Source organism: Diospyros lotus, chromosome 9 (genome assembly GCF_014633365.1).
Source record: "Diospyros lotus cultivar Yz01 chromosome 9, ASM1463336v1, whole genome shotgun sequence".
Taxonomy (NCBI): Eukaryota; Viridiplantae; Streptophyta; class Magnoliopsida; order Ericales; family Ebenaceae; genus Diospyros; species Diospyros lotus.
This window is the reverse complement of record NC_068346.1, coordinates 8,083,895-8,155,983: the sequence shown is the minus strand read 5'-3', so window position 1 is coordinate 8,155,983 and position 72,089 is coordinate 8,083,895. Positions and strand designations below refer to the sequence as shown.

Genomic DNA, 72,089 nt, shown 5'->3' with positions numbered 1-72,089 from the left:
CCCGACCGGACCTATTTGCTACAGTAACAGGCTGACCCATGGGCCGCCCAGCCCATTTCTCATCTCTAACCAGAACGGTACTATTTGGCATATTAGGTGTGGACCGACTAGGTCCAACACATCTTAAGGTGGACTCTGTCTCAATACAAAAACCGATTTTATATTTCATCCCTTCATTGGATAATATTTATGAATTTATTTATATTTAATTGATGAATATGTGTGTTGTTTAAATATCCAAACTAGTGTATGACATATATATTATATTTTGTTATGTGTATCTCTGATAGATAGTAAAATTTTTATGTTTTGTTCATACCATTGTGCACATGATTCCTTTCAGAAACCAATTAAACTGGTAAAACGTAGGCAACACATCCTTTGCTAACATGCCAAAGAAATGCCAACGTTAAACCTTTCATCTTGACCATTAATATTTGTTGTAAACTAAGTGATATTTTAAATGATTTTTCAATACTTTCAATCTCACATTATTATATTACAAATCTTTCCGCTTACTTTTATATTCATTATGTCTTTATGAGATTAGGAAAACTATGAACAGATTTAAGCTCGTGCGCATAAGATTGGATCAACTCAACTCAAAATTAGTCCTTTCACGTAAGACAAGGATAAGATAAATTTGTAAGAAAAATGCAAAAGGTTCTAGTATGTGTAATAGTTTTCGCGTTGGGAAGGGAAAATATTCTCGATTTTATCTTAGGTTGGTCCAATCTCATGCGCGCGAGCCCAAATCCATTCACAGCTTTCATAAGCTTGTAAAGACATAATAAATATATAAACAAGTGAAAAAGTTCATAACTTAGTAACTTAAGATTGAAAATATTGAAGAACTATTTGAAATATCACTTAATGTACAACAATATTTACATCGAATAAAACCAACACCTACAAGGTAGCATACACATTGGACCTGTCAATGATGGATTGCAAAACAGGGTCTTCCAAAATCCCAGTGTTGATTGGATTATTTGGCTATGAGCACATATATCTTCTTCTCTTATCTTATTTTAATTTCTTTGTATAAATTGTTTCAGGCTTTCATAGTTTCCAAATTCATCCCTGGAAACTCCATTATTATATATATCATCATCACGATACAATACTCCTCAGACCCAAAAACTTATGTTTGCGTCTCAAGTTATAGAGGACCAGAAGAGCTTCCTGTTACAGTAGTATTGATCAACCCGTTATCTCAACACGTGCTCTTTTGTTCCTTGCAAATATCCAAAAACTTTCTTTGCAGCTTCCCATTGATTAAGGCTTAGATTACTTTGATATGTGTTCAAAACTTTAATAACAAAGCTAATATCTAGTTTGGTGCAAGTTTAACCATACATTAAGCTCCCAACTACTCAGGGGCGGAGCCAAAAAATGTTTTCAGTGAGGACAAAATTTATTTAAAGAAAAAAATAATAAATAATATAAACATATTAAAAATTAGTATAAAGAGTAAAATTTTCTCATCATTAATGGAGGGCCAAGGCCCAGTGAGGGCCAAATTAATGGAGGGCCAAGACCCAGTGAGGGCCATGGCCTGCACTGGGCCTATGCTGGCTCCGCCCCTGCAACTACTGATACATAAGGTATATTTTTCATTTGTTCTAGTTCTAATTCATTTTTCGGGCATTGCCTAAAGTTTAAACTTATCCCCCTTCTAAATTGAAACTATCTCTACTGAGCACTTATCCATATTGAATTTTTTTAGAATTTTATTAATATAGACTTTTTGAAACAACGCTATCAGTCCTTGTGATCTATCACTGAATATTTCTATTCCTATCACATAGGTTGCCTCTTCCATATCTTTCATTTCGAAATTCTCAGAGATATTTCTTAGTTTCATTTAACAAACTGAAATTATTAGTAGCGAGCAGAATATCATTAATATATAGAATTGGAAAAATAAACTTGTTCCTACTAACATTCACATATATACACCAATCAACAGTGTTTTTCAAAAAGCCAAAAGAATTGATGATTAAACTTCAGACACCATTAACGAAAGACTTGCTTAAGTCCATAAATTGATTTCATTAACTTACACACTATGTGTTCATTTCCCTTAATTGAAAAGTTCTCAGATTATTCCTGTTGCCCCAAAAAAATACTCAAGAGGAAGATGAATTAGGTTTTTCAAAAATTAATAATTTTAATTCTTTTGAAAACTCTTAAATTTGTGATCTTAATATGTGGTAATTGTAGTAGAATTGATAACAATAAAATCACACAACCATAAGGAACAAGAGAAATTTATAGAGGTTTGGCTTTAAAGAGTCTAACTTCTCTCTCAAGACTTAGCTTGAGGTTCCACCAAGGAGAATCAACACTAACTTTTAATTGGCGTTAAAACCAACATACAATCCTTTGCCTAAGCAATAACCACTAGCACACTACTAGCAAATACAATCACCTCACACAACAAGTGAGTAAAAATAACAAACTTATAACTAGAGATAATTACAAATAAGTCACCAACGGTTGAGAATTCCATCAATCAGCACACTTATAGCACTTTAAACCTTCTTACTCTTGTTTGAATGCTTTATCAAGTTTGTTCTACACCTTGAACCTCTATACTTACCATATATATATATATATATATATCTTCCGAACAAACTAGCTATTAAAGAAAAAGGTTAATATGAAGTTTGAAATTTAAAAATTGTTTAGACTTTCTCAAACAACAATGATCAAAACAAGAAAACATGTCTAATGATAACTCACATTTAATTCAAAATAAATTTACTTTTTGCATGAGAAACAAATAGATTTATCAATATATGAAAATTCAAATTAAGCTTTTGAGACACAAATGATTAAAATAAAGAAACACGTCTAAAAATAATTCACATTTAATTCGAAATAAATTTACTTTTTGTATGAGAAAGAAATACATTTATTAAGATATAAAAATTCAAATATAAACTTTTGAGACATAAATGATTAAAATAAGGAAACATGTTTAAAATCAATTCACCTTTAATTCAAAATAAATTTACTTTTTGAATGAGTAAAAAATGCATTTATCAAGATATGAAAATTCAAACATAAATTTTTGAGACATAAATGATCAAAATAAGAAAACATGTCTAAAGACAACTCACCTTTAGTTCAAAATAAATTTACTTTTTATACCCACTTTTAATTCAAAATAAATTTACTTTTTACATGAGTAAAAAATACATTTATATCATAAAAATATTTTTGTTATTATCAAAATCATATTTACTTACCCTTGAGCTTAACAAATCCATATAAACCTCTTCATCCAATTCCCTATTAAGAAGGTGATTTTAACATTCATCTAATGTAATTCCAAGTCATAATGAGCCACTAAAGCCGTGATAATTCTAAGAAAATCTTTCTCAGAGACTGCTAAGGAAGTCCTTTTATAGTCAATGTGATCTTGCTAAGTAAAATCTTTGACAACAAGTCTGACTAAATGTCATTCAATATTGCCTTTAGAGTCACGTTTGGTCTTAATGACCCATTTACATCCAACTCTTTTACACCCTTTAGGAAATTCAACGAGATCCCATACTTGATTTTGATTCATAGATTTTAACTTTTCCTTCATGGCATCTAACCATTTACTAGAATAATCACATTCCATGACTTGCTTAAATGAAATTGGATCATTATCAATTCCTAAGTCAAATTATGACTCTTGTAGATTAACCACACAATCATCAGAAATAACAGATCTCCTATCTTTTTGAGATTTCCTTAATGTTATTACTTATGGTTCAACTACTGTTGGTGTAACGACCCGTTATCGGGTGTAGGCCATTATTGATATTTATTTCAGTTTGGTGAAAATATATATATAATTTTCCACTTATTTAAATGGAAAAAAAAAGGAAATAGCAAAGTTGTGAAATGGTGCAAGACCAATGGCAAAATAGGGAGAATGGAGGGATATATAAGCAAGCCTTAACTTACAAGATTGCTTCCAATCTCCTCTCTCTCGTTCTTCTCATCTTCTTGCTTTCTTCAATTTCCAATTCCATCTTCTTTAAATTTGAAGCTCTAAGGAGAGATTTGGTGGTTGAAATTTGAGGGCTTTTGATTGATATTGGTGGTTTAGCTTATGGATTTTCTTCTCCTCTTAAAATACCCATTGAAGCAAAGGCAAGCTCCTTCTTGCTCTTCTTTCTTTCCTTTTGTATTGGATGCAAGGTCTAGTTCTCCTTTTCTCTTCTATACCTTTTGTTCTTGTTGGTTTGATGAATAGAGATTGAAAACTTTTTTGATTTTGGAGAAAAATTCATGTTGTTGGTTAAGGAAGAGATATTGAAACCCTTATTCATCTTCATTTATTCTTGTTGATCTTGGTTGGATTTAGACATAGGGTCTTCTCCACCCTATATTAAATTGTAAGTGAATTACGTGGTCTTTGATTCCTTTAAACCTCAAAAGGATACGTAGGTAACTTAATTTATATAAATAAAGTTTCAACCATTTTTTTCTTTTTATTAAATCAGTTTGAACCAAAATCGGAACAAACTGCTAGGGAACTAGAACCGGAACCGGAACCATCTATAGATGGAACCATCCAGCTCTTTTATACCTTTAAGGCAATTCAACGAGATCCCAAACTTAATTTTGATCCATAGATTTTAATTCTTTCTTCATGGCATATGATCATTTTGTAGAATCATTACATTCCATGGCTTGCTGAATTTTTTTTCTATAAATGAAATAAACATTAAACAAGAAAAAACACACAAGTGTCTACAAGAAACAACCTGGGAAAATTCGTGAAAAGATAGAAACAAACATTACAATACACTCGTTAGGATAGGAAATACCACAACTACGGGCTCAAACAAGTGAGGCAGAAAAGAGAAAGAAACATCTGAAAGAACATAAATGAAAGGGAGGACCAACATCAATCCTCTCAACAATACAAATGGCCCCATGCATACAATTGCAAAGAAGGACCACGTGACTGTTGGCACGGGTAGGTGCTATGGCACACACCAAGAGGGGGGGGTGAATTGGTTATTTTAAAAATCTTGATAGGACTTGAAATCTTTTTTACCCAATTGAGGTTTTAGTGATTTAAAATATTAAACATATGAAATGACAAATGTAAAGCAAGAAGAATAAATGAGACAAAGGATTTATAGTGGTTCGGCTTAAACCAAGCCTAATCCACTACCTTAGCTCCCACTAAGGATTTTAAAACAATTCACTAAAACCTCCTACTTACACAAGTAGGCCCTCTAGCTACACAAGCTAGGAAATACAACCTCCTACTTAAACCAAGTAGGCCCTCTAGCTACACAAGCTAGGAAAAACAAGAAGTATACAATTGGAGAGAATCTAAGAGATGAATCTCTTAGTTACAATGTCTCTCAAAAATGATACAAGGCTTGAAATGAATAATTACAAGTGAAGATCAAAGCCTTGAAGAGAGAAAATTAAAGCACAGTCAATATAAATACAAATGTGTATATGATGTAAGCTCAAATAATTTCCTTTCCATCCATTAATCTTCTCTTGATCATCCATGACTTGTATTTATAGGCTTCCCAAAAGATTGAAGAGAAATGTAGCCGTTTGTGACCGTTGGAGTTGAAAAACTAGCCGTTGGAAGCTTTCTGTAAAAGATATAGTCGACAGAAGAAAATGCATAGTTGACTATTTTTACAAATAAAACAGAACATAGTCGACAGACAAAAACGCATAGTCGACTATCTTATAACACAAAAATTTCATAGTCGACAGATACATATGCATAGTCGACTATTGCAAAAATGTGAAGAAAATTTTGAATTTTATGAACAAAAATAGTCGACAGATGAAAAGTCATAGTCGACTATTCTTACATGATAGTCGACAGACTGAAAAATAGTCGACAGATCGAAACAGCATAGTCGACTATCCTTAAATATAGTCGACTATCCTTAACAGCATAGTCGATTATTCTCAGGCATAGTCAACAGAATGAAACACATAGTCGACTATCCTTTTTATAAAAACTGAAACGATAAATGATAACATGAAAAAGAATATTTTGAATCATAAAATTCTTTAACATTGAAATCTCATAACTTTATTTCATCATCAAAATACAATTGTTTTTCATCATCAAAATTATATCAAATGTAAAACATAAATGACAACGAAAATGAGTAAAGGGAATGCCTGACTAGAAAACTTGCATAGCAAATAGACTCACACATAAGAAAATCAGTAGCATCTAAAACATCATGATATGGAAAAAAACTAGATAAATAACTAAGGTACACAAGAAGGTTGAAGACACCAACAGTAGGCAAAGGCTTTACCTTGCAATGTGTGAGGAAATCACATAGATAACAAACAGGTCTAAATAGAGGTTTGGATTTGGTGAGCAAGCTGAGAAGGAGAAACCATCGGTTATTGCGTTCATGCCATATAAAATAAATAACTACTTGAAGGGTAAGACGGGATGCCACGGTCTATGGAGATTTACCATGCCGTCTATGGGCGTCCCACCAGCTACACAATTAAAAATCAGTAACAAATTATTAATCTTCTCAGCCGCGTGATCTGTCACAAGCATCACACTTAGTATATATTCAACCAACATTCACCCATGTCTACTATCTGCATCTTATTCAATATGACATGTGACCCACCATTCTTTCTTTTTAGTATCTCATGCTAATCAAAGATAGTAGACCATGTGGTAGTCCATAATCGATTAATCATAGTTCCCATATGAGAAATCTTAAGATTAAGAATACCTTTAAAAAAATCATGTGTTATAAATCATTGTCATATATTCTTGACAACTTAAGAATATGGTCATCAAAAAATTTAGGTACTCATTCATACACATTTGGAAAGCAATGAATGAAGAAATTATCATTTTATTAATTGCAAGAATATTATACATGTATCCCTATTACATACTAGATGTCATCTAAATTTAACATTAATACATACATCACTAACATAGGCTTACTTGTGAAGAATCCCTCTCATCTCTATTTATTAAATATTATCGATTGAGTTGAGAAGGTACACCGCGCCAAAAGAGTCGAGCACACATAGAAGAAAGAAAATGACAAAGGACCTGTCAAGCAAGAAGGGCAATTAGATACTCGCATAGGGAGAATACTCGATCAGGAAGGTCAGCCCTCTTAGAGGAGCCTAATGAGACACACTTGCCTGAATTATCTTAGGACTAAAGTGCTAATGGCTATAGAAGGAAAGAAAAACTTGAAGACACCTAAACAGGATTAGGCCAACTACAATTGATTCCACAAAGACCATGGACATGATACCAGGGAATGGAAACAATTAAAAGAGGACATCGAGGACTTGTTAAATTGTGGTCAACTTTGACAATCTATCGCCTAGTAGGCAAAACAAATTGATCACAAACATAACAAAGATTGAGGAAAGAGGAGTTTGTCCCAAACATGGTGTTTACTTTAGCTAGATAAGACTCATACTCTACCCTGTTGAGAAGGAAATTAAAGGCTCAAAGAAAACTCATCAGTCTTCTACACCTTGGGTGCAGGGCTGATCTTCTCAAGTATGGTCGAACCCCAAAAGATCAAGCTCACTACAAGAAAATTACTATTTAGCGACAGAATTTAGTGATGGAACTCTTCCATCGCTATTTTTTTTTTAATTTAGCGACGGAATTAGCGACGGAATGTCCGTCACTAAATTTAGCGACGGAATCCGCGACACAAAAACCTTCGCTAAAAAAGAAAACAAATTAAAAAATATATAAATTAAAAAAATTATTTTTTAAAAATTAAACTTTAGTGATGTGTATAGCGACGGGTATACCCATTGCTAAAAAAGAAATAAAAAATAAAAAGAAAAGAAAAATAAAAAATAAAAAAACAACAAAATTAGCGCGTTGAAAAATAAAAAGAAAATAAAAAAAATAAACTTTAGCGACGGGGCCTACCCTTCGCTAAAAAATAATTAAAAAATATAAAAAACAAATTTAGCCGGCTAAAAAGTAAAAAAAAATAAAAAAAATAAATTTAGCGAAGGGTATTCCCGTCGCTAAAAATAATTAAAAAATAGAAAAAGTTTAGCGACGGGCTGTGTCCGTTGCTAAAAAGTAATTTAAAAAATAAAAATCAAATTTAGCGATGGGCTGAGCCGTAGCTAAAATGAAGAGAAAATAAAAAAAATTAAAAAAAAACAACAAATTTGGTGCGCTAAAAAATAAAAAAAAATTAGCGACTGGCATTCCCGTTGCTAAAAATAATTTAAAAAAAAAAGTTTAGCGACAGGAATCGACCTGTTGCTAAAAAGTTATTAAAAAAATTAAAATCAAATTTAGCGACGAGCTTAACCCGTTGCTAAAGAGAAGAGAAAATTAAATAAATTAAAAAAATCAAAAAAACAAATTTAGCGCACTAAAAAATAAAAAAAAATTAAAAAAAATCAAATTTAGTGATGGGGTATTCCCATCGCTAAAAAATAAAAAAATTAAATTTAGCGACGGGGATGAACTGGTAGCTAAAAAAAATTAAAAAATTAAAAAAATACAAATTTAGCAACGAGGCTGTACCCGTTGGTAAAAATAAAAGAAAATAAATTCAAATTAAATTTTAGCGACGGGCCAAACTTGTTGCGAAAAAATAAAAAAAATTTAAATTCAAATGAAAATTAAGCGATTGGTTAACCCCATTGCTAAAAAATAAAAAAAGAAAAAAATTTAATTAAAAACTTTACATTTAAACATAACATAATTCTTTAATGCTAATATAATAATTAATAAAGATTCCCTTTACTACATTAATATTAAAAATAATATCATTAAATAAGTTTGAGAAATTTTGTTGTATAAATATAATTCTGAAAATATATGAAAGAGATTACTATAAATATATTTTATATACATCAATAAATAAGAAGACTTCTAGATTGATAGCTCATGCGCGAAACTTGATCATGAGAGGGTTGAGGGTTCGAATCCAGTAAAGAGTTTGAGATAATAGCGACGGAGTAATATTCCAGTATTACCATGTGGCAAGTAAATCTGTTAAAAAATAATCAAAGGTGCAACTTTGATAGTTCGATTCGAAGGTGCAACACTTTTAATTATTGCTGAGATTAATATTGTAACGCCCCACTTTTTCGGGCGCGTTATAAATTGGGACAATTCCGGGACAATAATTTTTTTTTTTCAAACACTAAGGCTAAACCACATCATTTCTCAAATCCGTCTCGGAATTCCCAACTATTAATCTCGAAAGAGAATCATTATACACATCAAATGCAGAAACAAAGATCGAAACCTGATATCTTAACATTGATCATAAATCAATTCATACATCTTCATTAACCACAATGATATACATCAACATTTCTCAAAACATTCAGAATTCAAAGTAGCAGAACTTAAATACATGGGCTACATAACAAACATTTTACTATTCATGCACTTTTCTAAGTGCCATTTCATGCCTCATTTATCCTTATATCTGCTACAATCTCCACCTGGAACGTTTGAATATTCCAGGGGCAAATCCCGAGTTAGATGATGAATCATCTAAGTAAGGGTACATAATGCTATATCATGTGTGTATGCAATGTCTTACTTTGTAGGTGTCAACTACACCCCTCATGTTGCCTACCATTTTTGCGGCCACCTCTTTCGAAGCTGGGGTGTATGGGTGCACCCTTGGTAAAGCAGCGGTGCCAGTTCGTACTCCCTACGACCTCAATGCGAGTGATCAATGATATCAACGTGTATTTATACATTTCATAGTCATATCATGTATGCAGTTTACGTGATGGATACATATCAGGGCATGTCAATATGATGAAAATATTTTCGAGGAACATAAATCACATACAACCCAACCATTTTTCATAAAACTAACTTTAATTGGGGAGTACCACTTACCTTCTAGAGCTTATCAGGCTACCTCGATATCCGTGCCTTGCCTCGTGTATCGACTCAATTTGCGTGTTAACCTCAAAATTTGACAAGTCACTTCAACTTATTCCTCAAAGCATCATAATCATCATAATTATTTAAATATATATTAAATTCTATTTTTCCATAATTTCTGTTATTTTCTATAATTTTTTCTCTATTTCTTCCTAATTTTCCTCAATAAATCCAAACTAAATATTTCTAAAAATATTTTCTCAAATATTTCACTACGATAACTCATAAAATAATATTCTTAAATTTCTAGAATTTTTAGGGAATTTTACTTACCTTGACTTAGCTTCTCCAGTTTCCTCGATGTGCGTGTCATATCCTCAAAACGCGTGTCCAAGCCGTTTTCTCGTCAAAATCTCCGGGATATTACCGAAATATAATTCCCTATTTTTTAAAATTTTTCTGGGATTTTTTTCGACATTTTTCCCATTTATTTTTTCTTTTCTCTTCTTCTTCTTCTTCCTGCGCGCAGCACACCCAGCTTCATCTTCCTCTCTTTTTTTTTTCTTTTTCCTTTCTTCTTTTCTTCCTTTTCTTCTTCTCCTTCCTCCTTCTTCCTTTCTTCTTCATCTCTTCCTCTCCTCTTTTCCTTCTTCCAGCGGCCGAACCAGCACCTGCACATGCCCATCTGGCCCTCCCATCAGCCACCACGGCCTGCCAACGCTGCTACGCGTTGCCTCCGGCCTCCCTCCTAGCTGTTTCGCTCGCGCCACCGCCGCGGCCAGCTGCTCCATGTTGCGGCTCTCGCTCCTCTGCCTCTGTTCATCAGCCATGGCTGCCGAACAACAGCTTGCTGTTGTTGCCATGGCCGTTTTCGGCTATCTCCCTTGCTCTCACTTTGATCTCTCTCTCTCTCTCGATCTCCCAATTGCTTGCTGCTTCTCTTCGGCCAAACTCACTACCTATTTATAGGCAATTGGTCGCTCCTCCACCTCACTATCGCCATCACCTATTGCGTGCAACCTCCTCCAAATATGGTAGGGCATCGCTTCAATCTTGTAGGGTGTGGCTGGAGGGTTATAGGGTATGGGGTAAGTTGTAGAGGCATGGCTTAGGGAATGGCTGGGACGCTTGCTCACGTTTGCAGAGCATGGACATAGCAGGGAATGGTTTAGATTTGCAGAGACAACACCCACATACGCACACTTCAATTAACAATTAAAACTCCACCTTACTTGTATGTTGTATGCTTGTGTGAAGATTACTTAATTGTTATCCATGATTTGGCAGAGGGAAATGGCCACACATACGCATACATTTATATATATATACACGTTACATATCATATTAATATATAAAAATTGCACAATTAAATTTTAATTTTCCCATAATATCACTTGGGAAACTTCATAATTTCAATTACACCCTCGAACACTGAATTAAATTGCATTTTAATACAGAAAACGTAAAATTAATAATTTCAAATTTACTCGATAAAGACGATTCCGCCCCAATGTTCTCACCGGCCTACCGTTTCATCTCGAAACCACTAAAGGGTTGATCCTTATGTAAAACCGGAGCCCCTCTAGCGTTTCGTTGATTTTTTGGGAGTCTCCTACAACGATTTGGTTTTATAGCCTAAATGGCAGTTGTATTTTAGCTCTACCGAAAATTGTTCCCGATTCGATTTCTTTCGATACCATAAATCCTATCTCGGAATAATTATCAAAATCATATAATTTTTCTTAGACAATTTCACTCCGAGGCATTCCCTGCAGCCGATTCGGTACTAATAACTGCTATTAAGCCAATTTTTCGGTATTCTAAACTCATTAAAATTACGTGGCAACCTTATACAAACATGGAGTATTACAAATATCCCAGCGCTGCCACCTACGTATGTGAGGCACTCATGAAGGGAGGGTAGGACCTGACACGCGTTCAATTTTGGGGCATCCATTGAATTTAGCGAATGAATTCGTCGCTAAAAAAATAACAAACTTTAGCAATAAAATAAATATGTCGCAAGAAAAAAAGAAAATAAAATAAAATAACTTGTAATTTCAAAACATAATTTTTACACTTTACAAAATGTGTAAAAATTTGAATTTTTTTTATAAAATATGAAATTCAAACTTTAATTTCACATTTTAGTAATTAAATTCATATTGTTGACGCAATAGTACATAAATTTATGTGTACAAAAAAAATGTAATAGTACATAAATTAAAATCTAAATGTTCCCTATATACACATATATTTTTTAAAGATATTGATCTTCATTATTGAGTAATATGTTATCCTTTAGTGAAAATCTATTTTTTTAAATGAATAATATGCAGATAAAATAAAAATAATAACCACGATATTTAGATGATATGTACGTTTCACTTGTTCTAAATTTCATTATTAACTATATGATGTAATGCTATATAATTCAATAATTTAGTAATGCTGTTGAAATTAATGTTTAACAAAATATTAATAAAAATTTAATGTGAAATTTATAAAATCAAATATCTATAAAAAAACTATATTAATTTTATTAGTTAAAAAAAATAAAATAATTTTTAGAAATTTATTTTCCACCGACTAACAATCACTCGGCACTAATTCTCCATCTGCGATGGGTGACTGTCTGTCGCAGATGATTACTGATTTTAGTTTTCTCTCAAAATACTTATCATTTTTAGTTTACAAAATATATATAAATTTTAATTTAAATTAATTCGTAAAATTATATTTATTTATAACATAAATATTATTAATCATTTAAAAAAATAAAAAATACATTTTTATCTCTTCTTCTACCATTAATAATAAATTTACAAATTCTTAAAAAATATTGTATTTATTTTTTGGTCATTATTCTTTAAATAATTGCAATTGATTTATTTTTATTAATTTTTTTCATTGTAAAATATTTTTTTCTTGATTCGTTTAATGTTGTAAAATTAAATAATTATAAATTAATTATATTTTAAAGTATTTTAAAAATATACATTTATTTTTAAATATATTTATTAATTTAAAATAATATATAATATATATTAAATAATATATTTAATATAATAAATACAAAAGAGGGGGCATAGTGTGCTGCGCCCCTTGTAGCGACGGGCAGTGCCCCGCCCCCTCGCCACGTCCCTCCCTCCCCCCCACCCCCCCCCCCCCCCCCCCCCCCCCCCCCCCCCCCCCCCCCCCCCCCCACCCTCTTCCCCCTCCTTTCATCTCCCTTAATTTAAAGCTCCCCCTTCCCCTCTGAGCCCAGATCTCTTTCCTCCCTTTCTCCTAATTTACTTTCTTCTTCTTCTCTTCTCCAATCTTCACTTCTTACTCTCAATGATATTTGAAGCTGATCAAGGTATTTTTTATTTTTAGTTTTTAATTATCTAATTACAATCTTGAATATTTGTTACATAATAGACACTATTTGATTAATTGTTAAGTTGTAAATAGTTATTAATGTTAGTATTTCTGTTAACTGTTAATGTTGATATTTATTATAATATTAATTAACACTTATTTATTAATGTATTATGTTATTTAATACATTAAATAATAATATTAAATCTGTTATTTATTTAATAATAATAACAAATCTGTTAGTATTATTTATAATAGATGTATAAATAATCTATTATAAATGATCTGTAAGTATATTTTCTATTATAATTTTAAATATTTGTTAGTATTATTTTTGTTATTATTTATAAATTATTATTATGTATTATATATTTTGTATTATTATTATTATGTATTATATGATTTAATTAAATAAATTAAATTTAAAATAATATATAATAAAAAAATTGGTGACTGTGTTGGGGGGGGGGGGGGGGCGACTGTTAGGGAGGGGGGGAGGGTTTATTATATATTTTATATTATTATTATGTATTATATATTTTGTATAAATTATTATTATGTATTTTGTGATTTAAATAAATAAATTAAATTTAAAATAATATATAGTTCAAAACTTTGTGACTTGGGGGAGGGGCGGCTGTTAAAAATAAATGTTTAATAGAAAAAATATTATATTAAATATTTAGTAAAATGATTAAAAATATGAGAAATGAATAAAAATAGGAGTTTTATTATAGGAAATTAAATAATTTGTAAGAGTTTTAATAGAGTAAAAATTACAGTTTCTTCTCGTTGTGCCTTTTATACGTTAGATTTTAGATTATAAGGAAGATGAGAAATTAATGAATAAAAATAAGTAGATGATATTTTAAATAGATAAAAAAAATTGTAAATCAAAAAATATAAGAGTTTTTTGTAATTATTATTTTTAATATCAAAAATAATTATTCAATCTAAAAATAGATATAAATTTTATAATGATTTTAAACAAATTTAAAAAAATAAAAAAAAAATTAGTAAATTTTCATATGGAATTTTTTTTGTTTCTAAGTTAAAACATATTTTTTTAATTTTTAATTTTTTTGTGGATGAAATTGATTTTAATTTCATTTTTTTAACACATAGAATGAATAATAAGAATAAGAGTTTTAATTTTAAATAATATATGTATATTAGGTGATTTTGTTTAGTTTTTAAGTCGTTGAAAGTTTAATCAATATTATTTGGGAAAATTAGAATTAAAGAAAAATCAAAACATTAAACATTAGAATTAAAATGAAAACATTAAATGAGTGAATTCTTGAATGTTTTAATTTAGAATTTATGATGTGATTTAATTTGTAGCTCAAAAATGATTTAATTTGTGATGTAATCATTTAATTCAATGCTCTAGTCACTGGCACGACAAGCAGTGGAATTAAACATGGAATATTCCATGTTGATCCCACTATAATTGCAATTGCTTGCACAAAATTCATAAATTAATTTATATTTGACATTAGGTGTGGAGTTTCATTTATTTTTGACATGTTGACTGTGAGGGTTATGAGGTATCAAATTAATTTATTTAATACTCAATATTTTTGAATGCTAATGAATTGCGATGCCAAAAATTAATGGCAAAGTTTAAAGAGTTATATAATTTTCTTACATGTCTCATGTTTTGGGATATATATAATATATGGGTTTAATTAATGTTAAATTTAAATTAAAAAATTAATTTTAATTATTAAAAATTTATAATTAAATAACAAAATTGGACCTGGGGTTCAGGTAGGTGAGTGTTTTAAAAATAAATTATTAATAAAATTTAAATAAAATTTTAATTTTATATTTAGTATTATTTAAAAAAATTTATGTTATTAATATTAATAATATAGTTAAATAATTTTAGTAGGATTAAATAAAATTATTTTGCACAATTAGGGTTTTAAATGTATAATCTTAATAAAATTAGATAATAATATATAATTTTAATTAAATTAATAATAATCACAATTAGGGTTTTAAATGTGGTGTGGTCGGGACTTTGGTTCACGGGTTTGGTTAATTGTAAATTTGGAATAAATTTAAAATTTGTAAAATAATTTATATTAAATTTTTATTAAGTTATTAATATTACTATAAATTTGGTTGTTAAATAATTTTTTTAGGGCCAAATCAATGTTTTCTTAATTAATTTTGATATTTTGACTTTAATTTTAATTAAAATAATTATTCACAAAAAAAAATTGGTGTATTAGTAATGTTCTTAAGAATATAGCCTAATTTTCTAACTTTATTTTTTATTAAATCTCTTGTTAGAAATTAAAATAATTTATTTTTTATTTTATTAATTATATATTAAATTTAAAATAATAAATATATTTTTTTTAATTTTTTAATAATATGGGTTTCAAGATTTAAGCAAGGTTTAACTTTAGGTTTAATGAAGACTAATCTTAACAAAGTTATACAATAATACATAATTGAAATAAATAAAAACTTGTTGTTTAGTCTAGTTTAATTCAAAAAATAATTACTTTAACGATAAATAATATGTTTAAATATAATAGTTGAATGTTCGATAATATAGTTGTCGAGTTAGTTATTTATTTAATATAATATTAAAATTATAACTACAAATATAATGTTATTAATTACTTGGTTAAACTTTTGTTACTTGGTAAAAGATTTAAAGTTCTGTACGTCTCAAAGTGGAATTATAAATTACGTACTAAATGATAGTTTTGTGAATTTTCATGATAATTTTTTTCGTCATACATATTATTTAATTTAAAATAGAAATTCTATCGCATCATAAGTGAATTGATAATAGGTGTAACCCAAGAAGGGGCGGGATTATAAGAGAATTTTATGAAGGTGTTGATAAGTTCATTCAATTTGTGTTTACCTAAGAAAGTTTTAGAAGATTAGAAGGAAAGTTAAAGTGTACTTGTATGAAATGCGAGTGTCTAAGGTTTAAATCAGTCAATGAGGTGAAAAGAGATATTTGTAAACATGAATTCATGAAAGGTTATTATTATTGGATGCATCATGGTGAAGAAGTGCCTGTTGTGCCTCATTCAGTTGTTGAAAATGAATATTATAGAGAAAACAATTTTAGGGATCAATTTAATTCTTATGAACAGATGGTAATAGATGCGGTTCGGCCATCAAATGCGCTATATATAATGCAAGAGACTGGTACTGGAAGTGGTTATCAGGTTTACAATGTAGATAAAACACCGAATGAAAATGCGACTTGGCCATCAAATGCGTCATACATAATGCAAGAGACTGGTACTGGAAGTGGTTATCAGACTTACAATGTAGATGAAACAACGAATGAAAATGCACAAACATTTTATGACATGTTATCTACTGCACAAGCTCCATTGTATCCAAACTGCGAAGTAAAAAGTGAACTTTCTGTTGCAATTAGGATGTTGAGTATAAAGTCTGATTACAACATTCCCGAAGGTGAATATAATGAAATCATGCAGTTTATGCATCAAACAATGCCAACTGGTAATCAAGTGCCAACTGATTTTTATCATACCAAGAAATTGGTTTCGCAGCTTGGCCTCGGTTATCAGAAGATTGATTGTTGTTCAAATGGGTGTATGTTGTATTACAAGGATGACGAATCCGGGATGAGTTGTAAATTTTGCAGTCATCCTCGTTTTAAACCTGTAAGACGTGAGAAAGGAAAATTTAAACAAATTTCTTATAAAAAAATGTGGTATTTGCCTCTCATACCAAGACTGCAGAGAATATATGCTTCTATGGTTACAATTGCGAGCATGAGATGGCATCATGAAAGTCGGAGAGAGCCTGGTGTTTTGTCTCACCCGTTTGACGAGAAAGCATGGAAACATTTTGATCCGAAATATCCTAACTTTACCACCGATCCTAGAAATGTGAGGCTTGGTCTTTGTGCAGATGGGTTCACTCCATATGGTAATTCGGGTCGGCCGTATTCTTGTTGGCCGGTTATTGTGACACCATATAACTTACCTCCTGAATTATGTTTGAAGAGAGAGTTTCTTTTTCTGACTGTTATTATTTTAGGTCCATCAAATCTAAAAAACAAGATAGATATGTTCTTACAACCTTTAATTGATGAACTAAAATTGTTGTGGAACAAAGGTGTTCTGACTTATGATATATCAACCAAAAATAATTTTTCAATGAAGGCTGCTTTATTGTGAACCGTCAATGATTTTCCTACCTATGGAATGTTATTTGGTTGGATGACATCGGGTATATTAGTGTGCCCATATTGTATGGAGAAAACTAAAGTATTTAACCTCAAGTATGGTGGAAAGATGTCATTTTTTGACTATCACAGACAATTTTTGCCTATGGATCACGCCTTCCGAAGAAATATAAGTGCATTTAGAAAAAACATAGTCGATAATTCTTCTCCACCACCACGGTTAACTAGAGATACCGTTTTTCAGAAAGTCTGTAATTTTCCCTCTATCCTTCAGTTACAGGACTGTGCGATGCCTAGGTATGGTGTTGAGCATAATTGGACAAAATGAAGTATTTTCTGGAAATTGCCATATTGGAAAGATAATATGATTCGACATAACTTAGATGTCATGTATATTGAGAAAAATGTTTTTGACAATCTTTTTAATACAATTATGGATTTGAAAGGTAAAACTAAAGATAATACCAAAGCTAGAATGAACCTTAAAGAATATTGTAAGCGCAAAGAACTTGAACTAATAGACCGTGGCGGGGGTAAATATTGAACCTAAGGCCCAATACACGTTCACAAGGGATCAAAAGTTAAGTCTTTTTACGTGGATAAAAGAACTTAAGCTCCCTGATGGATATGCTTCCAGATTAGGTAAGTACGTTGATATCAGAAACACAAAGTTAGTTGGGTTGAAAAGTCATGATTGCCATGTTCTCATGGAGCGATTACTTCCAACGACATTTGCAGCATTACCAGATTGAATTTGGAACCCGGTCACTGAGTTATGCCAGTTTTTCAAAGATATTTGCTCAACAATATTGAGGATTGAACACCTAGATGTCATGGAACAAAATATACCCATCATTTTATGCAAATTAGAGCATATATTTGCTCCTGGATGGTTTAACCCAATGGAGCATCTCCCAGTGCACTTAGTTTACGAAGCAAAGGTGGGGGGACCAGTACAATACAGATGGATGTATCCGTTTGAAAGGTACGTCTGGTATAATTTGAATCGTTAATTTTTAACGATAATAAAATTCTTTTATATTGATGAGATTTTTGAATGATTTAGGTTTCTCAACACTTTAAAGAAGAATGTCCGCAATAAAGCTCGTGTAGAAGGATCCATATGTGAGGCATATTTAATTGAGGAGACGTCCACATTTGGTTCATATTATTTTGCACCAAATGTTCCATCAAGAAGAACGAGAGTCTCTCGAAATGACGACGGGGGAGATTCTTCATAACCACAAATTTTTGTGTTCAATTATCCAGGTCGTGCTGCAGGAGTAATGAAAATCAGGTGGATGGATGCAAAAGAGTTTGAAACCACCAAATTATATGTCTTGTTGAATACTCCAGAGGTCGAACCTTATATCGAGTAAGAATTAAAATTTAAATAAATATACTTATAAGTTTATTCTTGGTTCATATTAAATGATTGATATATCATTTAAATTTTTCAGCATGTACACCAATCTATTGCGTCAGCTATATTCAAATATCACAGACACAGAAATAGACAAAGAAATCGAGAAACATTTTCCTAAGTGGTTCTATCATCAAGTATGTTACTTCATATTAGATTATTTTTTAATTAAACTTTAAAAATACATTATATGATTCAAATATTTTCTCAGGTTAATTCGAATACTCAATTTGTTACAGATCTATTAATTCAGAATATAGGATGGGGACCGACTCCAAACATGCGATATTGGCTAATGTATTTCATGAATGGATATAAATTTCATACCGTCGAATGGAGTACTAGTAGATTTACCGAAAATTTTGGTGTTTGTGTGCCTGGACTAGGGGTTGGATCCTCAGAGACTTATTATTACGGAAAAATTTTAGATATTATTGAATTGGAATATGCAGGCCTACCAATCAAAATGGTAGTTATGTTCAAATGTGAATGGTACGATCCAAGTCCCAGGGGAACCAAAATTCACGAAAAGTATGGTATTATCGAGGTTCGAACATCAAGAAGATATAAGAAATATGATCATTTCATTTTTGCTTAACAAGTGTATTACGCGTCGTACCCCAGCACTTGCCGTGATAAACGTGATTGGATGGTTGTAATTAAAACAAAGGCACGACCTACAATAAGGGCTCTTGAGGCTAATATGGAAGAACCTTTCCAAGAGGATTAAATATCAAAACTCTTGCAAATTGATCAAAATGATGACCTTAGAGGTAGTTTACAAGATTTAGATGGAATAGTCAAAGAAATAGATGTTTCAAATATTATTCAGCAAGAAGAAGATGATGATGCAGAGGAAGAATCTATATCAGAAGACGACGAAAAAGAGTTATTGTCTGATGACATAGATAGTGATGAATTTGTAGAAGAAGATTGATATATTTATGAATGCATGTGAATTTAAATATATATATATATTATGATATAATATCGATCTTTTGTATTTTTTAATGTCTGTGACCTTGTATGTTTTATCGTGTTTTTTTGTTTCATGTAATTTAAAAATAGATGTCAGGGCATTCATCTCCTGAACCAAGCAGGGGTAGGGGTAGTAGGGGTAGAGGAAGACGTCGATCTTATAGGGACACACCTTCCCCAGATTCTAGTAGTGTTGGTTCACAGTCTTCTCCTTCTGTCTTCACACATGCTGTTCTATCTACTCCTGTATATCCTCAGCCATCTCACACACATGCTTTCATTCCGATGCCTCAGTTCCAACAACCAATCCCCCTCTATGCCATATCCTATGGGTTATACTACAGTCCCACCCACATCCCACCTACCTGAGACTGCACCACATTTTGTCCCCTATACTGGGTCTACTTTTCATCCCATAGGAGGTTCATATCCATACTCATTTATGCTGACACCACATGCACATCCTTCAACATCTTTTCCTGCGCAGAATGTTGACCCGACTCCATCTGAGCCAATTAATATCGACCGAGCTAATCACCGAATAAAGTTATCCTGCAATCAGAACTGTGATCAGTGAGTATCTTAATTATATTCTTTTTAATTAATTGTTTGTGATTTTTTACATATAAATGCAATTTCTTACATGATAAATATTGGTTTTACAGTTTTTTCCCCGAGGTTGGCCCACCAGGTGTACAGTCCAAGATTTGGAAGAGACGATACACTGAAACTTGGTTTCATTGGGATGACGTGCCTGAATTAACATGACGTATGTGGCTAGACGAATTTAGCGTAAGTTTAATTGCAATTTTTAATTATAGAAAGTTTAAATTTAAAATTGTATACATATTTATTCATTTTTAATTTCTTGTAGAAGGAGTTTAAGTGGCCAACCCAATGAGAGTGATCGTATATGGATCACTTGAAATAAATCTGGTCGGAGAAGTTTTAGAAATAATTTGAACAAAATTAAAGGAGGTACAGATAAAGGGGAATGGATGGATCCGATGGTGCGGCGAGCATTACAGGTTAAGTGGGATGAAGATGAATACAAGAAGAGAATAGAACAAAACAAAAAGAATCGTGCATCTGAGACTGGTGGGTCAATCCACACAGGTGGATCCATTCATTTCACAGAAAATCGAAGAAGGATGATAATTAGTTTTTTAACTACTTAAATATAAATTTTATAAAGCTATATAATGGTTTTAATTAGTTTTTATTTATTTTATATATTTGTTATGCAGGCAAGGGAATTAAACCGCAAGTCCAATGAATTTGAGATTTTTATGAGAACCCACACTCGAAAGAATGATCAAGGACATGAAGTGTGAGTTGATAATAGATCAAAGACCGTCGCGGTAATTGTATTTTGTACAATTTAATAAACATTATAATTTTGCTGATTTTTTTAATTAGTTGACAACGTCAGTATTTTAATTTATATAGGAGTCGTTCGAGAGATTAAGTGCAGAGGCATCTTCAACATTAGCCGGGGGTAGTGAGTCGTCCTCTCCACCTACAATCGACGAACGACAGATTTTTTATCAAGCTGTCTCTGGTAGGAACAAAAAGGGTCGTGTCTACGGTCTCGACTCTCAAGGTAGTCAGTCTTTCCCGATTGGATCTGATAGTAGTTCTAGTGGTTCATAATGTTTGTCGACGGAATTAGAACAAATGAGATTAAGGGTCACCCAATTGAATGAGGAGTTACATTCTGCTCACACCAAGGTTGTTCAGGTGGAAAATCATATGCAATCTACCGAGGCTCGGATGAATGCGGAGGTGACAGAGGTGAGAAATGAGAATGTGCAGCAACAGATGATGGCGTGGCAAGAGCAGATGAATACACAAATGATGACGTTACAACAATCTGGCCCATCTTATCAGCAACCTGGACCATCGATTCAACTAGAACCGAGTAATCAGTTTTTTGATGATGAGGAACAAAATGATGATGATTGTAATGATAATGATTGTAACTGAATATTTATGAATTAATCAGTTTGACTTATAAATTCAGTTTTGTTATGAATTTTGATATGAATTTAGTTTGACTTAATATGAATTTTTATTTTTTTAAAAATAATATATTTTTAATTTATAATAATTAATTTAAATAAATTATTAATTATCATTAATTTCATTTATATATAAATTTTCTTTTAAATAAATATAAAAGATAAAAAAAATTGAATAATAATTAAATATGAATTTTTTAATAAATATAGAATTTATTGTAAATTTTTAAAATTTTATTTTTAATTTACGTTAATTTTTTTTTAATATTTTAACAAATTTTATTTATATAAATTATTAATAATTTGAATTTATGTTTTAAATAATTTTTTTTATTTTATAATTTTTTTTATTTTTAAAAAGTATATCAGCGACGGGTTCGTGCCCGTCGCTGATTAGTGACGGGCAATAACTCGTCGCTAAACTCCTCCGTCGCTAAAATTTAGCGACGGGTTTTCCCTCGTCGCTAAAATGTTTAGCGATGGATTTTAATGTTTTAGCGACGAAAAATTCCGTCGCTAAAACTCTGATTTTTTGTAATGGCTTAGGGCAAATGGAGGCCCGAGAATCCTAAAAAAGTTCTTAAATGAGGACCTTCCTTCTCAATTAACTTTGATAACCCCTTTGTAATTTCAATAATTATAGGTTGGTGAGACCTCAAGAGAATTTTGGTAGACACAATGAGTTTCTCGAATATATTGCATAGATAAGCCTTCGTCGAGATGGGTTACACCATTAAGCAGCTTAGCCTAGTTAGAGTCTCCTTGGTAGGATTCGATGAGAGAATAATGCAGGTTAACGAGATGATCCATCTCCTTGTTATAATAAGCTTAGGTTTGAGAAAAGTAAAAGTAAATTTAGACTTCATTATAGCAAACACACCCTCGACTTATATAATCCTCGATAAATCTAGGCTAACTACATTTTAGGCTACCCTCTATACTTACAAAATGATCATGAAGTTCCCACTTTGAATGGGACGGGGGAAGTTCGACCTAATCGAAATACAACTCGAGAGTGCTACCTAGCTTCTCTTTCACCATCCAAGGAAGAATGAGGTTTAGGTTCACGCTTTGGTGGAGGTAGCTCAGGGACATCAATTTGGGTTGGAAGCTTAGGGACAACTTATAAGGCTGGAGGATTTGGAACTAAAAGCATTCAGGCGAGTTCAATGCTCAAGGATTTAATAGGGAGGAACTTATTCCATAGTCCTAAGCAAAGGAAGACCTTGGTAATGAAGGACACAACACCTTACTCTATAGATAGTCTTGATGAAAATGTCACATGTTTAATGGATGAATTGATCAAAGTCTCTTTGAACAAGGATCGATCGAATCATATAGTGAGAGTAAATGCTCAGTTCAGGAACTCTGCTCAAGTAGAAATCATCTTTATTCTCTGGAGTTATGCTGATGTCCTCGCTTGGTCGACATAAAAAATGCACGAAATCAATCCCGATGTCAATGTGATGACTCATGGACTACATACAAACTTGACCAACTGACTAATAAGACAAAGCATGAGGAGATTTGCACTAGAGAAAACCTAAGCTATCGAGGAAAAGGTGAATAAACTCTTGTATGTGGAGTATGTTTGAGAGGTGGAATAGCCCAAGTGACTTGTAAACATAGTCCTTGTTTCCAAAGGCTTGAACAAGTAGAAGTTGTGTATAGATTTCACTAATTTGAATAAGGTGTGCTTGAAAAATAATTACCCTTCATCGAGCATAAATGCTCAGATGAGTTTCCTAGATGATTTTCGAGGGTACCACCAAATCCCCCTCCATCTTTGAGGACTACTAGAAAATAACATTTATGACTGATAAGGCCACGTAGTATTGTCAAGTCATATTTGATTTAAAAAATGCTGGATCAATGTATCAATGGCTCATTAATAAGATCCCTTTAAAGCTTTAATTTTATTAGAACATGAAAACATACATCGATGATTGCTTGTGAAAGGGTGAAGGGTCAAGCAACATTGGAATGATCTCAACGAATACTTTGAGAATCTAAGGAAGTTTAACCTAATATTAAACCCCAACCCGCTAGAAGAACCTACCTTTTGCTATCTTTCTGATCATTCTTTAGAACTCTCAACCTTTTTTTTTTTTTTTTTCTATCATAATCAGCATACATAAACCATGGAATCCTCAAACCCAGCAGCTCATTATCAGAAATCCCCGGCGTACAATGATCTATCGGAGCCGGCACCGTACGTTTCCCCGGCAGAAGGCGTCCCTGCCTCCTCCGGCCACCGCTTATCTGGAGGACTCACGCCATTGTCCAACGGCCTTTGTGGCTGCTTCAATGATGTTCGCAACTGTATGTTACAATTCCATTATTTTGAATACACAAACACACACATACACACACATATATATAAAACCAATTAATTAATGTTTTCCGGCCTTCGAAATTTGTTAGGGCTTTACATGGCCTACAGATATCAAATTTTTGTAAGATTAAGTATATCGCACTCCTTTGCAAATATGTCAAACGGGTCATTTTATGGGTTGGGCATGATGTCAATCGTTAAAACGCGTGACTCGTAAGTTTGAAAACTAAGATTCGATGGAGGGGACAAGTTTAATTTTATTTTAATCTTAATTTATAAATTAATGATACAAATCAAGAATAAAAACATAAATGTATGCGTCAAGACAAATTAACATTTTATTTGATTATTTTATGAGCAATTACACACATCAAGGCAACAGTTTGACGAGTTCGTTACAAAATAATACAAAAAATTAAACAAACAAAAAATATATATTTATATGTTATTTGGTCCATACTTCATTAATTAATAATTAATTAATTTTAGGGGCAAACGTAGATGCATCCCACTTCTCCTTCATCTGCTCATCCCACCATGAACCACAGGTGCCATTGCCACCCCACCACCCTGTCTATCCATATTTGCTTGCCACCCTAAATAATTCACAAACAACCACAAATTTCAATATTAGTTCGGAATAAAAAGACAGAAAAATTGTATTATATACACATGTAATAATGGTATACCGTATTTTAGTTGTTAGAATGTTTTTTCTACTAAATAAGATTATATCATTAGTTATTTAGTGCATCAATAAATGAGGTTCATAAAGTCTTTGCACCTATAATACTATAACTCACTACAAAAAAATTGTTTTGCAGAGAAAATTAACTAGAGTTAAATATTGATAAATTTCTCTAAATATTTTATTATGTGTCGCTATATCATTCACATGTGTCTCTAATCATGACTAGCACTAAAATATAATTAGAGATAACAGATATAGTAAATTGGGCATATACATTTGGTCTATTTGATTGTGTCGCTAATTTATTATTATTAGAGAGATGTTAAATGATTTAAGCAGCACATAATATTACATTTAAATGCATTGAATCAATTGCTGCCTCTAACAATTATATTTGATTCTAATTATCTATTCGTAGTTAAAACTTTAGAAAAAATAAAAAATGTAATTGGTTATTATCTCCTCTATTTTTATTTTTTTTTAAGTAAAAACTTGAGATAGAGATCTACCGAAATTTGTAAAACTTATATAACTTTCAAATTTCAATAGGTGACATATAGATCTTGGATTTTTTTCCCAACCAGGGATATTAATTAGAGCTACACAACATTAATATCTAGGAGTACCATCAAATTTCATTATCGTTAATTATGGCCTAAAATGTTAAAAAGACTCAATCTAATGTTCTCAGTGTGTGTTAGGAGTTCTTTTACTTCGCCTTATATAAAATTAGATGTTAGCTCCAGTAAACACTTTTAAAATAAAAATTCAGGAGTGCTTGAGTTTATATACCGGCGGCTACATCGAATCCACGGCTTTTAAGTTCGCGATACTCTTGGCACAAGGCGCACGTCTCGCAACAACAATGAACCAAACAATCAGCGCAGGGGCTCTCCGCCAACATGTATTGATTCCTCAACTTTGAGCGGTAGAAGCAAGAATAGATGCACCCACAACCAGTCACCAAGGCTATCAAGGCGTAAATAGCTCCTGCCATCACACATGCTGCACCACCAAAATTTAGCAAATAATTAGCTTGACCCAAATTTAGAAAATTAAATCAGCGAAAACAGGTAAGAGACTGCTCTGTTTAGAAAACGATCCGAGTTAATGATTTGACCTGACCGTGTGAGAAAGGGAGCTGTTTATTTATTTATTTATTTTGGGTAAAACAAGTAAGTCTAAGAACCATTCAATGAGATCAACAATAGAGACAAAAAGAGATCGTTCATGACGGAACTCAAAAGACCTTTGCTCCATCATGCCAACTCTCATGTAACTTGAGTGGCAATCCACTTTGTGATGAAACACAAGTGATTTTTTTTTTAATTTACCATTCCAGTTCCAATTATATGTCTCTATCTCTAATAATTTGTTGCTTACTTGTTGCTCCTTTGTCTACAATCTCAGCAATCTGCCCGAACGTAATGCAAGGACACCAGCACGTTAGGCAGCCTGCAATAACAACGAAATTGAACAAATCAAACTTAGAAATTCTTGATCCTAAATAGGAAAACATTAATTAATTGGTCATATATGTATGTGTGTGTGTGTGTGTGTGTGGGTGCGCGTGTAATCAAAATAATGGAAGTATAACATACAGTTGCCAACATCGTCGAAGCAGCCAAAGAGGCCGCTGGACCACGCCGTGAGTCCTCCAGATAAGCGGTTGCCGTAGGGGACAGGGATGCCTTCTGCCGGAGCAACGTACGGTGCCGTCTCCGATGGATCATTGTACGCCGATGCCGATGATTTCTGAGTATGAGTTGCTGGCTTTGAGGATTCCATGATTTATGTACGTTGATTATGATACCAAAAAAAAAAAAAAAGTTGGGCAGCTCCGGAGAATGATCAACACTTGAAAGAACAAAGTCTATAACATCAAAACGATAGCCGAACGTAGGTTTCCTAGCGGGTTGGGGGATGACATTTATAGGCAGAATTGACAGATAATTACAGAGAGAGAGAGAGAGACCAATATTCAGGGTCAAAAAAAACGACGATGATATTTTCTACTAAAATCGTGTTTGGCAGCCTACTCCATGAGAAGTGGCTATTCTTGATTAGTTCCCAAGTCTATCCAGATAGATATGGATCATAGTTTTACACGATTTGCGATTGAATTGGATAAGCATTAATGTACACGTTGAATAGAAATTTCCTTGTGCGAACGATAGCAAGGGATCCCAATGAAAGGCAATAATTAGGGTTTTTCCTTGTCCCTCTGTTGTTATATTTTTTTAATGGAACTCTTCTTCAGTTCCCAAGGATGAGTGGATTTAGATCCAAGTAGGGTGATCCCCTTGTCGGCTTAGGTGTCCGGAGGATGCAAAGGATTTGAGTGCAAGTGAGGGGGTCCGTTAATCGGCTTAAGTGAGGAAAGGGTTAAAAGTTAGTGCCTTGGGTTTTAATTTTTCAAAGGGTTAGGGCCGTACCGCATAAAAAAGTCATAATTGAAGGATTTGGCTCTCACTTACAATTAATCATTCATACCTCGTCATGGTTTCACCCATTTTCTCAGCACTTATGGTGGCAATTGTTTCTACCATTTGCATTTTCATTTGATTTTAAGTTCATATAAAGAGGGAGTCAAAAAATATTGTCTTAAATTAAAATATGATAAATTTTAAGATTTTTACTATTTTAAAATTTTAAAAATGTACCAAAAACAAGAAAGATAACATGCCTTTATATTTCCTGACTCCTTTTAGTGGGCAAATTGATGAAATCAAAACTTTAGAATATAATTTAAAAACTTGTAAAATTTGAATGTTTTTAAAAGTCATTTTGTCCCGGACCGCGTGATTACAGTAACAGTGTTGAAAAGAATTTATTTATTTTTAATAAAAGTTGTTTATTTAAGTCATATCCTTTTCAGCAGATAAAATGTCACCTATAATAATAAATCACGTGATAACTACATCGCTCACTTTCTCAAGATGGCCATTGACGTAGAAATGTCATTTTCAAAGACAATTAATTAAATAAGCTTTCATCATCTTCCTCGTAATTATTATATAATGCTGTTTAACTATTAAATTATAATATTTTTAATGATAATTTTATATTAACTAGTGATGAGAGAGAGTTTAATTTAAAAATAAAAAAATAAATTTTTTATTTTAAATAATTTTAACAGAATTGATGATTATAATTTTTTTAATCTTTAATTATTTATCAAAATTTAAGTTTAATTAATTATTCACTATTTAATATATTAATGGAGAACATTTTTAATTCAATATACTATCATTCAATGTGTTCAAGAATAATTAACACATTAAGTAGGTCATTTGACAAAATACTTATAAATTTTTTTATTTATTATATTATATTTATTTATAAATAAATATTATAAAATCTATAATATATCCACTCAAAAACGTTCGTTAGTTTTTATTTATTATATTATAGTTATAAATATAAATTAAAACTCTTAAATACGAGTAAGAATCAATTTTTTCAATAATAACAAAATCTTAAAAATATGAATTTTGATTTCTTCTATAGTCTTAAAAATGTGATACCTTAAATATTAATTAACATTGAAAAACCCTAGCATTTGACAACCTTAAATAATTTTTTATAAATTTGTTAAGATATTATATTTTCAAGACTATAATATAATTATTAAAGTAATTAATAATTAATTAATCACTACATTTAATTTAATGCAAGTTTTTTAAGGAAAAAATTCACCATTGATTGACATTTGGCAAAATACTTTATTTGACTATCATATTTTAATATTATATAAATATATATAGAATAAAGATATAAAGATAATATTTTAAATAAATGGACAATTTTCTATAACTTAATTAATAGTTTAACTTGTCTGTTAATAGTTCTCATAAAACCCATGAAAATTTAATACAAATTTTAGAGGTAAAAAATAGTTTGGCAGATTTTTGAAGGAAACAAAAATTTGCAAACTATTTTATTTTAATATAATATATATTATATATTATTATATTATACGAAAATAAAATCTTATTTAATGGATAATTTTCTGTGACTTAGTTAATACTTTAAGTGTCTATTCATATTACTCATAAATAGTATTTATTTTTAATTGATTGACGGATTAATTAAATATTTAATATTCACATAATAATGTATTGAAAATACTCATAAATAGTATTTATTTTTGATTGATTGACGAATTAATTAAATATTTAATATTCACATAATAATGTATTGAAAAACTTATGATTAGCATTGAAAAACTCGTGTATTTAAAATTTATTATTAATTTTACAATAATTAGTACATATTATTTCAATTGAAAGATTTAAATTATTAATGCAAATTATAAAATGTAAATTATTAATTCAATAAATATTAAATGCAAATCATTGATGCAAGTTTTTGGGAAAAAAATTATTACTAATTATTTCAAAGCAATTGAAAGATTTAAATTATTAATGTAAATTACAAAATACAAATTATTAATGCAATATATATTAATTGCAAATCATTAATATAAGTTTTGGGGGGAAAGTTTTTTTTTCAAGACTATCCTACTTTTATATATATAAAGATAAAGATTATATATAATATATAATATTTATATTATATTATAAAAAGATATAATTTTATATAAATGAACAATTTTTTGTGACTTAATTAATAGTTTAAGTGTATATATTCATATTCCACATAAATAGTATTTATTTTTTATTGATTGACGGATTAATTAAATATTTAATATTTACATAATAATGTATTGGAAAACCCATTATTAGCATTGAAAAACTCGTATATTTAAAATTTATTATTAATTTTACAATAATTAGTACATATTATTTCAAAGCAATTGAAAGATTTAAATTATTAATACAAATTACAAAATATAAATTATTAATACAATAAATATTAATTACAAATCATTAATGCAAGTTTTGGGGGGAAATTTCTTTTTTCAAGACTATCCTACTTTTATGTATATAAAAATAAAAATATAAAGATATTATATATTATTATATTATACAAATATAAGATTTTATTTAATGAATATTTTTTTGTGACTTAGTTAATACTTTAAGTGTTTATTCATATTTCTCACAAATAGTATTTATTTTTGATTGATTGACGGATTAATTGTTGAGAAGATCTAACAAAAAATATTTATTTTTGATTAATTAATAGCATTGAAAAATTTATGCAAGTTTAATACAAATTTTGGATGTAAAAAATAGTTTGGCAGATTTTTGGAGAGAAAAAATATTTGCATACTATTCTACTATATATTATATATAATATATAATATTTATATTATATTATATAAAGATAGAATTTTATATAAATAAACAATTTTCTGTGACTTAATTAATAGTTTAAGTGTCTATTCATATTACTCATAAATAGAATTTATTTTTTATTGATTGATGGATTAATTAAATATTTAATATTCATATAATAATGTATTGAAAAATCTATGATTAGCATTGAAAAACTTGTGTATTTAAAATCTATTATTAATTTTACAATAATTAGTACATATTATTTCAAAACAGTTGAAAGATTTAAATTATTAATATAAATTATAAAATATAAATTATTAATGCAATAAGTACTAAATGCAAATCATTGATGCAAGTTTTTGGAAAAAAAATTATTACTACTTATTATTTTAAAGTAATTGAAAGATTTAAATTATTAATGTAAATTACAAAATATAAATTATTAATGCAGTAAGTATTAATTATAAATCATTAATCCAAGTTTTGAGGAAAAATTTATTTTTTCAAGACTATCCTATTTTTATATATATAAAGATATAAAGATGTGTTATATATTTATATTAATATAATATTATTACAAACGTGTTGCAAATTAATGTATTTTTTATTGGCAAGAGGATCAATAAAAAATAAAAAATTCAATTTACTATGATTTTCAATTTGGACAGTGGCCACCCTTTTCTTTTAAAAATTGAAATCAGAAATGATATTTGACTACCATAGTTTTTAGTGATATTTTAATATTAACGTGTTGTATCCAGTCGTTAATTTACAGCCTTAGTCCTAGAAGCTCACCTTTCCACTATCTCTTGGTGAATTTCTAAGGCATCCAAGAAGGGCCGCCTTGTTCGACTTGAACGCGGTTCAGTTTTAACAAAGAATCGAATTAAAATTATTATTTTTTAAATTAAATTGAAATTGCCTTTGCAGTTTTGATTTAAAAATTAAAATTAGAATAGAAGATTTACAGTTAAATTTCAATTCCGAAACTGTGGTTTTGAAATTGGAACCACCAATTTCGAAACTGTGGTCAGGCCTATTTCTTGCCCTTATATCATCCTTTGAGGATCCTATTACTTACCCAGAATGAAAATAAAATGTAAAATTTATAACTTGACAAGGCTCAAACTGTTAGTGTTATATGCCTTAATGTTATATTTGAATGACATCTAGCACACTTATTATTTATGCATTCATTATATCTTCATATGAATCAATAAAAAATAAAAAAATTTCTTCATTTATATTTTCTCCAATTAATTATATGAATGAGTCATTTGATCTTCTGTGTGAGAATCTTATTCTTAAAGAGTTGAGACTGTGTGACAGAATTATCTAGTAATAGAACTTCTTAAACTATTCTTAGTTGTTAAATTCGTTGGATGTGAACTCCGATTAATTGAGTATAGACTAGCATAGGGGTTACTATATTGTTCAGTATGGGGATATTTGTAACGCCCCGCTTTTTCAGGCGCGTTATAACTTGAGACAATTTCAGGACAATAATTTTTTTTCTTTCAAATACTAGAGCTAAACCACACCATTCCTCGAATTCGTTCCAGAATTTTCATACATTTTATCTCGAAAGAGAATCATCAAATGCGGAAGCAAAGATCAAAATCTAATATCTTAACATTAATCATAAATAAATTCTTACATCTTCAACATTGCTCAAAACGTTCAGAATTTAAAGTAGGAAAACTTAAATACATGGACTACATAACATACATTTCATTATTCATGCACTCTACTAAATGTCATTTCATGCCTCATTTATCCTCATATCTGCTACAATCTCCATTTGGAACGTTTAAATATTTTAGGGGCAAAAACCCAAATTAGATGATGAACCATCTAAGTAAGGGTACATAATGCTATATCATGTGTGTATGCAGTGTCTTTCCTCGTAGGTGTCAACTGCACCCCTCATGCTACCTACTATTTTTGCGGCCACCTCTTTCGAAGCCGGGGTGTATGGGTGCACCCTTGGTAAAGTAGCGGTGCCAGTTCGTACTCCCTACGGCCACAAATGCGCGTGATCAATGATATCAACGTGTATATATGCATTTCATAGTCATGTCATGTATGCAGTCTACGTGATGTGTACATATCAAAGTATGTCAATATGATGGAAACATTTCGAGGATCAGGATTTGAATATAAATCTCTTACAAGCCAAGTATTTTTCATAAAACTAAATTCAATTTGGGAGTACCACTTACCTCCTCAACCTTATCAAGCTACCTCGATATTTGCGCATGTCTCGAAATTCGTGCATCTCCTCGATTTGCGTGTCAATCTCAAAATTTGCACAAGTCACTTCAACTTAAGCCTCAAAGCATCATAATCACCATAATTATTTAAATAAATATTAAAACTTATTTTTTCATAATTTCTTTAATTTTCTATCATTTTTTCTCTATTTCTTCCTATTTTTCCTCAATAAATCCAGATTAAATATTTCTAAAATATTTTCTCAAATATTTCACTACAAAAATTCATAAAATAATATTCTTGAATTTATAAAATTTTCTAGGGAATTTTACTTACCTTAACTTAGCATCTCTGACTTCCTCAGTATGCGTGCCTTGATCTCGAAACGCGTACCCAGATAATTTTTCCTGCCAAAATCTCCAGAATAATAATAAATCACCAAATCCTATTTTTTCAGGATTTTTTCGAGAATTTTTCTTATTTTTTTCTTTCTTCTCCCTATCTTCTTCTTTCTTCGCATGCCTGCAACTCCTCTACTCCTCCTTCTTCACGACGGCCATGCCCGTGCACGGCCTAGCTTCGCCGGCTATCACAGTCGCCCCAATGGCCACCACCGATGTTGCCGGCCGCCCTCGCTCCCCCGTGCACAGCCACAGCCACCGCAGCGTTGCACCACGCCAACGGCCTTCTCCCCTGCCTCGCGGTGTTTCCATGGCTGCTACCATGGCCGACTTCGACTTTCTTTGCTACCTTCAACAGCTGCTTCTCAGCCTTCGCTTGCCACCACCGGCCTTGTCGGCCACTGCCAGGCAGCCACCAGCCTCCTTGTGGCTGCCTCAGTTTCGCCCAGCTTGCTTCCCATGCGGCCATGGCCGCTGCAACCTTGGGAGCTTGTGGCTATGGTCGTTTGCTGCTGCTGTGGCGGTTTGCTCCGCCACCACTGCGTGCCACTGCCTCGGCCGACCTCTCCCTCACGATCTTTTTCCCTCTAACTCGCAAGCCTTATCTTCCTTTCTCTCGGCAGAAGTTGCTTACTGCCATTTGCTTCCCATTTATCTCTATTTATAGTCCATGCCACAGCCTCACACCATGCCTCAAGCCATCCCTCAATGCGTATAGTACACTCAAGTTGCAGCCACAAGTCACCTATTGCGTGCAAATCCATCCAATGTTGCAGGTTATGGGATTGCAGGACATGGCGGAATTACAGGGGTTACGCTCACAGCACGCATATATAATATATATTTAAATATATACATATATATTTTACACTAATAAAAATACACATTAAACCATAATTTTTACTTCTATTTCATCAATGCAACTTCCCAAATTGCAAGTATATCCTCAAACGCCAAATTAAATTGCATTACCATACTGAAAATCTAAAATTAATAACTCAAAAGTTAGTCAAAATGGACAATTCGCCCCAGTGTCCTCTCCGGGCTGTCGTTTCATCCCAAAACTATTGAAGGGTTGCTCATTACGCAAAATCGGAGCCCCCTAGGGTTCCATTAACTTTTCGGGAGCCTCTTACAATGATTCAATTTTTCAGCCTAAATGGCAGTTGTAATTTAGCTGTACCGAAAACTGTTCCCGATCCGATTTCTTTTGATACCATAAATCCTATTTCGGAACGCTCATCGAAACCATATCATTTTTCTTAGACAATTTCACCTCGAGGCACTCCCTACAACAAATTCGGTACTTATAACTATTATCAAGCTAATTTTTCGGTATTCTAAACTCATCAAAATTACGTGGCATCCTTATACGAACATGGGGTATTACAATATCGATAAGAGAGTCGTGTGTCACGCGCTATATGACATGAGATGTAGCTAGTAGGCATGTGGGTGGTTATTGGGAAATGATCAGCCGACATGATTATTTTGTGTATTAGTGTGCAGAATTTGCTAATGAGCCGAACCATTCAATTGGGAGCTGGGAACTTTTATCTATATGATTTCGTATTGTTAGTATATGGAAACAGGTGTTGGGAATAGGATCCATCGCCCTTATCGGTATTTGATAGGGTGAACATCTTATGCAATCCTACTATTAATGTGACGGGACAGTCCTTGGCCAGGGCAAATTAAAAGTTAGGAAATGTGTTTCCTAAGGTGTCATCTAGTCACATTGATGAGATTTGACACATAGTTACTAAGTTTGTAAGTTTATCACTCATTGGCTCTCACTTAGTTAGGATGTTAAATGATAAAAAGATTATAACACATGGTAATCGTCAACCATAATAGGTTCACTAGAAGTGAGACTTCACTATCACCTATATTACCCAAAACCACTACTAGGTGCTATTTAGAAACTCTCGGCACGTCATTGAAATTTGGAGAAGTTTTGATGGTAAGTTAAACGGTTGATTGGTACCGAAAGAGGTTTCGGTATTATTTGATGGCTAGTGGATAATGAACCTAGAAAATCACACACCATATAGTATTGTGTTTGGCGTTAACATTGTGTACCCGAAATGTCTCTGAAAGTTGTTGGTCAAAAATTAATCCTTGACCTCTAGCTGCCAATAATTGAAGTTTAATTATTAAGAATATTTAAATGCATAATACATAACTTAATAATTAAATACGTAATACATAGCTTAATAATTAATTGCATAATTGAAATGATTTGGGGTGATTGTGGGGGCGGATTCCAATTTCAATTGAAATTTGATTGAGTGGTGAAGAATTATGGTGAGAGAGAGAGAGAATGAGTAAGAGAGAGAAAAAAATTAATAAGAAATGTGTCTTCTACCTCTCTCCTCTCCTTTTATGCATTTTCTTCTTTCTCTACTTTCTTTGTAAATTTTATTACTATCATAAATTATACGTGTGGAGGTCACATATATAATTTTGTGATGCAAGCACTAGTAATACGCAGAACCTCTATATTAATACGGGAAAAGGTGACCGAAACAGTACCATTTGATATATTAGGTGTAGACCGACTAGGTCCACCACATCTTGAGATGAAATCGATCTCAATACAAAAATCGATTTTATATTTTATCTCTCCATTTGACAATATGTATGAATTTATTTATATTTAATTGATGAATATGTGTGTTGTTTAAATATCCAAACTAATGTATGGCGTATATATTATATTTTATTACGTGTATCTAATATACAGTAAAATTTTTATGTTTTGTTCATACCATTGTGCACAGGATTCCTTTCAGAAACCAGTTAAACTGGTAAAACGTAAGCAACACATCCTTTGATAACATGCCAAAGAAATGCCAACGTTAAACCTTCCATCTTGACCATTAATATTTGTTGTAAACTAAGTGATATTTTAAATGATTTTTCAATACTTTCAATCTCACATTATTATATTACAAATCTTTCCACTTACTTTTATATTCATTATGTCTTTATGAGATTATGAAAACTGTGAACAGATTTAAGCTCGTGTGCATAAGATTGGATCAACTCAACTCAAAATTAGTCCTCTCATGTAAGACAAGGATAAGATAAATTTGTAAGAAAAATGCGAAAGGTTCTAGTATGTGTAATAGTTTTTGCGTTGGGAAGGGAAAAAATTCTCGATTTTATCTTAGGTTGGTCCAATCTCACGCACGCGAGCCCAAATCCATTCACAGCTTTCATAAGCTTGTAAAGACATAATAAATATATAAACAAGTGAAAAAGTTTATAACTTAGTAACTTAAGATTGAAAATATTGAAGAACTATTTGAAATATAACTTAATGTACAACAATATTTACATCGAATAAAACCAACACCTACAAAGCAGCATACACATTGGGACCTATCAATGATGGATTGCAAAACAGGGTCTTCCAAAATCCCAGTGTTGATTGGATTATCTGGCTATGAGCACATATATATATCTTCTTCTCTTATCTTATTTTAATCTCTTTGTATAAATTGTTTCAGGCTCTTTCATAGTTTCCACAATTCATCCCTGGAAACTCCATTATTACATCATCATCACGATACAATACTCCTCAGACCCAAAAATATGTTTGCGTCTCAAGTTATAAAGGACCAAAAGAGCCACCTGTTACACTAGTACTGATCAACCCGTTATCTCAACACATGTGTGCTTTTGTTCCTTGCAAATATCCAAAAACTTTCTTTGCAACTTCCCATTGATCAAGGCTTAAATTACTTTAATATGTGTCCAAAACTTCAACAACAAAGCTAATATCTAGTCTGGTGCAAGTTTGAGCATACATTAAGCTCCCAGCTACTGATACATAAGGTATATTTTTCATTTGTTCTAGTTCTAATTTATTTTTCGGGCATTGCCTAAAGTTTAAACTTATCCCCCTTCTGAATTGAAACTATCCCTACTGAACACTTATCCATATTGAATCTTTTTAGAATTTTATTAATATAGGCTTTTTGAAACAACCCTATTAGTCCTTGTGATCTATCACTGAATATTTTTATTCCTATCACATAAGTTGTCACTTCCATATCTTTCATTTCGAAATTCTCAGAGATACTTCTTAGTTTCATTTAACAAATCGAAATCATTAGTAGCGAGCATAATATCATCACTATATAGAATTAGAAAAATAAACTTGCTCCTACTAACATTCACATATATACACCAATCAACAGTATTTTTCAAAAAACCAAAAGAATTAATGATTAAACTTCAGACACCATTGACGAAAGGCTTGCTTAAGTCCATAAATTGATTTCATTAACTTACACACTATGTGTTCATTTCCCTTAATTGAAAAGTTCTCAGATTAATCCTGTTGCCCAAAAAAATACTCAAGAAGGGGGCTGAATTAGGTTTTTCAAAAATTAATAATTTTAACTCTTTTGAAAACTCTTAAATTTGTGATCTTAATATTTGGTGATTGTAGTAGAATTGATACCAATAAAATCACACAATCATAAGAAACAAGAGAAATTTATAGAGGTTTGGCTTTAAAGAGTCTAATCTTCTCTCTCAAGACTTAGCTTGAGGTTCCACTAGGAAGAATCAACACTAACTTTTAATTGGAGTTAGAACCAACATACAATTCTTTACCTAAGCAAAAACCACTAGTACATTATTAGCAAATATAATCCTCTCACACAACAAGTGAGTAAAAATAACAAACCTATAACCAGAGATAATTACAAATAAGTCACCAACGATTAAGAATTCCATCAGTCAGCACACTTCCAACACTTTGAACCGTCTTACTCTTGTTTGAAGGCTTTATCAAGTTTGTTCTACACCTTGAACCTCTATACTTACCATATATATATACATCTTCCGAACAAACTACCTATTAAAGAAAAGGTTAATATGAAGTTTGAAATTTAAAAATTGTTTAGATTTTCTCAAACAACAATGATCAAAACAAGGAAACATGTCTAATGATAACTCACATTTAATTCAAAATAGATTTACTTTTTGCATGAGAAATAAATAGATTCATCAATATATGAAAATTCAAATTAAGCTTTTTAGACACAAATGATTAAAACAAGGAAACATGTTTAAAAATAATTCACCTTTAATTCGAAATAAATTTACTTTTTGTATGAGAAAGAAATACATTTATCAAGTTATGTGTTGACGTACGGAAACGGTCAACCGGAGTTCGAGAGCCCACAATGTGATAACGGGTATCAAAGAGGCAAGGAATGGAGGACTGAAACAGATAAGAAACACACATAGGATTTTTACGTGGTTCGGCCATAATGGTGCCTAGTCCACGACCGTTCTCCGGTTGTTCTCGCAGAGTAACGGTATGTATTTTCTGATACTCGATCGGATTTACAATGGCGTCCCCTCTTCTATATATAGAGTAGGGTAGCCTACAATGCGAATTAGTCCTAAGTATGGAAGAAGTCTATTCCGTTGATAGTGCTTTGCTTATTGGTTTCGGATTATCAGGGATAGGTCCCTTGTCTTCAGGGATTCGGATTGCTCCCGATAGGTAAGTGTCTATCGTTTCTGATTATTCCGCGATCTTCCAGCCGTCCGATCCGGGCGTATCTCTCGGCGAGCTGAGGTCGTGATGCTTGCAGTTCGTCTGAGCGAGCTCGCTTAAAGCGGGTTCGCTAGCATCAGCGACCTGCCTTCTGGTCTCGAAGGAATGGGCTGACGGCTTTCGGGCTTCGGATCTGGCGGGCCTCTGGGGAGTTCGGGCGGCTCTGCTGGGCCTTAGGTGATTCGGGTCGTTCTGCTGGGCCGGGTCAGCCCGTCAATTGATCACCGGGGATCGCATATAACATAAGCCCCCCAGCTCTTAGTGCGAGCTGCGGACTGAGAGCTGCTCTAGCTGCCACAACTTGTCTAGCTGTATTCCGGACGGCCAACCGTCCCTTGAGAAACACTTCAAAGGGCACATCTTGCCCGTACTGCTTTAAATGCGCACATTCCCCCATTACTGCGCGTGATCATGCCTGCGGGTCCCACGAGCCGTCGTGCGGCCGAGTTTCTTGGGGCATGCCATGAGCCATTTTTTTTTTTGTTGTTGTTGTTGTTGATCCGACGGCCAGGATCTTCCGGGCAAAAAGTATAAATAGCGGGAGAGACTGCTTTCTTCCCCCTTCGCTTTATCATTTCGAATTTTCGTTGTGTGCAAAGGTTCTTGTTCGTCTCCTTGTTCTGTCTCGACTGCGACCGCCTTTCCAATTTTCGGGTGCCTTTGCCACCATTCCCTGTTTCGGCATTTGCTTGTCTTCCGTTTATCCGGTGAGTTCCTCGCAACCCCTTTAGTCTTGCTTTCTAGTTTACTGTCTCTCAGATTTATCCGCGTACTGCCTTCTTCGTGATGGCTATGTGTCTTCCTCTGGTATTTAGAGCGTCGTTTGGCCCTCTTTTTGGCCTATGATTGTCGAAGCGAGCTTAGTCTTGTTCTTAGATATCCACCGGGCTTAAGTTTCTGGCCCCCCTGCTTTAGGCAGTGTCCTTACTTTGCAGTTTCGGCCCGATCTGATCGAATGGGGAGAGTCTAGGGCTTTTTCTTTTGTCTTGCGAGCGCCGGTCTGCTTTCAGCGGCCTGACCCTAATTTTGTCATAGATGTCCCTCTCAGGTCACAGGCGCCGCGATTACCAAATAGGAGACATGGATACCCCGACTTCTTCGGAATGTGAAGGATGGGAGGAGTCGGTCCAAGAGCTTACCTCTCGGCGAGGTGGGGATGCTCGCGAGCTCGCTTCGTCAGTCTCGGCTGCTCCGTCTCAGCGATCTGGGGATGAGCGAGGAGCCCGTGAAGTGTTCGAGCGTCATCCTTCTAATGTGACTTTTGGCGAGCTCATTTCTTGGGTCAATGAATATCTAGTGCCATGATTCCTTCTCCTGAGGACCATGCTGCCCATCCTCCTAAATGGTTCATCGCTCTGAGCCTTCAACACCTGGAGTCTAGTTTTAGGCTTCCAGTCCCTTCTTATTTGATAGCTCTTCTAAACGACCTGAAGCTTTCACCCTTCCAGCTTACTCCGAACTCCTACTCACAACTCTCTTCGTTAGCCCTCCTTTTTAAGAGGGCAGGTCTTGAGCCTCCTTCCCCTAGGGTTATTAGGTCCCTTTTCTCCTTCAAGAGTTTAGGCGACGGGCTGTATTATCTCATAGCCCTAAATTCCAAGTATAAGAGGCTCTTGCCGAAGGGTAAGGCAAAGGGCAAATCCAATGTTGGGGCTTACAAGTCCCGGTGGTTTTTTGCCTCTTGCACTTCCCTTCATGAGCTCACGAGCTTCGGCTTCGTACAATGCCCAAGTAAGCGAGCTCGCGCCCTTTGACTGCCTGCCCCCTTTTTTTTTTTTTTTATGCTCCTCTCGCTCTTTGACTGCCTGCCTTCTTTTTCAGATACCTCAGGTAAGAAGCCGAGCCTGACCAGGGACGAGGTCGAGCTTCTGGAGAAGGTCGGCGCTGTAAAGACGGACGCTGACGATATCGAGCCATCAGACTACCTGCTTCGCAAGTTCGGGCTCGCTCCCTCCCTCGACGCAAAGGTGATAGAGAAGAGGAACGTCGGGATCCGGGGAAAAAGGGACGTCAAGTCGGCCCTTGACGAGGCTGATCGCAGCTCGAGCTCGAACGAAGGCGGTCAGAGAGAACAAGCTGGCTCATCAACGCCGAGGATGGTAAAACTAAAATATGTTCCGCGCAACAAACCGTCGGCGACCTCTGCTGCGGTTCCTCCAGCGCTAACCTTGCGAGCTCAGGCGGATGTGCCCAGGGTTGAAGGGCCTGCAGTCCCCACGGCTGAAGCCCTGGTGATTTCAACTGCTCAACCCGCCAACGAGACAATCACAATCCGTGGTTCCGAGGTGATTGTGGCTAAGTCTGCTCGTGGAAAGGCTTTGGTAGAAGAGGGTCAGGCGGCCTCGGCTTCTGGGAGCAAGAGGAAGGATGCATCGGCTTCGGCTCCCACCAGGATCCAGGCCAGGAAGAAAAAGAAGGCTGTCGATCCCCCCGCGGCAGCAGCTGAAGAGGTTTCCGCAGGAGGGGTCTACTTCGATCGCCTCCTGGACAACTTAAATAACATTCTGGGCAACTCCGTCCGGTCTCTGGAGAAGGAGGACGTTACGGGGGAAAGGCTTCCGTTATATTCAGCTCGCCATGGTCTTCTGGTACGTTCTCCTTATTTTGCCGACCTTTCCTTTCTCTTTTGTTCGTTTTGCTTAGCTTTTTCTGCTTGTTTTCCAGTCCGTTCTCAGTTGTGTGAAGCAAGCCGAGGAGCTCGCTGTTCTCCTTAGGGAGAAGAAGAAGCTCGCGAGTTTGGCTGGGAAGTTGAAAGACGACAAAAAGAAGCTGCAGGACAGCCTCACCTATCTGACAGAGGAAACCCGGAAGATGCGGGTTTATTATGAGGGGCAGGAAAACCGGATCGCGAGGACTGAGGAGGCCAAGAAGAATGCCGAAGATAAGCTTTTTCGAGAGAAATCTGCCAGTGCTCTTGCCCTTTGTGATTATAACGCAAAGCTTAAGAGGGCTTCGACCGAGCTGGAGGGGAGTCTAAAGGCGCAGCTGTTGGCTGAGGAGCGAGCTGAAGCTGCAGCCCGCGAGGTGGAGGGGCTCAGGAAGGAGCTTGCCCATAAAGAAGCCGAGGTCGGAACCTGGGTAGCCAGGGAGCGCGAGGATGCTGCCTCAGAGAACTCAGCCGAATTTTTGTATACTTTGTGGACATTTCATCCTGAGCTGGACATTTCCTTCTTCGGCGAGGATGCTGTCCAGGAGTTCGCAAGATTTTCAGCTGAGGCAGCTGAAAAAGAGGCTGCCGGGGTTTCTAGTCAGCCCGACCAGCCCGATCAGCTCGGGGCCGCTCCTTCTACTGAAGATGTTCCCGCTCATCTTGACGAAAATGTGGCTCCTCCTAGCTAGGGTTTTTCTTTGTATTTCTGGTTTGTAAAACGTTTTTCTTTTAACAAAGTCTTCATGCTTCATGTGTTTTCTCCTCGCAGGCTTTTATTTGACTGAACTTTGGAGATCTTGGTAGTTAGGTCTTGGTAGATCGATCCTCAAATCGTAACCTTAGCGAGCTTGTAAACTGAGCTTGTAGACTTGGCGTATTCCCCCCTTCCCCCTAGCTTGCAGTTCGCCGTGCGGACTGGGGGCTAATGCCGACTTTCTCTTCCCTTTGCGAAGTTTAACCGTCGTCTTGGGATTTGTTATATTCTTGGGAATAATTGCTGGTTTTTGGGAATAGCCGTTGGTCCCGGGGACCGGGGCTACCATTATAGCTCCAATTTTCTTGGTTTGACTTTGCTTTTCTCTTCCCCATAGCCTTGGTCTATAAATAGCCTGATATGACCCCTTGAGACATACTTCATGAGGTTCCTTTCTTTTTATCCTGGATCGGGGGATACCGCTTGTTCTGCCGTCGCCTTGGTGTATGTTCTGGGACAGTTTTCCGGTTGAAATCTGTATCAGATCATACACCAAGGGCAACGGCGGTAGAGAGCTATTTTTCTGCAGGTGAGGTCCACAGTGGGAGGGTGTTTGTAGCTGACAACTTCTTCGTTGGTCGCAAATTGTCCGTCCTTAACGCTTTGCTTAGCTAAGTAGTAGGTTGCGAATAACACCTAAAGCGCTTTAGCTACCTTGCTGACGAGCCTGAAGTGCTGATTTTTAGTGCACCCAGGAGCTTTTATGATCGGATTAAGCTGAGAGATCAGTAGCTCGCAGGTCACGTTCGTTGCGTACAGCTGCTTCTCAAGCCAGGATAATAAGAATAACCAAATCGGTCGTCGTCTCTGCCCAGGATTTAGTCAAGATGAATGTCCGGATAGGTCGCGGAATGTCTTTAGCTAAATTTCCGCATAGTATATAGGGGAATAGCTTCGCGTTAAATTGAAGATCCTGCCAAGATATATGTCCAGGTAGGTCGCATAGCGACCTCAGCTAACATACCAGGGCACTTCCGTGAATTCGTGTAGAGATTGAAAATCCGACCAAGATATATGTCCAAGTAGGTCGCATAGCGACCTTAGCTAACATACCATGGCGCTGCTTGTAGTTAGCTCGGGAGGGGACACCCAGGTAGACCGCAGATCATGATTTTTGTTCAAGATGGAAGGGGGTCTCAGCTAATGATCCCTTTGCCTGAGGTGGAAGTGGTTGCCCAGGTAGGCGCCAAACCGTGACTTTGGGTCAAGATGAATGGGCCTCAGCTAGCGAACCACGGCCTGGGGGAGGACCAAGAGGAATGCTTAGATAAGCCACAAACCATAGCCCGTCGACTAAGATGAATGGGCCCCAGCTCGCAAACCATGGTTTTTTTTTTTTTACCCCTCCCCCCAAAAAATATTAAAAGTGCTGTTGTGGAGGACAGGTAACAAAGTTTGACAAAGTTGAGCAGCCAGAAATTTATTAATCTCAATCGAGGTTAAAAAAAAAAAAATAACATAAAACATGAGTATGGAAACACTTTTACTGATGGTAGGAGCGGAGGTGCTCCGTGTTCCAGGCTCGCGGGAGGACATCTCCATCCATGTTGGCCAGACGGTATGCCCCGTTTCCCAAGTCCTTATGGATAACAAAAGGTCCTTCCCAGTTCGGGCCTAGCGTGCCGTCACTGGCTTTTCGAGCGCCGATAAGCACTAGGCGTAGCACCCGGTCTCCGAGCTTATACCGTCTGACTCGAACTTTTCTGTTGTAGTAACGCGCTACCCTTTGCTGGTAGACGGCGATCCGCAGGCGAGCTGTGTCTCTAGCCTCCTCGAGTAGATCTAGATTCGTGGCTAGGAGTTCGTCATTTCCCTCTGAGTTAAAGGTGGCTCTTCGCTGGCTGGTCACCTTGTGTTCAGCTGGGATCATCGCCTCGGACCCATAGACCAACGAGAAAGGAGTCTCAGCTGTGCTAGTTCGAGCTGTCGTCCGATACGCCCAAAGCACCGTTTGTAGTTCGTCCGCCCAAGCTCCTTTCCTGTCTTCCAGCTTCGTCTTCAGGGCGTACTTGATTATCTTGTTGACTGCTTCGACCTGCCCATTGGCCTGGGGGTGGTCAACGGCCGTGAAGCTCTTTTGGATTCCCAATGATTCGCAGAATTGGATGAATTGCTCGCTGGTGAATTGAGTTCCGTTGTCTGTGACTATCTGTTGTGGGACCCCAAACCTGCAAATGATATTATTCCAAACAAATTTTTGTACTTTGGAGCTGGAGATTTCAGCGAGCTCTTTCGCTTCGGCCCATTTGGTGAAGTAATCAACTGCTACGATGGCATGCTTGCAATTGCCACGAGCTGTTGGGAGCGGCCCAATCAGGTCCATTCCCCAGACAGCAAACGGCCACGAGCTGTTCATCTGTTGAAGGTAAGCCGGTGGTGCCCGCGGGACATTAGCGAATCGTTGGCACTTGTCACACTTTTTCACCAAGTTGATCGCGTCTTGTTTCATCATAGGCCAATAGAATCCCTGCCGAAGGGCCTTCTGGGCTAGTGAAAGAGCCCCGGCGTGGTTGCCGCAATGCCCAGCGTGTATTTCCTCTAGCACGATTTGACAGTCAGAGACCTCAATACACCTTAACAATGGAGCTGTAAATCCTCGCTTATACAACACCTCATCGTAGATACAGTAGCGAGCGGCTCGAGCTCGCATTCTGCGGGCTTCTAGTTTATCCGTCGGTAGCTTTCCTTCCCGTAGATACTCCAGAATGGGGCTCATCCATGAGCCCTGGGATGCGTGAACCACCATCGTTTCGGCCGCTTGCTCCATGCTGGGGGTGGCTAAAAACTCTATCGGTATAGCCCCTAGAAACTATGTATCTCGCGCAGTGGCTAGCCGAGCCAGTGCATCTGCATGGGAATTCTGAGAGCGTGGAATTTGGCGTACCTCGAACCGTTGGAAAGGAACTAGAAGTTCGCGTACTTTGAGCAGGTATGCTGCCATCTTCACCCCCTTCGCCTGATATTCCCCGCGTATTTGATTGACAACGAGCTGGGAATCGCTGAAAATTATCAGTGCTTCTGCTCGCACCTCCTTTGCCAAGCGCAGCCCTGCGAGCAGCGCCTCGTACTCGGCCTCGTTATTGGTAGCTCGGAAACCGAATCGCAGGGCGTATAGTATTCTGTGACCCTCCGGGCTTATTAGCATAACTCCTGCCCTAGCTCCTTGCTCGCTCGACGACCCGTCAACGTACAACTCCCAGGACGGTCCTTCCTGGATCTCTCCTTCTACTCGGGTCGTTTCAGTGAACTCAGCGATAAAATCCGCCAGTGCCTGCCCCTTGATTGCCACTCTTGGTTTGTATTCCAAGTCGAACTGAGCGAGCTCAATTGCCCATTTCAGCAGGCGACCCGATGTGTCTGGCTTCTGCAAAATCTGCCTCAAGGGGTACTTAGTTAGAACATCGATCTGATGGGCCTGGAAATAAGGACGTAATTTCCTTGATGCTATGACCAAGCAGTATGCGAGCTTCTCCATCGATGTGTACCTCGTTTCTGCGTCCACCAGCCTCTTGCTAATATAATAAACGGGGTATTGCACCCCTTTTTCCTCCCGAACCAAGGCTGCGCTGAGAGCGTGCGCCGACACTCCTAGGTAGATCACCAGTTTTTCCCCATCTCGGGGTTTTGAAAGCAGCGGAGCTTGCCCCATATACTCCTTCAACTGTTGGAAGGCGAGCTCGCACTCCTCGCTCCAACTGAAACCTTGGGCTTTTCGCAACGTATTGAAGAAAGGGATGCATTTGTCGGTTGCCTTGGAGATAAATCGGCTTAGTGCAGCGACCTGGCCGGTAAGGCTCTGCACGTCCTTCATTCTTACAGGCGATCTCATATCCAAAAGGGCCTTTATCTTTTCTGGATTGGCCTCGATACCTCTGCTGTTGACCATGAATCCCAAGAACCTCCCGGAGGCCACCCCAAATGCACATTTTAGTGGGTTCAGCTTCATATTGTAGCTCCTGAGGATCTTGAATGTTTCTTCTAAATTACGAACATGATCTGTGACCTGCTCAGACTTAACCAGCATATCGTCAACGTATACCTCCATTGTTTTCCCAATCTGCGCTTCGAACATCATGTTCACAAGTCTCTGGTAAGTCGCCCCAGCGTTCTTCAACCCGAACGGCATGACCTTATAACAGTATAGCCCGCGATCGGTGATAAACGACGTGTGTTCCTCCTCGTTAGGATTCATGGGGATCTGGTTGTATCCTGAGTAGGCGTCCATGAAACTGAGGAGCTGATGCCCCGCTGTTGCATCCACGAGCTGGTCAATTCTTGGGAGGGGGAAGCTGTCCTTCGGGCAGGCTTTATTTAAGTTGGTGAAGTCGACGCAGGTCCTCCACTTCCCGTTCTTCTTTTTTACCAGCACTGGGTTGGCTACCCAGACTGGGTAGTGAGCCTCTCTGATAAACCCATTAGCCAGGAGCTTATCCACCTCCTCTTTAAGGGCGGCGTAGCGTTCTGGAGTCATTGGTCTCCTCTTCTGGCGCACCGGCTTGTAGTTGGGGTCTATGTTGAGTCTGTGCGACATAACCTCCGGTGCTATCCCCACCATGTCTTCGTGATTCCACGCAAATACATCTAGGTTAATCTTAAGGAATTCAATAAGTTAGCATTTTACCTCGGGGGCCAGGTTCTTCCCGAGCTTCAGGCATCTTTCAGAGTCCACCTCGCTGATCGGGGCCTCTTCAAGTTCTTCCACCGGGCCTGTGGCCTTGTCGCAATCCACTTCTCTGGGATCCAGGTCGTAACTCACCCCGCTCCGACTTGAAGGTCGCTGTGCTCCCTCTGTGACCACATTTACTTTCTTTCCTCTGGCCCCCATCTTGACCGCGTCCTCGTAGCAACGCCTTGCGAGGTGCTGCTCTCCCTGCACGCATCCAGTTCCGTTGGTGGTTGGAAACTTGATGGTCAACGCTCTGGTCGAGGTGACCATATCCAGCTCGTTCATCACTGGCCTCCCGAGCACGACGTTGTATGCTGAAGGGCAGTCAATGATCAGAAACTCCGCAAGTGCTGTGGCTTCACGACCTTCGCTCCCAATTGTGAATGGGAGTTTAACTCGTCCCATGGGGACAACTGCATCTCCCGTGAACCCGAAAAGTGGCTCTGGGGATGGGCCCAACTGTTCGGGCCCGAGTCCCATCTGGTCGAAACAGGCCCTGTACATCACGTTCACCGAGCTGCCGGTGTCCACCATTATTCTTCGCACCTCCATGTTGCCGATGTGAGCGCGAATGACGAGGGCGTCATTGTGCGGCCAGTGTATATCTCTGGCGTCCTCCTCGGAGAAAGTGATTTCTTTCACTGTCATCCTAGCTCACTTTGATGATCCCGTCTGCCCGCCAGATCCTGCCACTAGGACATGATTAGCCTCGCGTACGTACCTTTCGTGCGACCTGTTCGATGTGCCTGCGATGTGAGGACCGCCGTGGATCGTATAGATCGTCCGAACTGCTGGTGCGCGTTCATTCTCGGGAGGCGGTCGTTGTTGATTCGCTTGCTGGGGTGGCTGATTTGCAGGTCGCACCACATAGTCTTGCAGCCGGCCCCTTCGAATCAGTTCTTCAATTGCATCCTTCAAAGCGTAACATTCAGAGGTGTCGTGCCCCACTTCGTTGTGATACGCACAAAACTTCTCCCTATTTCTGAACTTGTTGGGAGTCTTTATCGGGTTTGGCCTGCCGAAATCCTCTCTTCTCCTTTCCATGGCGAATATCCTTTCTTGAGAATCTGATAAGGCCGTATAGTTGTTGAAATGGCCTTGTCTCGGAGGTCGGTCCTCTTGTTCTTCCCGCCGAGCTCGCTTGGCTACCTGATTGTCAGACCGCTCCCCTCGGTTGTCTTTACTATTTCCCCCGTCGTTCCTTTTCTTGTCTCGGTTAGAGCTTCCGACTTCCTCTCTATGTCCGGCGGGCTTCTTCGAACCGAACGCTTCTTCCCACCGGATCTCCTTTGCAGCTCGTTCATAGAACTCTCCTAGATCCGCAACGGGGGATTTATAGATGCTCTCGTAGAGCTTCCCGTCTTTCCTGAGACCTGCCGAGATGGCCGTCAGGATACTTTCATCCGAGGGACTTTCGACGTTACTCACCTCGCGCCGGAACTTGGCGATGTAATCTTTGAGGGACTCGCCCGACCTTTGGAAGACCGTGGCGAGGTGACACGTCGGGGCGAGCTGTCATCTCAGAGCCTTGTACTGCCCGAGGAACTTCTGCTGGCATTCTTCCCAACTGCCAATGCTGCGAGACGGGAGGCTTCTGAGCCAGGCGCGCGGGACGTCGCCCAAGGTTGCGGGGAATACCCGGCACTTTACCAGCGAGCTGGTGGTCTGCAGATCCATCTGGACATTGAATGCGTCCAGGTGGTCATAGGGGTCGCTATCTCCATTGTACTGCGGTATGCTCGGAACCTTGAATCTCCTGGGGAGAGCCTCGAGTTCAACTTCCTTTGTGAATGGTGTCCGTTCTCCGTAGCCACTATTTTGGCCACGAACTCCTTGTCGTGCCTCCAGTTCTTGCACCCTTTGGAGCAGCTCCTCAACGGCGGTGTCCTGGTCCACAGACCGTTGGAGCTGCGATCTCCTGCTTCCTCTCCCCGGTGAGCGACGTGACGGGAGGCCAGCATCCTTGGATCTCGAATTAGAGGAATTTACTGACCTTTCTGGCGAGGGAACTCTATTGGCTTCTCTTTCGTTTGGTGGGGGTCCTTCCTCTCGCGGGTGGCGAGGTCTTCGGGGTGACGGCGACTCTGGCTGTCTCGGGACCATTTGCGGCTGGGCTTGGGCAAGGGCCCTGATCGCATCAGCGAGCTGCCTAACAGTATTCTCCAGAGCCTCCTGACGCTGCTGCCAGGCCTGAACCGTCTCTACTCCGACGGTTGGGGCGACAGGTTGGGCCGGAGCCCGTGGGGGCATTCCGGTAGCGACTCCGGTAGCCAGTGGAACCAGGGTTTCCGTCGCGGGGGCGACGGATCCCATGACAAGTGGATCATCGTGCGGTTGGTTGTGATGATTTTCATGCAAATCGGCGATTGCGTTAGAGCTTCGTGTATTCCTTCCTCTTGCCATTGCTATCGATCAGTGCGGGCCCTCCTTTGAGCGCCAAGATGTTGACGTACGGAAACGGTCAACCGGAGTTCGAGAGCCCACAATGTGATAACGGGTATCAAAGAGGCAAGGAATGGAGGACTGAAACAGATAAGAAACACACATAGGATTTTTACGTGGTTCGGCCAGAATGGTGCCTAGTCCACGACCGTTCTCCGGTTGTTCTCGCAGAGTAACGGTATGTATTTTCTGATACTCGATCGGATTTACAATGGCGTCCCCTCTTCTATATATAGAGTAGGGTAGCCTACAATGCGAATTAGTCCTAAGTATGGAAGAAGTCTATTCCGTTGATAGTGCTTTGGTTATTGGTTTCGGATTATCAGGGATAGGTCCCTTGTCTTCAGGGATTCGGATTGCTCCCGATAGGTAAGTGTCTATCGTTTCCGATTATTCCGCTATCTTCCAGCCGTCCGATCCGGGCGTATCTCTCGGCGAGCTGAGGTCGTGATGCTTGCAGTTCGTCTGAGCGAGCTCGCTTAAAGCGGGTTCGCTAGCATCAGCGACCTGCCTTCTGGTCTCGAAGGAATGGGCTGACGGCTTTCGGGCTTCGGATCTGGCGGGCCTCTGGGGAGTTCGGGCGGCTCTGCTGGGCCTTAGGTGATTCAAGTCGTTCTGCTGGGCCGGGTCAGCCCGTCAATTGATCACCGGGGATCGCATATAACATTATGAAAATTCAAATATAAACTTTTGAGACATAAATGATTAAAATAAGGAAACATGTTTAAAAATAATTCACCTTTAATTCAAAATAAATTTACTTTTTATACGAGTAAAAAATGCATTTATTAAGATATGAAAATTTAAACATAAACTTTTAAGACATAAATGATCAAAATAAGAAAACATGTCTAAAGACAACCCCCTTTTAGTTCAAAAAAAATTTACTTCTTATGCCCACATTTAATTCAAAATAAATTTACTTTTTTGCATGAGTAAAAAATATATTTATATTATAAAAATATTTTTGTTATCATCAAAATTGTATTTACTTACCCTTGAATTTAACAAATCCATATAAACCTCTTCATCCAATTCCCCACTAAGAAGGTCATTTTAACATTCATCTAATGTAATTTCAAGTCATAATGAGCCACTAAAGCCATGATAATTCTAAGAAAATCTTTCTCAGAGACTGCTAAGGAAGTCTTTTTATAGTCAATGTGATCTTGCTACGTAAAATATTTGACAACAAGTCTGACTTTATGTCATTCAATATTGCCTTTAGAGTCACGTTTGGTCTTAATGACTGATTTACATCCAACTCTTTTACACCCTTTAGGAAATTCAATGAGATCCCATACTTGATTTTGATTAATAGATTTTAACTTTTCCTTCATGGCATCTAACAATTTACTAGAATAATCACATTCCATGACTTGCTTAAATGAAATTGGATCATTATCAATTCCTAAGTCAAATTATGACTCTTGTAGATTAACCACACAATCATCAGAAATAGCAGATCTCCTATCTTTTTGAGATTTCCTTAATATTATTACTTGTGGTTCAACTATTGTTGGTGTAACAACCCGTTATCAGGTCTAGGCCATTATTGATATTTATTTCAGTTTGGTGAAAATATATATATAATTTTTCACTTATTTAAATGGAAAGAAAAAGGAAATAGCAAAGTTTTGAAATGGTGCAAGAGCAATGGCAAAATGGGCAGAATGGAGGGATATATAAGCAAGCCTTAGCTTGTAAGATTGCTTCCAATCTCCTCTCTCTCATTATTCTCCTCTTCTTGCTTTCTTCAATTTCCAATTCCATCTTCTTTAAATTTGAAGTTCCAATAAGAGATTTGGTGGTTGAAATTTGAGGGCTTTTGATTGATATTGGTGGCTTAGCTTGTGGATCTTCTTCTCCTCTTAAAATACCCATTGAAGCAAAGGCAAGCTCCTTCTTGCTTTTATTTCTTTTCTTTTGTATTTTATGCAAGGTCTAGTTCTCATTTTCTCTTCTATACCTTTTGTTCTTGTTGGTTTGATGAATAGAACTTGAAAACTTCTTTGATTTTGGAGAAAAATTCATGTTGTTGGTTAAGGAAGAGATATGGAAACCCTTATTCATCTTCATTTATTCTTGTTAATCTTGGTTAGATTTAGACATAGGGTCTTCTCCACCCTATCACTACAAAAAAATTAATTTTTCGCATCGATTTTTTTGCGGCGATTTTTAAACCGTCGCAAAATACTTTTTTTGCGGCGGTTTCTCAAAATCGTTGCAAAATTGATTAAAAATTTAATTTTAAGCGATTTTCAAAAAATCATCGCTAAATTTAGAAAATAAATAATTAATTAAAAAATAAAATTGAATTTTGTGAAAATCGCCACTAAATTCAAATAAAATTAAATAATTAAATAAATTTTAATTAATATTTGCGGTGGTTTTGAAAAATCGCTGCAAATATTTAAAAAATATTAAATAATTAAATAATATAAAAATATTAAATAAATTTAAAAAATAAAAATAATTAAAATTTTAATTTTAAAAAAATAAAAAAACATGCAGCAAAATTTTAATAATTTTAAAAAATATATAAAATCTTTATTTTATATTTTAATCAATTAATTTATTTTATTTAATCTAATTAATTTATTTAAAATTTATTCCATTATCCTTTTAAAAAATAATCCATCATTTTATGTTTTTCAATTTATTTTAAAAAAATATAGAATATAGTTTTGGAAAATGGGATTGGTTTAGTATATAAATTATATGTGCTAATAATAACTAAGGAGGTTTCCACAAATCAGCTAGTCTCGTGCGCGCACGCGCGTACGAGAGGTTGAGGGTTCGAATTAAATTTTCAGCATGGCCACGTGGCACGCACGCCGTGGGGGCTAGGCGTGGGCGTGCGGGCCCGCGGCCGGGCACTCAGCCTTGCTTATGCACTGGTGCGGTAAATAGCGGCGGTTTAAAATCAAAATTTTTGAATTTTTTGCAGCGGTTCCAAAATCGTCGCTAAAATTCAAACATTTTGAATTTTTTTGAAAATTCAATATTTTACAATTTTTTTGCTGCTGTTTCGAAACCGTAGCTAAATATTTTAAAACTACCGCTAAATACTTAGTTTGCAACGGTTTAAAAACCGCCGCAAAAAATAACATTTAGCTACGGTTATTCTAGTGGTTGCTGAAAACCGCCGCTAAATACTTCACAACGCCTGATTTAGCGGCGATTTTCAAAACCACCGCTAAATTACATGAACCGCTGCAAAATGCAAAACAAATCGCTACTAAATGCTGAACTTTTTGTAGTGTATATTAAATAGTAAGTGAATTACGTGGTCTTTGATTCATTTAAACCTCAAATGGATACGTAGGTAACTTAATTTAAGTTAAGTTTCAGCCCTTTTTTTTCTTTTTATTAAATCAATTCGAACCAGAATCGGAACAAACTGCCAGGGAACTAGAACTAGAACCATCTATAGATGGAAACATCCAACTCTTTTATACCTTCTAGGCAATTCAACGAGATTCCAAACTTAATTTTGATCCATAGATTTTAATTCTTTTTTCATGGCATCTGATCAAAGTAGAATCATTACATTCCATGGCTTGCTTAAATTTTTTTCTATAAATGAAATAAACATTAAACAAGAAAAAACACACAAGCGTCTATAAAAAACAACCTGGGGAAAATTCGGGAAAAGATAGAAACAAACATTACAATACACTCGCTAGGATAGGAAATACCACAACTACGGGCTCAAACATGTGAGGCAAAAAAGAGAAAGAAACATTTGAAAGAACATAAAAGAAATGGAGGACCAACATCAATCCTCCCAACAATACAAATGGCCCTATGCATACAATTGCAAAGAAGGACCACATGATGATGGAAATGAGTAAAGGGAATGCCTGACTAGAAAACTTGCATAGCAAATAGAATCACACATAAGAAAATCAATAGCATCTAAAACATCATGATATGGAAAAAAACTAGATAAATAACTAAGGTACACAAGAAGGTTGAAGATGCCAATAGTAGGTAAAGGCTTTACCTTGCAATGTGTGAGGAAATCACATAGATGATAAGCAAGTTTAGACAGAGGTTTGGATTTGGTGAGCAAGCTGAGAAGGAGAAACCATCGATTATTGCGTTCACGCCATATAAAATAAACAACTGCTTGAAAGGTAAGACGAGATGCCACGGTCTATGCAGATTTACCATGCTGTCTATGGGCGTCCCACCAGCTACATAATTAAAAATCAATAACAAATTATTAATCCTCTCAGCCACGTGATATGTCACAAACGTCACATTTAGTAGATATTCAATTGACATTCACCTATGTCTATTATCTACATCTTATTCAATATGACATGTGACCCACCATTCTTTCTTTTTAGTATCTCATGCTAATCAAATACGGTAGACCTTGTGGTAGTCCATAATCGATTAATCATATATAGTTCCCATTTGAGAAATCTTAAGACTAAGAATACCTTTAAAAAAATCATGTGTTATAAATCATTGTCATATATTCTTGACAACTTAAGAATATGGCCATCAAAAAATTTAGGTACTCATTCATACACATTTGGAAAGCAATGAATGAAGAAATGATCATTTTATTAATTGCAAGAATATTATATATGTATCCCTATTACATACTAGATGTCATCTAAATTTAACATTAATACATACATCATTAACATAGGCTTACTTGTGAAGAATCCCCCTCATCTATATTTGACAAATATTCTCGATTGAGTTGAGAAGGTACACCGCGCCAAAAAAGTCGAGCACACATAGAAGAAAGAAAATGACAAAGGACTTGTCAAGCAAGAAGGGCAATTAGATACTCGCATGGGGAGAATACCCGATCAGGAAGGTCAGCCCCCTTAGAGGAGCCTAACGAGACACACTTGCCTGAATTCTCTTAGGACTAAAGTGCTAATGGCTATAGAAGGAAAGAAAAACTTGAAGAGACCTAAACAAGATTAGGCCAACTACAATTGATTCCACAAAGACCATGGACATGATACCAGGGAATGGAAACAATTAAAAGAGGACATCCAGGACTTGTTAAATCGTGGTCAACTTTGACAATCTATCGCCTAATAGGCAAAACAAATTGATCGCAAAGATAACAAAGATTGAGGAAAAAGGAGTCTGTCCCAAACATGGTGTCTACTTTAGCTAGATAAGACTCATACTCTACCCCGTTGAGAAGGAAATTAAAAGCTCAAAGAAAACCCATCAGTCTTCTACACCTTGGGTGCAGGGCCTGATCTTCTCAAGTATGGTCGAAGCCCAAAAGATCAAGCTTAGGGCAAATGAAGGCCCGAGAATCCTAAAAAAGTTCTTAAATGAGGACCTTCCTTCTCAATTAACTTTGATAACCCCTTTGTAATTTCAACAATTATAGGTTGGTGAGACCTCAAGAGAATTTTGGTAGACACAATGAGTTTCTCGAATATATTGTATAGATAAGCCTTCCTCGAGATGGGTTACACCATTAAGTAGCTTAGCCTAGTTAGAGTCTCCTCGGTAGGATTCGATGAGAGAATAATGTAGGTTAACGAGATGATCCAACTCCTTGTTATAATAAGCTTAGGTTTGAGAAAAATAAAAGTACATTTAGACTTCATTGTAGCAAACACACCCTCGACTTATATAATCCTCGATAAATCTAGGCTAACTACATTCTAGGCTACCCTCTATACTTACAAAATGATCATGAAGTTCCCACTTTGAATGGGACGGGGGATGTTCGACCTGATAGAAATACAACTCGAGAGTGCTACCTAGCTTCTCTTTCACTATCCAAGGGAGAATGAGGCTCAAGTTCACGCTTTGGTGGAGGTAGCTCAGGGACATCAATTTGGGTTGGAAGCTTAGGGACAACTTATAAGGCTGGAGGATTTGGAACTAAAAGCATTCAGGCGAGTTCAATGCTCAAGGATTTAATAGGGATGAACTTATTCCATAGTCCTGAGCGAAGGAAGACCTTGGTAATGAAGGACACAACACCTTACTCTATAGATAGTCTTGATGAAAAGGTGACAAGTCTAGTGGATGAATTGATTAAAGTCTCTTAGAACAAGGATCGATCGAATCATATAGTGAGAGTAAATGCTCATTTCAGGAACCCTGCTCGAGTAGAAATCATCTCTATTCTTTGGAGTTATGCTGATGTCCTCGCTTGGTCAACATATAAAATGCTCGAAATCAATCCCGATGTCGATGTGATGACCCATGGACTACATACAAACTTGACCAACTGACTAATAAGACAAGGGATGAGGAGATTTGCACTAGAGAGAACCTAAGCTATCAAGGGAAATGTGAATAAACTCTTGTATGTGGGGTATGTTTTGGAATATCCCAAGTGACTTGTAAACATAGTCCTTGTTTCCAAAGGCTTGAACAAGTAGAAGTTGTGTATAGATTTCACTAATTTGAATAAGGTGTGCTTGAAAAATAATTACCCTTCGTCGTGCATAAATGCTCAAATGAGTTTCCTAGATGATCTTCGAGGGTACCACCAAATCCCCCTCCATCTTTGAGGACTAGCAGAAAATAACATTTATAATTGATAAGGCCACGTAGTATTGTCAAGTCATAATTGATTTAAAAAATGTTGAATCAATGTATCAATGGCTCATTAATAAGACTTTTAAAGATTAATTTTATTAGAACATGAAAACATACATCAATGATATGCTCATGAAAAGATGAAGGGTCAAACAGCATTGGAATGACCTCGACAAATACTTGAGAATCTAAGGAAGTTTAACCTGATATTAAATCCCAACCCGCTAGAAGAACCTACGTTTTGCTATTTTTTTTGATATTATAGACTTTGTCCTTTCAGACGGGTCATTTTATGGGTTGGGCATGATGTCAATCGTTAAAACGCGTGACTCGTAAGTTTGAAAACTAATCACATTGTGTGAGCTTGATTCGATGGACGGGACAAGTTTAATTTTATTTTAATCTTAATTTATAAATTAATAATACAAATCACGAATAAAAACGTAAATGTATGCGTCAAGACAAATTAACATTTTATTTGATTATTTTATGAGCAATTAAACACATCAAGGCAACAGTACGACGAGTTCGTTACAAAATAATACAATAAATTAAACAAACAAAATATATATATATATATGTTATTCGGTCCACACTTCATTAATTAATTTTAGGGGCAAACGGAGATGCATCCCACTTCTCCTTCATCTGCTCATCCCACCATGAACCACAGGTGCCATTGCCACCCCACCACCCTGTCTATCCACATTTGCTTGCCACCCTAAATAATTCACAAACAACCACAAATTTCAATTTTAGTTCGGAATAAAAAGACAGAAAAATTGTATTATATACACATGTAATAATGGTATCATATTTTAGTTGTTAGAATGTTTTTTCTACTAAATAAGATTATATCATTAGTTATTTAGTGCATCAATAAATGAGGTTCAAAAAGTCTTTGCAGCTATAATACTATAACTCACTACAAAAAATTTGTTTTGCAGAGAAAATTAACTAGAGTTAAATATTGATAAATTTCTCTAAATATTTTATTATGTGTCGCTATATCATTCAACATGTGTCTCTAATCATGACTATCACTCAAATAAAATTAGAGACAACGGATATAGTAAAGAGGGCATATACGTTTGGTCTATTTGCTTGTGTCGCTAATTTATTATTATTAGAGAGACGTTAAATGATTTAAGCAGCACATAATATTACATTTAAATGCATTTAATCAATTGCTGCCTCTAACAATTATATTTGATTCTAATTATCTATTCGTAGTTAAAACTTTAGAAAAAAAAAAAATGTAATTGGTTATTATCTCCTCTATAGTAAAAACTTGAGATAGAGATCTACCGAAATTTGGAAAACTTATATAACTTTCAAATTTCAATAGGTGACATATAGATCTTGGATTTTTTTCCCAACCAGGGATATTAATTAGAGCTACACAACATTAATATCTAGTAGTACCATCAAATTTCATTATCGTTAATTATGGCCTAAAATGTTAAAAAGACTCAATCTAATGTTCTCAGTGTGTGTTAGGAGTTCTTTTACTTCGCCTTATATAAAATTAGATGTTAGCTCAAATTAACACTTTTAAAATAAAAATTCAGGAGGGCTTGAGTTTATATACCGGCGGATACATCGAATCCACGGCTTTTAAGTTCGCGATACTCTTGGCACAAGGCGCACGTCTCGCAACAACAATGAACCAAACAATCACCGCAGGGGCTCTCCGTCAACATGTATTGCTTCCTCAACTTTGAGCGGTAGAAGCAAGAATAGATGCACCCACAACCAGTCACCAAGGCTATCAAGGCGTAAATAGCTCCTGCCGTTGCACACGCTGCACCACCAAAATTTAGCAAATAATTAGCTTGACCCAAATTTAGAAAATGAAATCAGCAAACGACAGGTAAGAGACTGCCCTGTTTAGAAAACGATCCGAGTTAATGATTTGACCTGACCGTGTGAGAAAGCGAGCTGTTTATTTGTTTATTTATTTTGGGTAAAACGAGTAAGTCTAATTAAGAACCATTTAATGAGATCAACAATAGAGACAAAAAGAGATCGTTCATGACGGATCTCAAAAGACCTTTGCTCCATCATGCCAACTCTCATGTCACTTGAGTGGCAACCCACTCTGTGATGAACCACAAGTGATATTTTTTTTTTTAATTTACCATTCCAGTTCCAATTTTATGTCTCATCTCTAATTTGGTGCTTACATGTTGCTCCTTTGTCTACAATCTCAGCAATCTGCCCGAACGTAATGCATGGACACCACCACGTTATGCAGCCTGCAATAACAACCAAATTGAACTTAGAAATTCTTGATCCTAAATAAGAAAACATTAATTAATTGGTCATATATATATATATATGTGTGTGTGTGTGTGTATTCAAAATAATGGAAGTATAACATACAGTTGCCAACATCGTCGAAGCAGCCACAGAGGCCGCTGGACCACGCCGTGAGTTCTCCAGATAAGCGGTTGCCGGAGGGGACAGGGATGCCTTCTCCCGGAGCAACGTACGGTGCCTTCTCCGATGGATCATTGTACTTCAAGGATTTCTGAGTATGATCATCTGGCTTTGATGATTTCATGATTTATGTATGTTGATTATGATACGGAAAAAAAAAGTTGGGCAATTCCCCAGAATGATCAATACTTGAAAGAACGAAGTCTATAACATCAAAAAGATAGCCAAACGTAGGTTCTTCTAGGGGGTTGGGGATGACATTTATAGCCAGAATTGACAGATAATTACATAGAGAGAGAGAGAGAGACAGAGAGAGAGAGACCAATGGTCAAATAAAACGACGATGATATTTTCTACTTAAATCGTATTTGGCAGCCTACTGCATGTGAAGTTGCTATTCTTGATTGGTTCCCAAATGTTCACTTTGAAAAGTCTTAACTTGCCCCAAATTAATAATAGCGAGTGTGGACCACTTCTGTACAAGTCCCCATGAAGGGCAATATTTATGGTTTTTCCTTTTCCTTTTGTTGTTATCTTTTTTCCCATCTATTTGGCCACAAGCATCTTATCTTATTTCTTTATTTGGCCACAAGCATCCATGATGACTGGACTTTAGAAGCAAGTAGGGTGATCCCCTTGTCGGCTTGCTTCGGTGTCCTGAGGATGAAAGGACTTGAGGTCAAGTGAGGGGTCCCTTAATCGGCTTAAGTAAGGAAAGGGTTAAAAGTTAGTGCCTTGGGTTTCAATTTTTCAAATGGTTAGGGCTCATAATTGAAGGATTTGGCTCTCACTTACAATTAATCATTCATACCTCATCATGGTTTCACCCATTTTCTTAGCACTTATGGTGGCGTTTGTTTCTACCCTTTGCATTTTCATTTGATTTTAAGCTCATATAAAGTGGGAGTCACAAAATATTGTGTTAAATTAAAATATTATAAATTTTACATAAATAGTTAAATAATTTTAAATTTGCTTAGCTTTGCGATAAAGAATTATAATAGTTGTTATTGCACTTATAATCACTTTTCCATCTATTTCAAAATTCAAAAGTGAGTTTAGGAGGAAAAAAAAATCCTAATTCCAGAAATTATTGTCATTCCAAAGTAAAAGTTATATAATAAACAAGTGGTGGTTTTTTTGTCAAAAAGATAAAAAAAAAAAAAATCCTACCTTTCCTCCAATTTTATTATTTTTATCTAAAAATAAATTAAAAACTAAACAAAAACTAAGATACCATAAGGTCAAAAACTATATAATAAATGGGCCCAAAAGTCCGACATAATTTTAAATAAATATTTTCTATTTGAGTCGGGCATTTCTTATCTTGCCCGATGCGGACATCTCAACTAGATAGACCCCCCCTAGGGGTGAGCATAAAATTGGTTAAACCAATTAAACCGAACCGAATCGACCAGTTCGGTCGGTTCAGTTCGATTTTTCATGGTGGGTAGTTTAGGTTCGGTTAGTGGTTTGCAAAAAATTCAAATATTCGGTTCGGTTCGATTCGGTTATTTGGGCAAAAAAACCCGAATAACTGAACCGACCCGCGCTAACCGACCCGTATTCCTTGTTGCTGCTACCTTCTGTTCTGTCAGTCCATTCAACATTTGCCTTGCCTTTCTTCTTCCTTGAGCATCACACTTGATAGCCCGCTCCGAGAGAGAGAGACCGATCGCTTCACAGACCCCCCCACTCGTCACCGTCGTCAACCTTCACATCACTTGTTCCCGTCGGAGTCGAACGCCTTCGTTGTTCTCCCCCACCTGACCCAACACCCAGCCCTCCTCACTCGTCGTCGAAGCATCAACCCTAGCCCTAGGTCTTTGGCGGCTAACCCTAACCTCGCTATCGATGCATCATCATCCCCGTCAAACCCAAACGCCTTCAAGCCCTTCACCGTCGGCTTCTTCCCCACCCAAGTCCAAACACCCAACCCCCCGGTCATCAAAGGGTCGAAACATCGACCCTACCCCTAGGTCACCGGCTCACCCTCGCCCTCACCCTCGCTGTCAAACCCAAACACCTTCACCGTCAGCTTCTCCCCCACCCAACACCCAGCCCACCCCCACACCCTGTCGAACACGATAGGAAACCCTAAACCATTTCACCCTCCTCACCGTCAACATCAACAATTTGGTTAGTTTCGGCAACTTATGAGTGAACGATCTTGCGGGTATCGTCGTCTTCGATTTGAGAAGGTAATATGATTTCGACAATTTAATCGTCATGTGGTTTTGATTGTCATGTCCGATCTAGTTGGTAATACAATTTGGTTCATTGATGCTTTGACTTTTTGCGAATTCGTTGGTTAATTCGTTTGATTTGTTTAACTCGTTGTGATTTGGTTTCGTTGTTTCTCTTTTGCAAATTCGTTGGTTAATTTTTTTTGTTGTATTGGATTCTTGTGCAGAATGCACTATTGTTATTATCATAGTTAAAGCTATGCTTTCTACTGTTAATTGTTTTAATGCACTATGAATGAGATTCTTGCGCAACTGTGCTTTCTTCTTTCTACTACTGTCATTGTTTAATTTGTTTTGCTTTATGCTGTTATTGTTTTGATATATAAGTGAATTGTGCAGCAATGAATATTTTTTCTATTTTGTTGATTTTTAGTGTTTGTTGTTGGTGTTTTGCAGTTCATATTTGTATTGATCAGGTATTTTTTCTGTTAATGGGTTTTTAGTGGTCACTGTTTGCTGTTGATGATGTTGGTGTTTTTAGTATTTTCGGTTCTGTTTTTGGATTACTTTTCGGTTTAATCTTTGGTTCGATTACTTTACAGCCATTTCAGTTAATTCAGTTTGGTTTTTGAGCTATTTTTTTGGTTCGATTTTCGGTTCGGTTAGTTTAAAATCTAAATCGATTAATTCGGTTTCGATTATTTCGGTTAGTGAATTAAGTTGGTTAGGTTCGGTTTGGTTATATCCATAATATCGGTTCAATTCGATTAGGCAAAAATGAGGCGGTTCGGTTCGGTTATAACCGAATGCACACCCCTAGCCCCCTACTAACCCTCAACATCCCCCCTGAACACATATTTCTAAAAAATATACTTATATTCTAATTACTAAAAATATATATTCTAAATTTTATAGAAACTAAATATATATTATATTTCAAAAATATAGAGAATTACACCATAAACATATATAATATTTTTAAAAATATACAGAAAAAATATTTTTTAACTAGAAAAATATATTTTCTTAACTTTATACATAAACTAAATATATATATATATATTTCAAAAGTTATTTTAATTTATCACTATATAAATTAACAAATAACCGAACTAATTTTTTTTTTCTCTTTTTAGTTTTGGTGAAAGAGTACTAAATATCGAGACTCCAAAACTAGGATGTAGATAACTCTTGTGAGATGCAAAAGTTTGATTGGTTTGGCGGGTAATACTATTTGCACAATTGTTTTTACAATCAATTGAGCAATTCAATTTATCGTGATAATTTGACAACTATGCGTGAGAGAGAGTGAGAGACAAAGAGTAAGCGAGGGGTGGATGCAGGTGAAGCCGACGACAACAATGGGTGGAGATGCGGGCGACAACAACGGAAGAGAAGATTGTATGTGTAAAAGAGAGAGAGAGAGAGAGAGAGAGAGAATGAATGAATGAGGAAGAATGAGTAGGTATTCAAATTATTGATTCTTTGGGTTAATTTATCGTGATATTTTGGTATCAAAATATCGTGATAAATTAAATTGTTCAATCAATTGTCAAAACGATTGTACAAATAGTATTATTCGTCAAACTAATCAAACTTTTATATCTCACAAGGTTTATCTATATCTTATTTTTGAAATCTCGATATTTAGTACTCTTTTATCAAAACTAGAAAAGAGAAAAAAAAAATTGATTCGGTTCTTTGTTAATTTATTTATATAGTGATAAATTAAAATAATTTTTGAAAAAACTATATATATGTATTTAGTTTATGTATAAAGTTAAGAAAATATATTTTTCTAGTCAAAAAAGTTTTTTTTGTATATTTTTAAAAATATTATATATCTTTATGATTAAAAATGTGTAATTCTCTATATTTTTAAAATATAATATATATTTAATTTCTATAAAATTTACAATATATATTTTTTAATAATTAGAATATATGTATATTTTTTAGAAATGTGTGTGTGTGTTGGGGGGGGGGGTGTTCAGGGGTTTGTAAGTCATTTTGTCCCTGACCGCGCGATTACAGTAGGGGAAATTCTATTCAGAACCCGAAAATTTATTCTTCAAAACCCACGTCCCATCAAAATTTTCAATAATTTTAATATACCTCTTTTACCCCCACAACCCACAACAAACTCTCTTCTCCGATCACCTCTCATCCCCAACCATCACCTAAATATATAAATACGCACTCACACACACTTATATATATATATATATATACACACAGCATGGCTGCGGCCATGATAGCCGCGGCCATGGAAACCCCCGCACCTTGCGGTCCGGGGGGTTTCTGCAATCCCCGCACCGCGAGGTGCAGGAGTTTTTGAAATCCCCGCACCTTGCGGTGCGGGGGTTTCAACAACCCCCGCACCTCGGGTGCGAGGAATCAAGCCTTCCCCGACTGTTAGGAAGGCTTGATTAAATTTGTTTTATTTTAATTAAATTTATTTTATTTTATTTTAATTAAATTTGTTTTATTATAATAAAATAAAATAAAAAATAATATAAATAAATAAATTCTAAATATCTGTATTTTAAGTAATTATTAATTAACTAATTTTAAATTTTAAATCATTGTAATTAAGTGTTGAATTTTTAATACTTAAAAAAATTTAAAATTTATTTTATTGAATTACTTAAAAATACGCATACCTAAAAATCCTATCATCATTTAAAATAATTTTTTTAAATATATATATCTTTACCTAATTCAATAAGATAAATTTAAAAATCCTATCATCATTTAAAATATATTCTTTTTAAATAAATGTAATTATAAAAAAAATATATTTTAAATGATGGTAGAATTTTTAGATATGTGTATCTTCAAGTAATTTAATAAGATAAATTAATTAATTTTAAATTCTTTTAAGTATTAAAAATTCAACACCATGATTTAAAATTTAAAATTAGTTAAATTATAATTACTTAAAATGCAGAAATTTAAAAATTATTTATTTGTATTATTTTTTAATTTTATTTTATTATAATAAAAATTTTAATTAAAATAAAAATATAAAAATATAAAAAGTCTTCCCCACTGCTGGCAGTCGGGGAAACCTGGCTTTCCCAACTGCTGGCAGTCGGGGATTTTAGCAATCCCCGCACCTTGCGATGCGGCGGTTGCTGAAACTCCCGCACCGCGAGGTGCGGGGATTGCTGAAATCCCCGCACCTCGCGATGCGGGGGTTGCTGAAAACCTCCGCACCGCGAGGTGCGGAGGTTTTCATGGCCGCGACCATGCTTTTGTGTGTGTGAGTGTGTATATATATATATAGGTGTGTGTGTGTGAGTGTGTGTGTGTATATATATATAGTTAAATTATAATTACTTAAAATGCAAAAATTTAAAAATTATTTATTTGTATTATTTTTTAATTTTATTTTATTATAATAAAAATTTTAATTAAAATAAAAATAAAAAAATATAAAAAGTCTTCCCGACTGCTGGCAGTCGGGGAAACCTGGCTTTCCCAACTGCTGGCAGTCGGGGATTGCTGAAATCCCCGCACCTCGCGATGCGGGGGTTGCTGAAAACCTCCGCACCGCGAGGTGCGGAGGTTTTCATGGCCGCAGCCATGCTTTTGTGTGTGTGAGTGTATATATATATATATATATATAGGTGTGTGTGTGAGTGTGTGTGTATATATATATATGTGTGTGTGCTGGGTTGCTGTGTGTATATATATATGTGGGTGTGTGTGTGAGCTTGCTAGTTGCATGGCCATGGTTGTCATGGCCGCGGCCATGCTCTGTATATATATATATATATATATATGTGTGTGTATATGTATGTGTTTGTGTGTGTATATGATGTAGGAGGGAAAGAGAGATGCGAGATGATGGTCAGCGATAAGAGGTGATCGGAGAAGACGTGGGTTATGAAAAATAATTTCTCGGGTTCGCGATAGAATTTCCCTACAGTAGTGGTGTTGAAAAGAATTTACTCTTTTTAATGAAAGTTGTTTATTTAAGTCGTTTCCTTTTCAGCAGATAAAATGTCACCTATCATTATGTCATAATAAATCACGTGATAACTACATTAAATAAGCTTTCATCATAATTATTATATAATGCTGTTTAAATATTTAATTATAATATTTTTAATGATAATTTTATAATAATGTATTATATATTTATATTAATATAATATATTAATATAAGATTATTACAAACGCGTTGCAAATTAATGTTTAAATAACATTTGGATACTTATTATATACTTAATTTGAGGTGAATTTCAATTGGCACTAGGATCAATAAAAAATAAAAATAAAAACTCAATTTATTATGATTTTCACTTGAACCGTACTACATATACTGAGAATTTGTACAAACTCGATAATCAAATCAGACTTCATTCGATAATGAAATCCGATCAAACTTTATTCGATGATGAAGTTCAAACTTCATTGTCCGGGCTTCATTTGGATAAACCTGACAGGGCTTAATCCGCAAATTAATCCCAATCGGGCTTGATTCATGAAATTTAATCGGGCTTAATCCATAAAGCCTAATCGGGTTTCATCTAGAGGTGGCAACGATGAGAGGACAAAATGGTGCAGTGGCAATCTACGCGAGGCACTACAACGAGGCGACGACAAAATGCAATGGTGATCGTGTGAGGCGCTGCAACGGGGTGACGACAAGATGCATTGACGTTCGGTGAGGCGCGTTGCGAGCCCACATGGGGCAAGGTTAAGGCAACAAGGCGTGTCACGAGGCGACGTGAAGGCGACTAGGCGCGTCATGAGGCAACGCAGGAAGGTGATGAGGCGAGGCGAAGCTTGCTAGAGACGACCATGGCTAAGGAGAGAGAAGATAGCCAAGGGCAGGGATCATGAATATGTAAATTGAGTGATAGCATTTTTGTGATTTGACGCCTTCAATCATTCTCTTGATAACTCACTTATTTATAAGAGTAGCATTTTTCTTTTCACTTTGAGCAGTGGCCGCCCTTTCTTTTAAAATTGAAATCAGAAATGATATTTTGAGTACCATATTTTTAATGATATTTTAATATTAACGTGTTGGATCGAGTCGTTAATTTACAGCCTTAGTCCTAGAAGCTCTCATTTCCACTATCTCTTGGTGAATTTCTAAGGCCTGCAAGAAGGGCCTTCTTGTTAGACTTGAACATGGTTCAGTTTTAACTATGAATCGAATTAAAATTATTGTTTTAAAAATTAAATTGAAATTGCCTTTTCAATTTTGATTTAAAAATTAAAATTAGAATAGAAGATTTACAATTCAATTTCAATTCTTAAAAATAAACAATTGAAATCGAAATCAATTTAATTTATTAAAAATAAATTAAATAAAGATAAAATATATAATATAACGCACAATAATTGATATTTTTTAAAATAATTTCTATTAAGATAAGGGAGTTACAAATTCAAATTGTAAGTGAACTATGTGGCCTTTAATTTTTTTAAACCCCAAAAGAATACGTAAACAACTTGATTTATATAAATTAAGTCCAACCTATTTTTTTTCTTTTTATTAAATCAGTTCAAACCTGAATTAGAACTAAACCGTCAAGGAATTGGAATCGAAACACTCTATAGACGGTTCGATTCCAGTTCCACTTTCTAATAGAACTAGAGTTGTTGGTTTCGAAATTGAAACCATCAGTTTTGGAACTATGGTCAGGCCTACTTCTTGCCCTTATATCATCCTTCGAGGATCCTATTAATTACTAGAGTTGAGAATGAAAACAAAATGTAAAATTTATAACTTAACAAGGATCGAAACTATTAGTGTTGTGTGCCCCAATGCTAGATTTGGGTGACATCTAGAGGGCTTGTTATTTTTGCATTCATTATATCTTTGTATAAATCAATAAAAGACAAGTTTTTCTTCATTCATTTTTTTCTCCAATCAATCATATGAATGAGTTCTTAGATCTTCTATGTGAGAATATTATTCTGTGTGATAGGATTCTCTAGTAATAGAATTTCTTAAATTATTCGGATAGAAAACTCTGATTAATCGAGTATGGACTAGCATAGGGGTTACTACCTCGTTTGGTATGGGGATACCGATGGGAGGGTGATGTGTCACACACCATATGACATGAGATGTCGCTAGTAAACCTGTGGGTGATCGTTTGGGAATAATTAGCTGAATGTGATGTCAATGACTGACCATATGGCCCGATGAATAATGGTCGAGTCATCAGGTTGCGTTGATGTGTTGATCCTTAGAGTTGAATGACACGATTGTTTTGTGTATTGGTGTGTGGGATTTGCTAATAAGCTGAACCATCCAATGTGATCTATTAGAATTGAATGTTTATCTATATGATTTCATATTGTTGGTATATGGAGACAAGTGTTGGGAATAGGATCCGTCGCCCTCATCTGTATTTGATAGGGTGAACGTCCTACGTGATCTATTATTAATGTGACGGGATAGTCCCTGACTAGTGTAAATTGAAAGTCAGGAAAGGTGTTTCTTGAGATGTCATCTAGTCATATTGATGAGGTCTGACACATACTTACTAAGTTTGTAAGTTTATCTCTCCATGGCTCTCGCTCAATCAAGACGTTAGGTGATGGAATGATTATAGCACATGGTAATTGTCAGCCATAATAGGTTCATTTGAAGTGAGATTTCACTGCCACCTATATTGTTTTAAACTCCTACTAGGCGTTATTCAAGAACTCTCGGTACATTATCGGGATTTGGAAAAGTTTCGATGATGGGTCAAAGGGTTGACTGGTATCGAAAGGGATTTCGGTATTATTTGATTGCTAGTGAGTAGTGAATCTAGAAAGTCACACACCATATAATGTTGCGTTTGACATCGACATCATATGCTCGAAATGTCTCTGGAAGTTGGTGGTAAAAAATTAACCCTTAGCCTCCAGCAGCCAATAATTGAAATTTAATTATTAAGAATATTTAAATACATAATGCATAGCTTAATAATTAAATGCATAATGCATAGCTTAATAATTAATTGCATAATTCAAATGATTTGGGGGTGATTGTGGGCGGCATATTCCAATTTCAATTGAAATTAGATTGAGAGAGGAAGAATTAGGGAGGAAAGAGACAGAATCAGTAAAAGAGAGAAAAAGAATGATTAAGAGAGAGGAAAAATTTAATAAGAAATGTGTCTTCTGCCTCTCTCCGCTCCCTCTACTCATCATCATCTTCCTCTTCTTTTTTCTCTACTTCTTTGTAAATTCTACTATTATCATAAATTATACGTGTGAATATCATGCATATAATTTTGAGATGCATGTACTAATGTTACGCGAAACTTCTGTATCTAGAAAGAAGTGACCGAAACAGTACTATTTAGCATACTAGGTGTAGACCAACTAAAACCCCCACATCTTGAGGTAAACTATGTCTCAATACAGAAACTGGTTCTGTATTTCATCCTTTTATTAGAAAGCATGTATGAATTTATTTAAATTTAATTTTTGAATATGCGTGTTGTTTAAATATTCAAACTAATATTTGTGTGTATATTATATTTTATTGCGTGTATCTAATATACGATAAAAATTTTATTTTTTGCCCGTACCACCGTACATGTGATTCCCTTCAGAAACCAATTAAACTGGAAAAACATAGGCCACACATCCTCTGCAGACGTGCCAAAGAAATGCCAACGTTAAACCTTTCATCTTGACCACTAATGTTTGTTGTAAACTAAGTGATATTTTAAATGGTTTTTCAATACTTTTAATCTCACATTATTATATTACAAATCTTTTAGCTTATTTTTTTTTTTTATATTCAATATGTCTCTATGGGATTATGAAAATTGTGAACAGATTTGGGCTCGTGTGCATAAGATTGGATCAACTCAACTCAAAACTAATCCTCTCATGTAAGATAAGGATAAGATAAATATTGTAAGAAAATGCAAAAGGCTCCAGTGTGTGTAATAGTTTTTGCACTACGAAAGGGAAAAAATCTCGATTTTGTCTTAGATTGGTCCAATCTCATGCGCGCGAGCTCAAATCCATTCACAACTTCTATAAGCCTGTAAAGACATAATAAATATAAAAACAAGTGAAAAAGCTTATGACCTAGTAACTTAAGATTGAAAATATTGAAGAACTATTTGAAATATCACTTTGATGTACAACAATATTTACATCGAATAAAACCAACACCTACAAGGCAGCATACCCATTGGGACTCGTAAATGATGGATTGTAAAACAGGGTCTTCCAAAATCCCAGTGTTGATTCGATTATCTGGCCGTGAACACAAATATCTTCTTCTCTTATCATATTTTAATCTCTTCTTATAAATTGCTTCAGGGTTTTTCATAGTTTCCACAATTCATCCACGGAAACTCCATTGTTGCATCATCATCACTATAAAATACTCCTCAGACCCAAAAACTAATGTTTGTGTCTCAAGTTACAGAGGACCAAAAAAGCCGATCGTTACACTAGTACTGATTAACCTGTCGTCTCAACTTATGTGTTCTTTTATTCCTTGCAAATATCTGAAAATCTTCTTTGTAGCTTTTCATTGATCTAGTCTTGTGCAAGCTTGAGCATACATTAAGCTCCCAACTGCTGATACATAAGGTATATTTTTCATTTGTTCTAGTTCCAATTCATTTTTCGGGCATTGCCTAAAGTTTAAATTTAACCCTCTTCTGAATTGGAACTATCCCTGCTGAACACTTATTCATATTGATTTTTTTTAGAATTTTATTAATATAGGTTTTTTAAGACAACCTTAACAGTCCTTGTGATCTATTACGGAATATTTTTATTCCTATCACATAGGTTGCATCTCCCATATCTTTTATTTTGAAATTCTTAGAGATATTTTTTGGTTTCATTTAACAAACTAAGATCATTAGTAGTAAGCAGAATATCATTAACATATAAAATTAGAAAAATAAACTTGCTCCCACTGACATCACATTTATACACTAATCAACCGTGTTTTCCAAAAAGTCAAAATAATTGATGGTATTATTAAACTTCAGACACCATTAACGAGAGGCTTGCTTAAGTCCATATATTGATTTTTTTAACTTACACACCATGTGTTCCTTTTCCTTAATTGAAAAGTCCTCAGATTAATTTATATAAACCTCTTCCTCCAAATCCCCATTATGAAAAGTGATTTTTACATCCATCTAATGTAATTTCAAGTCATAGTGAGCCATTAAAGCCATAATAATTCTAAGAGAATCTTTCTTAGAGACTGCTGAGAAAGTCTTTTTATAGTCAATATCATCTTGCTCTAAGTAAAATATTTGGCAACAAGTCTGGCTTTATGTCATTCAATGTTGCCTTTAGAGTCACGTCTGATCTTAATGACCCATTTACATCCAACTCTTTTACGAGCTCCACTACAGAGCCAGAGAGAGTCACAGAAAGAGTTACAGAAAGGGGGTAAAAAGACAAAATTGCCCCCTCTTCTTCCATGGAAACCCGCCCCTGCTTCTCTCCTCTCCCTCCCATGGCCGTTACCCTAGCCTCGTCGCCGCCCTCGCCTCGCCTCGCCGCTGCGCCTCGCTGCCATCCCCGTATCGCCTTGTCGATCGTCGCTACTGCAGATCGGCGAGGCGAGACGGCGATGGCAGCGAGGTGCAGCGGCGAGGCGAGGCGAGGCCGGCGACGAGGCTAGGGCAGCGGCCATGGGAAGGAGATGAGAGAAGCAGGGGCGGGGGGTTTCCATGGGAGGGGAGATGAGACAGCAGGGTGGGGGCAAAATCGTCTTTTTGCCCCCTTTCTGTAAACCTGTCGGTAAGCCCGTCAGTCCTTCTAACATTTTCCCTCTTTTACACCATTTAGGCAATTCAATGAGATCCCATACTTGATTTTAATCTATAGAATTTAACTCTTCCTTCATGGCATCTAACCATTTAGTAGAATTATCACATTCCATGACTTTCTTAAATGAAACTAGATCATTATCAATTCCTAAATCAAATTCTAACTCTTGTAGATAAACCACATAATCATCAGAAATAGCAGATCTCTTATCTTTTTGAGATTTCCTTAATGTTATTACCTGTGGTTCAACTACTGCCGGTTCATCATGGAGTGTTTGTTGTTCTTGAATTTTATTTGGTTGGATTATAACTTGAGAAACAACAACCGTATCAATCTTGGGCATAAGAACTTCCACCCTAACTTCTTGAATGTTGACATCGTCCATTCTTTCACTCCCACTAATGTCATCATTTTCAATGACCTATCATTTCCCATTTAAACAATTCTAGTACTATGACTACGACAATAAAATCCGCTGAATAGACTAATATATCCTGAACTTTCGGTTAATTTTTAATTTTAACCAGTTTTGACATTCGCTTCAATTTGGTCATCGAACTTTCACTTTTATTTCAATTTTATCCTCGATTGGCCAAGCGTGTGCCCCACCTTACATGTCAGCTGATGTGGCCTGCTAATGTATCCAATAATAGACACATCAGCAACACACTCGACCCGACTTGTCCCACCCTGACCCGCTCGCTTAACCCTTTCTGTGCGTTGCCACTGCCTTTTTTCTACTTCCTCGTCACCTCTATCTTTCCACCGCTGACCACCCTCTTCTTCTCCATCATTCATCAACGACTTCATCTCCTTTCCCCACCGGCAACCTTATACATTAATCACGTTGATCGACTACGGCTAACAACCAAGATCGACGACAGTGAAAGGCAACCAGAAAATGAAAGGTCGCGATTAGAAAAATCTCGTCAGAGATGACCCTCGACTGGTCTTCAATGTGAAGAGAATAGCCATAGCCATGGCCAAACCATCAAGCCATGGAAACTATGAATAAGGAATCACGGCCTTTGACCAATCAGTGAATACGTGATGCTGATTGATCTTCATTGAAAGCAAAGGGACGCGTAAATAGAGAAGATGGAGGTAAGAGGAGTCAAATAATGATAGTTAATAGAGCCCATTAGCCATCGGCGATGTGGTCTCAGCCATGGCGAAACCATCAAGCCACAGCATGATGCCTATAGCCGCTAGTGATAACCCTTTCTCCAATTATTTGACGAGGCAACGTCTTTATACCCATTAAGTCACTGCTTCAAAACCCCATGGTTGCTAGCGACATAGCCACACTAAAGAAGAAGACCCACAGCCATGGCGAAAAAGGCGGTGAATGGCTAACTAAAGACAATCTTCTGAAATAGTAAAACGACGTGTTTTACTGATGTGTCCATTATTGGACACATTAGAAGGCCACATCAGCCGCCACGTAAGTTGGGGCACACGCTTGGCCGATGAAGCATAAAATTGAAACAAAAGTGAAAGCTCAATAACCAAATTAAAGTAATAGTCAAAATTGGATAAAATTGAAAATTGACTCAAAGTTCGAAATATATTAGTCTATTCAGCCCAATAAAATCATACCCCTTGGAATTTTCTAAATATCCAATGAAATGACCACTGGTTGTTCTAAAGTCCAATTTCTCTTCATATAGATTGTAAATCCTTACCTCTGCTAGGCAACCCCAAACATTTATATGCCTTAAAATGGGTTTCCTACATGTCCACAGTTCAAAATTAGTTTTTAGAATTGCCTTACTAGGAACATTGTTTAGCAAATACATGACAATCTTTAATATATACATCCACAAAGACAAAGACAAAGGTAAAGATAAGTGATTTTCATTAGGGTACGATTGCGCCTTTCAACAAATCCATTTTGTTATGGTGTACCTGACATTGTGTATTGAGCCCAAATACTGTGTTTTTCAAAGAATTTGGCAAACGAATCTGGACATTAATCTAATTTTCAAACTTTTTATAATATTCACTACCTTTATCTGACCTTACAATTTTTACTTTTTTATCTAATTATCTCTCAACCTCTTTAATATACACCTCAAGTGCATCAATCGATTGAGATTTATCATGCAATAGACAAATATAACCATAACATGAAAAATCATCAATAAATGTGATAAAATATTTTTCTTCACCAAAAGATGGAGTATCAAAAGGTCTACAAATATCAGTGTGTACAATTTCAAGAAGTTTTGTGTTTTTTGTGTCTCATTTCTTAGTATGTTTTGTTTATTT

At 35.7% G+C, this 72,089-nt stretch overlaps 3 protein-coding genes across 4 annotated transcripts in view; all 3 read right to left on the bottom strand.

Moving 5' to 3' along the window:
* The window catches only part of LOC127809527 (protein PLANT CADMIUM RESISTANCE 2-like), a 41,776-nt gene extending 14,955 nt beyond the window's left edge, over positions 1 to 26,821 (bottom strand). The window contains exons 1-4 of one of the 2 annotated variants that reach the window (XM_052348383.1): positions 26,503 to 26,811; positions 26,285 to 26,356; positions 25,694 to 25,906; positions 24,527 to 24,806 (exon numbers count right to left, since the gene is read on the bottom strand). In XM_052348383.1, the coding sequence (XP_052204343.1) occupies positions 24,730 to 24,806; positions 25,694 to 25,906; positions 26,285 to 26,356; positions 26,503 to 26,689 (549 nt within the window). In that variant the 5' untranslated portion in view covers positions 26,690 to 26,811 and the 3' untranslated portion in view covers positions 24,527 to 24,729. Of the gene's footprint in view, positions 1 to 24,526; positions 24,807 to 25,693; positions 25,907 to 26,284; positions 26,357 to 26,502 lie in introns of those variants that run through there. The other variant, XM_052348384.1, reaches the window with a different exon arrangement.
* A 20,249-nt stretch (positions 26,822 to 47,070) lies between these two features.
* Positions 47,071 to 47,935, bottom strand: LOC127809230 (uncharacterized). The gene is made up of 2 exons (XM_052347994.1): positions 47,845 to 47,935; positions 47,071 to 47,789 (listed from the first exon to the last, which is right to left on the bottom strand). The coding sequence occupies exons 1-2, from the start codon at positions 47,933 to 47,935 to the stop codon at positions 47,071 to 47,073; spliced, it is 810 nt and encodes a 269-aa protein (XP_052203954.1).
* Positions 47,936 to 55,857: 7,922 nt separating this feature from the next.
* Positions 55,858 to 58,174, bottom strand: LOC127809529 (protein PLANT CADMIUM RESISTANCE 2-like). The gene is made up of 4 exons (XM_052348386.1): positions 57,793 to 58,174; positions 57,594 to 57,665; positions 56,999 to 57,211; positions 55,858 to 56,128 (listed from the first exon to the last, which is right to left on the bottom strand). Exons 1-4 carry the CDS (start codon positions 57,971 to 57,973, stop codon positions 56,052 to 56,054), a joined length of 543 nt encoding a protein of 180 aa, XP_052204346.1. The 5' UTR covers positions 57,974 to 58,174; the 3' UTR covers positions 55,858 to 56,051.
* Between the last annotated feature and the right edge of the window lie 13,915 nt (positions 58,175 to 72,089).

Coding starts and splice junctions, on each gene's coding strand:
- LOC127809230 (XM_052347994.1), bottom strand. CDS start 47,935: ATGACAGCTCGCCCCGACGTGTCACCTCGCCACGGTCTTCCAAAGGTC. Junction 47,790..47,844: donor TCGCCAAGTTCCGGCGCGAG/GTGAGTAACGTC, acceptor CCATCTCGGCAG/GTCTCAGGAAAGACGGGAAG.
- LOC127809529 (XM_052348386.1), bottom strand. CDS start 57,973: ATGAAATCATCAAAGCCAGATGATCATACTCAGAAATCCTTGAAGTAC. Junction 57,666..57,792: donor CTTCGACGATGTTGGCAACT/GTATGTTATACT, acceptor TTGTTATTGCAG/GCTGCATAACGTGGTGGTGT. Junction 57,212..57,593: donor TGTAGACAAAGGAGCAACAT/GTAAGCACCAAA, acceptor TTGGTGGTGCAG/CGTGTGCAACGGCAGGAGCT.